The sequence below is a fragment of the Ovis canadensis genome, chromosome 3 (genome assembly GCF_042477335.2).
Source record: "Ovis canadensis isolate MfBH-ARS-UI-01 breed Bighorn chromosome 3, ARS-UI_OviCan_v2, whole genome shotgun sequence".
NCBI lineage: Eukaryota > Metazoa > Chordata > Mammalia > Artiodactyla > Bovidae > Ovis > Ovis canadensis.
In genome coordinates this window covers 17,345,258-17,417,346 of record NC_091247.1, presented here as the reverse complement: position 1 = coordinate 17,417,346, position 72,089 = coordinate 17,345,258, and positions in this window count along the sequence as shown.

The window sequence follows — 72,089 nt, the reverse complement described above, 5'->3', positions numbered from 1 at the left end:
TGAAAAGGAAGTAGAAAAATAGTCTGTTAACCAAGAGGTGCTATGAGGTCAAAGATGGAAAATTCTAGGATAATGTCTAATTGATTAGAATGATGCATTGGAAAAAGAGATGAATGAGGTGGGAGAGAGAAAGAGACTTCTTAAAAATGAAGCTCTTGGCAAATTGAGTGAGGATGGAATTCAAGGGTGGGTAGGACTGACATATGATAAGAGGATAAACATGACATCCTGTTTAGTTTTTATGCATAAAGAGAAAATGGTGCACAAATAGGTCAGTGGTAGGAATATAGGGGTTCATAAGCCTTTTTTTTTCCAATTTTAATGATTATGAGGGTACATGTGATGGTAGAGATTTCAATAACAAAAATATATGGAGATACACTACTGGAAGAAATTTTATTGCCAGGATTTAGTATCAAGTGTTTTGAGACTATGTTCTCAAAAATGTTCTTAAATATGCTCTCAAATATGTTCTTACTAATATCATACCTGGGCTTCCCAGGTGAGGCAGTGGTAAAGAATCTGCTTACCAGGTGATGAGGGTTCAATACTTGAGTCAGGAAGATCCCCAGAGTAGAATTTAAAGTGAATCTACTTCTGTTGTTTGAAACCTGCTGGTATGGATTAAAAACCATACTAAACAATTGTGATGAGCAACGCAAACCCAGTCATTTGTGATCCTTTCCATATGTTGACACAAGGCTCAGTTGGGTCACCCCACCCATGGCCAAGCCTCTTGAGTTAGTTATTACTTTGTTGGCATGCCTTTCATGCCCTGGGACAGCTGGGTTTGGCTTCTTGGCATGCTGTTTTTGAGAGGATGCCAGTCCTTACTCCAAAAGTTCCCAAATAAATTTTCATCTGAAAAACTCTAATCAGTATCCATTGTCATACTTCTCCAAGAAACTTCCAAACATCCTGAGATTGGAATATTTTCTCCCCCTTCCCATAACGATTTTGTGTGCTTCTGTTAAAGGACATATGTTATTTCATCATTATCTGGGCCTTGCCAACATTTACCCGCGCCGCACCGCTCCCCACCCCCCACCCCACACCACGGCTCCATAATTTCATTCCACACTGACTTTTGTCTCTGAGTCCCAAGTTCATGTTTCCTGTCCTCATTATGTAACATATGTTGAGTCCTTTACATAAAATACTAACACCAAACTGTTTTTCTGTTTAAATATCATCTCCATCAAAAGGTCTTCCCTAATTCTTTCTACTAGTATTTTTCCCTCTGTGTTAAAAAAAGAATCTACCCCTTCTCCCTCGAGAGTTCCATCCTTCATCACCCCATAAAAATATCTCATGGCTTAGTCATGTGACTTGCTTTGACCAATGAAGCATAAATGGAACGGACATGTGTCACTTCCAAGGGGAAGCTTTTAGAGCTGACACTTTATTCAGCACACTCTCTTTCTTTCCTCCCTGAGACCTCGAAAGCATGTGCCGAGGGTGCCATACATGTCAGTCTGGGACACTGATAACCATGATGAACGGAACATGTGGCTCTGGCTTCAGAGCTGAGCAGTGAGCAGTTAAGAAACTCTTAACAAGGTTTGTAAGGATAGGTATCCTTGTTCTGTTACTGTGAAACACTAAGGAAAAAATACATGCATGGTAACTTGGAAAGCAAATATATTCTTACTAATATCATACCTGGGCTTCCCAGGTGAGGCAGTGGTAAAGAATCTGCTTACCAAGTGATGAGGGTTCAATACTTGAGTCAGGAAGATCCCCAGAGTAGAAAATGGCAACCCACTCCAGTATTCTTGCCTGAGAAATCCCATAGACAGAGGAGTCTGGTGGGCTATAATCCATGGGGCAACAGAGAGCCAGACACAACTTAGCAATGAGACAGCAACAATAGCAATAAGATCATACATAGCTTTAGCTAAGTAAATGAGAATTCAGATTTGATGGCATGAGTTTTGTTGGTGATGGCTGTATTGGATGAATCTCCATGAGAAAGAGATGAGATCAGGAAAGAATTGTCAAGTTTAAAAGCAGGAATAAAATTAAGAGGCAAGTTCATAAATCAACAACTTGAGGGGTTGACAGAGGGGACAGATTCTTAGTCTCCCAACTTTGAGCCTCATAAGTAGATTAGAACGCAGCCTTGTGACAGGGATTAGATTCAAGTGGTCATTATACTCTTTGTTAAACTGTGTAAAATTTTACTGAATTACTTCCACTTGGGCAAAATGATTCAGGTAAAGAGAATGGACATATATCTTCCATGGAAATCTGCTAGATTCAAAGTACAAGCTGTTGAGTCTACAGGGGAAGAAAACTCATGTCCAAAAAGTGATTTGGGGTATGCATATTGAAATGAAGTAGATAAGAAATTGACATTATTTTTCAGAGTTGTACTGTCAAAATAACCACTAATCTGAACCAAAACAACATGGTCTTTAAGGCTTAAGTTTAAGCCCCCAGCAGTTTGAGAGGAGGAAGGATAATAAGCTATCCACTGAATCCTAAGAGATTTTTATCTGTTGATCTCTTCCAATGTGGCCAAGTAGGATAATTAAAAAGAAGGTAGCACCAAGGAACCATCTGATCAATGGTTCAAGGAGTAGAACAAGGTCTTCACAAAGCAAAGCCTGCCAGTGGGGTTTCAGAATGCCTGTTGGATCTGTGTAGCCCCTCTTCCATCACTATTGTATTGGTTGTAGGGAGGGAAGGTTTGTTTTGGTTTGGTTTTATTTTCTTTTTTTTCGGTGTATAACTTTCTAGAGAAAAAGGAACTATTTCCTTTGGGGAAGATATCAGTGCATTTGCAAGCAAAAAGGGAAGTGGAATTAGTATTTGTGGCCAAATGTCAGATTGTGGGGGACCGTACTGTCATTTTTAGTAATCTGCTGACCCTCTGGAGTGGAGGACACTTCCCTCCCCATGGACTAAAGGCCTGGGGAAGGGAAGGTGAGCATTCTGTTGGTCAGTGGTAGTGATCAGTAATAGTGGTCAGTAGTGACTTTAGGAACCAGTGAGTGCTTAGCCATGCTCTTTCTTCCCAGCTTTATGATTCTGGATTGAGGAAGAGTCTCCATCAACTTGGAGGCCTGAGTGGCTCCTAGGAGTGGTCCCCTAGTGACAAGCAATAGATTGTGGGGCAAACTAGAAATCAGCATTGCTATCTTAAAGCCTCTCCATTTAGTTTCTTTGTGTGTTTCCCCTGCAGAATCTTGTCTATTCTGATTCCTCTTTCATACAGCTCTGAAAGCATCCTCTTTCTTTTCTATCAGTCAGATATATCATTAGTTTTGTAATGTGTTACACATTTGGTGTGAGAAATAGTATGACTTCAGCTAGATATGTTTAATGAAGAATGCTTTTTGTTAGAAACTTTGATCAGATGCCTAGAAATAGCAGGTAGGGCCCTTGGCACATGAACTGAAAGGACAAGAAAAGGACAGATAAATCAGCCTTTTACAAACCATGAACTGGAATTTGGCACTAGTTTGGAGAAGGCAGTGGTGACCCATTCCAGTACTCTTGCCTGGAAAATCCCATGGGTGGAGGAGCCTGGTGGGCTGCAGTCCATGGGGTCGCTAAGAGTCAGACACAACTGAGCAACTTCACTTTCACTCTTCACTTTCATGCATTGGAGAAGGACATGGCAACCCATTCCAGTGTTCTTGCCTGGAGAATCCCAGAGACGGAGGAGCCTGGTGGGCTACCGTCTATGGGGTCGCACAGAGTCGGACACGACTGAAGCGACTTAGCAGCAGCAGCAGCAGCAGCAGTAGGAGATAAAAGAAAGAAGAGAGAAGTGCAAAGCTCCTGAGTGATTTCTAGGAACAAACTGGAGATGGCAGAAAAGGAAGAAGAATATCCTAACTACAGAGGAATCTAACACTCAGCCCTAGTTTTCAGTTATTGTTGAAGAAGAGTCTGCTCCAGCTGTGAGGGCAGCCCCAAGGGAGTCCTGTGAGAAGTGTTGTTTTTCTGCAAACAGTCAGGCCTGTGTGATATGTGTGTGTCTTCTGTTCAGGACATGTAAAAGAATAAGCATCCAAATGAGAAATGGAAGTCAGAAGTGATTACAACTATACATTTCCAGGGATTTACAGAGATCGTGGGAGGAATAAAGGGATTTCCATAGTATATGAGATGGGAAATTGGGCAGAATCTCTGGATCTTAAGAGCACTGGTGACCCCAGGTGACATCTGGTTCACATTTATTATATATATATCACTCAGTTGGTAAAGAATCTGCCTAAAATGCAGGAGACCCTGGTTCAGTTCCTGGGTTGGGAAGATCCCCTGGAGAAGGGAAAGGCTACCCACTCCAGTATTCTGACCTGGAGAATTCCATAGACTATACACAGTCCATGGGGTCGCAAAGAGTCTATATATATATCTCCTCTACCTCTCTGCAAGCTCTCTGGGGCCAGACTTGTCCAATGCCTTTTACTTCCTACTACAACTCCAGGCATAAAAATCAGTGAGGGCATGGATGGATGGATGAACAAATGACTAAATGAATTGAGCTGAGTCATTTATGTGGATATCAGTTGTTCCCATTCTATGGGAGTTTCACAGCACCAAAAACATATTGCATGTGTCTTGACCTCTCTGCTAAGAAAGGGAGAGTGTTTGGGGAGTTTAGGTATTAAACAGAATCGTTCTTTCTTGGTTATGTTTGCTTTGGTGGTCATTGTTGTTGTAATTATTTCCATTAGTCTGATTGACTTCTCTGAGTCGTCAGAACCAAACGTCTGCCTGAAATGTGGAGTGCTATCTCTGAGGTTGCAAGGAAAAAAGGCAAGTGGAAAATTATGACTTCTGGGGCCGGATGGATATAGGTTCAAATCCTAGCTCACAAATGCAATGTCGGGTAAGTTCCCTACTCTCTGAGCCTCTGCTTTTCTTTAAAAGAGGGAGAGAAAAGCTCACACTGCAGATTTTTAGGGCAGCTAAATTAAACGAGATGTTTACTGCCTTGTGAAAAGTATTTGATGCACAGAAGATGCTCAGGCCATTCTGGCTCCATCGTACGGACCTAGTGCTGCAGCTGTGAAAGAAAGTGAAAGTGAAGGCACTCAGTCGTGTCTGACTCTTTGCGGCCCCATGGTTTGTAGCCCACCAGGCTCCTCTGTCCATGGGATTCTCCAGGCAAGAATACTGGAGTGGATAGCCATTCCCTTCTCCAGGGTATCTCCCCAACCCAGGAATCGAACCCAAGTCTCCTGCGTTGCAGGCAAATTCTTTGTAAACTGGACTACCAGAGAAGCCCAGTGCTGCAGCTTGAAGTGAAGAAATCTCATCCCCAAGAACACAGTGGTCATCAACATAGAGTCATATTCATGTTCTTGTCTGAAAATGCATTGTTTTCACTGCCACCAGGAGATCATTTTCCATCTTCTCTTATTGCCATTTTAGTTAGCACCTGGACGAAAGACTGAGGTGACCCAGCTCTGATGCTTCTGTATAAGCAAACCATGTCTTTTCCAAACAGACAGACAGATGAAGAAATGTACATAATGAATTGTGTACATGTTAGAGTAATTTTGAAATTCGAGCCCTTTATAGATCAAAACAAACAAAAAGTACAAAGTGAATTGTACACAGGTTAGAGTAATTTTGAAATTTGAGCTCTTCATAGATCAAAGCAAACAAACAAAAAGTCCTCTTTCATTTTAAACTTTTTAAAAATTGGTCTGAGTTCCAGAATTGGGGAAGTGACACAGAGAGAGAAAACAAATGGGGTGACATTAACATTCTTAATGTTTTTCAGAATCCAAAACTGATTGAAAAATGTGTATTCATGATATTTAGGCTAAAAGTTAACTAGACAAAACAGAAAGTTAGCTAGGTAAACGTTGATACCATTCTAGACTTAATAGTAAGCTCGTGGAGGTCACAGCCATCCTGGATTAGGAGAGTGGTGAGACACGCAGACACAGGCTGAGTCACTGTGGTTGTTCCAAGCAGTCATTAACCCCTTAGAACTTAACACCCTGAGAATGTTTGCTGTGTTATGCTGTGGAAACACCGGGCACCTGGAATTCCAGGTTGGTGACCTGTTCCCGGAGGAGGTCTGGTTGTGGGTCTGATTTCACCAACCACAGGCTGCACAGGTTCTTCTGTCTCTGGGATCTGGGAACCAAGTTGAAGTTAAGGTGACACCACCCAGGTTGTGGGAGAGGCCACCTGGAACTAGGGAAGTGCCTGCAGCCTGGGAGGTTTGGCTGCATCACAGACACAGGTGGGAAGCTGTCACTCGGGATACCTGTGCTGTAAGCAGGAAGCGGTGGTTCTCACGAAGAAACCAGGTGATTCTCCTTATGACTGTTCACAAAAATCGGTGATGAGTTTGGTGCCAACTCAACAAGTCCCTGGGAAACCTATCCCCTCTTCCCTTAGCCATTCTCTCAAGATTTGGAAAGAAAGGCTCCTGAGACAATGGGTTTTAGTGATTTTTTTTTTCTATATCCTGTGACCTAACTCTGAGACACTGAGATAGTGAGTTGACTTTTTTTTTTAAATGAGTTTAAATTGAAGAAAACACCTCTGGCGCTCATATGATACATTTGCTGTTTGCTTTATCAGCAGTGTGATCACAGTCCTCTCCATTAAAAGCTTTAACTGGCTCTCCTTTATCTACAAATGATGCCCACATCCTTTCAAATGGTACTCAAGATGCTCCGTGGTCTGTTATCCGGCACCCTCTCAGTTGGATCTCTCTGTGTCTTCTCGCACCTTCCGTACACACATCATGCTGAATCACCCTTTCACAGTCACACTGTTTGTGCACAGATTCACAGGTTATCATTTGACCGCTTCATCTCCGTGTGCCTTCTCCCATCCATGCACACATCGTGCTGAATCACTCCGTCACGGTCAGACAGTTTGTCCATAGACACACAAATTATCATTTGAAAAGAGACAACTTCTCATCTGGAAACTTAACTCAGTATACTCCTGCTTGTGCTCCTTCCCTGACTTGCACACATAGAACCAGTCCCTCCGTCTTCTGTGTTAAAATTATCCCAGGTTCATAACATCTTTAACAGCACTTTTGCATTGTATCACAGCTAACACAGCAACTTCCTTCCTACCTTGTAGTTTACTTGAGGAGAGACAATCCATCCAACTGATGGTTAATGGGAGACTAATCCCATGGCTGGCACATAGAAGGCACTTACAAAAGTTTGTTGAATTAAGATAGAAAATTCCCCTTCAGTATACTATGTTTCATCATTAACAAAGTTGGAGCTTTATATGCAAAAAATAAAGAAGGAAGAAAATCGCAAAAGAACCAAGAAACAGATGCCTACAGCTGATTTAACTTGTTTATCGTCAGATCCTTTATTCCTGTTGTCAAACACCATGCATGTCTCCTAAAGAAGCATCATTTCAAAAAGCCATCCTTTCTCACCCAGAAGCACACCATTCTCTAGCTTCTGACTTATAAAAGGTGCTCATACATATTTTGCAGTGAATCTTGGGTGAGAACCCGAGAGTCAGAGCTGCTCAGTGTTCATGGCCGCGACCACGTGTGCTCCCTTGCCCTGTACAACCTGCCTGCGTTAACCCACTCCTTGGTGTAACAGAGTTAGAAAAGGACTCGGAGAACTGCAAGGGGCAGTCCAGGTGACTTAGAAAGTCCAAGATGATGGGTTCTTGCAAGTGTTTTATGAATACTATGTTTTGTTACACAGGGCACACTCACAAGCACATAGGAATAACTACCATTTGCACAGCGTACCTCAAAGTACACAAACATCTCCAAGAGACAGATTTTCCCCTTGTGTCAGAGAGGAGGAAACTGAGCCATGGAGAGGTTAAGGAGTGTGCCCAAGGGCACCATGGTTAGGAAGTGATGCAGCCTGGCTGCAGATTTGACTCATTCAAACTCTACATGTCAGCTTTTGACTCTGCCAAGCCAGGATACAAACATAAACCATCATGCCCCATTTTACCAGCTTAGTTGGAAAGCAGGCTAGTAGAAGAGGGTCCATGGGAAGCAAAATAAATGCTTTATTTTATTCTCTTCTTGAGGTAAAATAAAACTATGTAAACTCTTTGGTAGTCCACAAGGAGCTATCTGCATTTATACACATAAATGTGAGCACATCTCCCGCAGTTGATGGTGTGGTTCCTGTTGATGCATGTTGAATATATTGGGGGCATCTATCTTGATCTAGGGGCTCCCCAGGTGGCACTAGTGGTAAGGAATCCTCCTGCCAATGCAGGAGATTCGATCCCTGGATTCAGAAGATCCCCTGGAGGAGGAAATGGCAACCCTCTCCAGTATCCTTGCCTGAAAAATTCCTTGGGCAGAGAAGCCTGGCCGGCTACAGTCCGTGGGGTGGCGGAGTCAGACGTGACTCAGCAACTGAGCACGCATCTTGATCTAGATGTCTGAACACAAGCTATTAGTCTACACCACTCACATGTCACTCTCTGTCCTGCACACTCTCTCACTGACACACACTCTCACACATTCAGGCTGTGCTTCCCTCTCAGGGATGTTTGCTCAGAGGCTGGCTCTGGCCGCCTGCTGAGTCTCAGGGTGGGGCCCCTTGCACAGGTGTCAGCGTGGGTGGAAATTTATTTTCTAAACAAGTGAGAAAATGACAAAATGAACAGAAAAACCACAAAAGCGACTCTGTCAGATCTTGGTTTCCTCCCCCCAAAATTGTAGTCAGAAGAGGGAGGAAGTGAGTCTGTAAGGTGGTTTAAGGAATGGTTTGGGAGAGGGAAATGAATGGAGAAAAGAAAAAGTAATAAAACCACTTGGCCACACTTTCCTCTTTGCACAAATGAGTCTAGCGGCTGTGAGCTCAGGAATGCATCTTCTGAGTTAGCTCACATTAGGAGACCCAAGATGCACCTCAGGGGGAGGTAAGAAGTCTGGTTTCGCCGTTTATATTGTCAAATTACTGATGGCTTTGCTTAAACCAGGTCCAAAGGCTACAACCTCAGACCTTGCCTGCACGCTTGTAGCCTCAGCTATTCTGAGTCATGGGACTTGGAAAGCATGGGCAGCTCTTTCAGTTTTCATAGCCTCACTCCTGTGAGGCACATAGTTTAAGAGCCTGTTTGCTTTTTGCTTGTCAGCTACCATGCTGGGTTTGTGGGAGAGCTTCAGCCATCAGCCTGCTTTATAGGGAAGGCAGGGGCAGAAATGAGACTGAGGAACCCTGCCTGCTTAGGGTTTTCTTTAACACTCTGAAAGTCTTTTCTTCCTGCAAAATTTCAGTAACAATCTGTAATCAATTAGCTAACTAGCTCCCCCTTTTGAAACTTTTCTTTCTGATAAAAACTGCATAATGCTCCAAAGAGACGTCTAACATGCTTAGAATCAACTGTATCAGAAAAAAAAAGATGAAGGCGTTAAAATCTGTCCACATGTAATATCTGCAACCATGCCATTATTTTAATTAGGTTTTCAGCTCTTAGCTTTAGGTCTTCTTTATTGAAGGTACTTTGACACAGCCTAAATGGAAAGGAATCAGAGACACCTTCCTGTAGAGTTAACTTAAAGCCACCACTGGCTTAAAGAGTTTGGTAGGAAAAATGGTGAAACAAACCAAAAAATAAGAATTTGTATTACTGTCAGAAATGTAGACTCTTAACAGATGTCATACCACCTGCATTATTTATTTTGTATTGTTGTTTTATTTTTGTTTTGATTCAGATATTTTCTCCTTTCATCTTACACTGGAAACAAGAAGAGCTTTGGTTATCTTTACAGCTTCAAGCAAATAATCTGTTATGTGGTATATTATATAAACTTCAAAAACAAGCAATGTAGCCATTATGTGGTATACACACTTCAGATGATAACAGTAATAGCAGAGAGAGAAACTGAATGATAATGCATGTTGAAATATTAGGACGAGGCTTATACATATTTTTTTGTAAATTTACTGTTTTCTTCACATTTTTTATTGAAGTTTGGTTCCTTTGCAATGATATCTGCTGTACAGCAGAATGAATCAGTTATATGTATGCATGTATCTTTTCTTTTCTAGATCTCCTTCCATTTGGATCACCGCAGAGCACTGCGTAGAGTTTCCTACTGCTACACAGTAGGTTCTCATTAAATACCTATTTTGTACATAGTGATATACATACATCAACCCCAATCTCCCAGTTCACCCCACTCCCTCCCTTCCTTGGTATCCATAAGTTTGTTCTCTACATCTGTATCTCTATTTCTGCCTTGCAAATAAGTTCATCTGCACCATTTTTCTAGAGCCAACGTATAAGAAATATTATATGATATTCGTTTTTCTCTAAGGCGTAAATGCCTTTAACGCAGGTGTCCTCAAGCTTGGCCATGTATTTGAATCCTGTGAAGAACTAACTTGTTGCTGATGCCTGGATCATGTTCCCCAGAGATTCTGATTTCCTGGTTCAGGGTGTGACCTGGTTGTTGGGAGTTTCAAAAGTTCTCTGATTCTCAAAGAGGCAGCCACCAGCCATTATTGAGAAGCTGTTTCAAGTGGACTAGTACCCAACCACATTTTCTCTGCCAACTTTATTGAGGAATAATTGACAGTGTGACTGTATACATGAACTTCTGACAATAAAGGCAAACACCTAGATTCCTCTTGCTCATCCTGGTCCCACTTTTACTCCAATGTGTCTTTCCAGGACTCCAGAATTTTGTCTCCGTCAGTGATGTGGTGTAAAACTCTGGATTTAGTTGGTACTGTATCGTGTTCTAGTCATTTCTCAAAGTGTGAGTGCTTCAGAATATCTATGCTATTTCAAGTCCTCTTCTTTGACATGATCTTCTCTTTACAAACTGAGCTTATCACTAGTGGATGAAGAAAAGTTTCCTCTCCCCTTCAGTTGGTCTAATATTCAAATCGACATGGAAGAGATCAACAGAAGAACCTTGAATTTATTTCCATTCATTCAAGACTCCCAAACACATGAGAGATACAGAGATAGAAAGAGGAAATGGGCCACATATGTCATCCTGAGCTCAGGAACGGGATGAGCCTGGGGCTGCCAAGGTCAGGAAGGTCATTTGCAGGATGACAAGAACAGATGACAGGTAGTTGGACGTATGTCCTGCCATACAGGTGGGGCCACTTAGATGAAATTTTTCTTAAGAATTATGGTAATAACTTTTTTTTTTATCTGAGAAAAATTCCCAGTTTGAGTTCTTCCAGGTAGTTGAAGGAGAAGCAGTAGTTTCGAGCCCACGGGGTCACAGTTGCATTAGTTAGTTCAAAAAAGTCCACATGCCAAAGAGGTACATCCTTGGGAGGCCTATTCTGAACCTCTACAGAATCAAGGTGAAAACAATAAGATTAAATAAATAAAGTACTCTTTTGACTCTCAGAGAACAGGGAATATATACCAGTCAGTTTCTGACACTGTGTACATACACATTCAAAATTTGATGAGTTAAACTGAATCGAACGTAATTAAACTAATCATTTTCTGTCAAAGCTAGAAGGGACCTGAGTGAGAAGCAGTGAAGAGAATTGGTCTAAGGTCAAACCAATGATGCTAAATCAGAGGTAGGATTAACTCCATATAAATTAGTGCCTGTATTAATTAATCTACTAATGTTAATGTTATGGACCTAACATAACAGAAATGGTATGGACCTAACAGAAGCAGAAGATATTAAGAAGAGGTGGCAAGAATACACAGAAGAACTGTACAAAAAAGATCTTCACGACCCAGGTAATCACGGTGTAATCACTCACCTAGAGCCAGACATCTTGGAATGTGCAGTCAAGTGGGCCTTAGAAAGCATCACTAAGAACAAAGCTAGTGGAGGTGATGGAATTCCAGTTGAGCTATTTCAAATCCTGAAAGATGATGCTGTGAAAGTGCTGCACTCAATATACCAGAAAATTTGGAAAACTCAGCAGTGGCCACAGGACTGGAAAAGGTCAGTTTTCATTCCAATCCCAAAGAAAGGCAATGCCAAAGAATGTTCAAGCTACCACCCAATTGCACTCATCTCACACACTAGCAAAGTAATGCTCAAAATTCTCCAAGCCAGGCTTCAGCAATATGTGAGCTGTGAACTTCCAGATGTTCAAGCTGGTTTTAGAAAAGGCAGAGGAACCAGAGATCAAATTGCCAACATCCACTTGATAATGGAAAAAGCAAGAGAGTTCCAGCAGAACATCTGTTTCTGCCTTATTGACTATGCCAAAGCCTTCGACTGTGTGGATCACAATAAACTGTGGAAAATTCTGAAAGAGATGGGAATACCAGACCACCTGACCTGCCTCTTGAGAAACCTATATGCAGGTCAGGAAGCAACAGTTAGAACTAGACATGGAACAACAGACTGGTTCCAAATAGGAAGAAGAGTGTATCAAGGCTGTATGTTGTCACCCTGCTTATGCAGAGTACATCATGAGAAACGGTGGGCTGGAAGAAGTACAAGCTGGAATCAAGATTGCCGGGAGAAATATCAATAACCTCAGGTATGCAGATGACACCACCCATATGGCAGAAAGTGAAGAGGAACTAAAAAGCCTCTTGATGAAAGTGAAACAGGAGAGTGAAAAAGTTGGCTTAAAGCTCAACATTCAGAAAATGAAGATCATGGCATCTGGTCCCGTCATTTCATGGGAAATAGATGGGGAAACAGTGGAAACAGTGTCAGACTTTATTTTATTGGGCTCCAAAATCACTGCAGATGGTGACTGCAGCCATGAAATTGAAAGACGCTCCTTGGAAGAAAAGTTATGACCAACCTAGATAGCATATTCAAAAGCAGAGACATTACTTTGCCAACAAAGGTCCGTCTAGTCAAGGCTATGGTTTTTCCAGTGGTCATGTATGGATATGAGAGTTGGACTGTGAAGAAAGCTGAGCACCGAAGAATTGATGCTTTTGAACTGTAGTGTTGGAGAAGATTCTTGAGAATCCCTTGGACTGCAAGGAGATCCAACCAGTCTATTCTAAAGGAGATCAGCCCTGGGTGTTCTTTGGAAGGAATGATGCTAATGCTGAAACTCCAATATTTTGGCCACCTGATGTGAAGAGCTGACTCATTGGAAAAGACCCTGATGCTGGGAGGGATTGGGGGCAGGAGGAGAAGGGGATGACAGAGGATGAGATGGCTGGATGGCATCACTGACTCGATGGATGTGAGTCTGAGTGAACTCTGGGAGTTGATGATGGACAGGGAGGCCTGGCGTGCTGCGATTCATGGGGTCGCAAAGAGTTGGACACGACTGAGAGACTGAACTAAATAACTAACTAACTAATGTTAACGCTATTAATATACTTGCCTTAAGATTCATGAGCACTTTGCTTCTGGAAGACATCAGAAAAAGACACCGTTTCACTGTCTTTAACTTAGCATCTTTCCAAATGGTGCATAATTTTAAAAAATGAACAGTAATATAGATGTGTGTTAAGATTTAAAAACACCCATGATTTTCAAAAACAGCAGAGTTTCCTAGATGAGACCATGTGGCTTGCAGGCCATGGGGAGAAGGTGGCCTGTAATGAAAGAGCTGGACTGAGTTTGCTGGTGGCAGCCCCTCTCAGCTACTACGAGCCATCTGGACCGGCTTTGTGGAGGCCAGATTGGCTGTTATGTCCACTGAGTGAGTTGTCTTGCCCTAGAAAAACAAAACACAGAAGATCAACAAAAGAAACCTGTCATCTTCCTGCCTTCATCCATGGAAATGAGCCTTCTTCCAACTTGTGCTGGTGGCACAGACCCTGAGCTCATCTCTGCAAATCTGGAGGGTGACAGCTGCCAGTGGGTGTTTGGACAAGAATCTGATGGGTCTGGAGAGGGATCCAGATGAGGAAGCCACAAGAAAGCACTGAGTGTGTTGTTTCCTTTGCAGTCCCCAGGAGTTTAAGAAAACAATACCTAGTTATTAGCTGAATTAAAAAGTGCTTTTCCTACTTCACTTTGCTAAATAGAAGATGGAAGTTTGGGGCTGTTTGTCTGCAGGCTCCCACACTCTCCCAGTCCCTTTCTTTTGTTTCTAAGAATAAGTAAATTACTGAAAGACTGAAAAATCTCTCCTTAAAAAAATGAGCTGGTTTGATTTGACATTTAATTAGGGGTTTTATCTCTGTTTTGGATTAGTAGAGCTCCTGCTGTTAGAAAGTGGTGGTTCTCACTTTTCTTTCACGTTCCTTCTTAAGTAGTATTCATTTTGCTGAGAGTGCTTTTGTGCGGCTGACCCAGAGCAGCAGAGCGTGCGTCTTTCTGGACCAGGGTCTGCTGTCAGTGGAGCACTGCAAGCCCAATATTTTCCCAAGTAAAATGGTGGCCATTTGTCAAGTCAACTGGGGCAATTTTGCCTCATAAATTTTACACTGATTCCTAAAAGATCTGTCATCCAAAGCACACAGAGGAGGACATTTTGCAAAGTGCTGTGCAGTTGACTGATCTACCAAATTACTTTATTTGCTGTAAAAACACATTAATTTGTCATTGTGGTGGCATCTTATACTGACTACCGCTCCAAGGGTTGGGGGTGGGTAGGAATAAGCAGACAAAACAGTACTCAGAAATCCCAAACCATCTTGGGTTTTGCTATGTTGACATCTGCAGCGAGGGTAAGGGGATGGGCATGAAGTTCCACTGAAAGGGGGAAATGTTTATGGATAGTTTAGATAAAATTTTCTCCTGGGAATCAGCATCCAAATGACTTACATAAAGAACCCATACTATTTTGCTTCTTTAATTTAGAGATCAGGGGTGTGCTTAGAGTGTTTGCAGGAAGGGAACAAAAGCTCCTTCACTGAGCAGATGCTAAGTTCCAAAACCAGAGTGTGTGAAGCATCATTGGAGACTGGGGGAGGTGTGGGGATAAAAACAGGGAGAAGTCTTACTGAGGGAGCACTAAGCAGCAGGCATGGTGATGCCGGACTACACATCATGCATGCATGTTACACATATGCGCATGCAGGCATTTACACACAGGTACATATGTTTGATTCTGCTCACATGCATTAGGGAAAGGTTGCCTTCTCCACCAGCACTGACTTTCCTCATACGCATGAATTGACACCCACCTTATCTTATGGGGCTACTTTAATTCGTGTCTTTAAAATCTTGACCAAAAGGCACCTCTTGTAGGAAGTCTTGGGCTGTGCTCTTCCCATCTTGTTGACAGCCCTTTTCATGGAGCTCCATAAACCCCTTGGGCATTCCTTCTTAGAACTGTGTGATGATGGATCATGATCACGGGCTTTCTGGGTGGCTCAGCGGCTAAGAATCTGTCTGCCAACGCAAGAGATGCAAGTTTGATCCCTGGGTGGGGAAGATCCCATGGAGAAGGAAATGGCAATTCACTCCAGTATTCTTGCCTGGGAAATCCCATGGATGGAGGAGCCTGGCGGGCTGCTCTCCATGGGGCTGCAAGGAGTCAGACTCGACTTAGCAACTAAACAACAAACATAAAATAGGTAACTAATGAAAACCTACTGTATAGTGCAAGGAGCTGTACTCCATGTTCTGTGTTGTTCAGCTGCTTGGTCGTGTCTAACTCTTTGCAACACCATTGGCTGCAGCACGCCAGGCTTCCCTGTCCTTCACTATCTCCTGGAGTTTGCTCAAACTCATGTCCAATGAGTCAAGAGTATTACGAGATGTGTAAATTCTAGAGCTAGATTGTGATAGATAATTCAAACATATTTATTCTTGACCTGTATTAACCAGAGGTAAATTTCTTAAACTTCACTTCCCTCATTTATAAACTGGGACTAAATTATTACCTACCACATAGAGCTGTTAGAAGGATAAAATGTCTAAAGCATTTAGAATAGTCCATGAGACATAGTAAAAGCTACGTTATTTACCATTATTGTTGTTGATACTATTATCATTGCCAATGCATTCTTCTATTACTGTTTTCCTAGATCTTTCAGCTGGTGGTGTACATGTGCATAAGGAAATGAGACTTCATTTCAGCTGCACTTTTATTCGAGCAGCAGAACATGATGTGTTAAAACCTGAATCTGGTCATGATAGAAACAAACGCTCACTTTTTTTAGTGAAAACTAAATTGATATTTTACTATCATTCATTCGGATTACTAATACGTACATAAAATATGTGGTAGAATAGCTAGTAATAAATGTTACTAAAAGAGATTTAATTTATAAATAGAAAAAGATGTGGAAAATCCAATGATATCAGTGATTATAGATTTTTACTACTAAATTAATGAGATGAATACTTAATAAATATACAGAATTAAAAATTACTCTGATTAAAGGCAAAAATATAAAATAATCCCATTAATTGCTAAAAAGATGGTGAACTACTAACATTCTCTTTGACAGCTGGTGCCACAAGCCACACAGCTGAGGAATAACCCAAGACAGTTATTATAACTGAGTCTTGATTGGATAAGTCTGTGACTTCATTTCCACAAGCCAGACCTAGATTTTTGAGATAATGCTTGAAAGCTGAAATGGTGATGTGTTGGGTATTTCAACACAGTTTTCTGTCATTTTTTGAAATTTCATGTCAAAGAAGATACGCTTAAGGAGTTTGACAAAATGGGTTAGCTTTTGAAAGGGTTTTCACAAAAACTATTTTTACATTCTATCTTAATATTTAGCAATAAACTGTTCAAAGTATAGCCTTTTCTATGGGAAATATGTTTTTTACACTACATTTTCTTTTAACATTAGGTAAATAGCATTGAAATCATATTTAAATATTATGGAAAAGGGAGTATAAAACACTCAAGGAGAGAAAACCATTACCCCAGTATTATAACAAAGTAATGTTCTTTTGGCATTTTCTCCAGTCTTTTACTTAAAGAAATAATTCTATTTTAGATTGTAGTATTTATAGCACACATACTATTTTTTAGCATTCTATTTTAGAATAATTATGATGTGTGAGTGCACTGAATCACTCATTCATTTCTGACTGTGCGGCCCTATGGACTGCAGCCCACCAGGCTCCTCTGTCCATGGGATTCTCCAGGCGAGAATACTGGAGTGGGTTGTCATTCCCGTCTCCAGAGGATCTTCCTGACCCAGAGATGGAACCCACATCTCCTGAGTCTCCTGCATCAGCAGGCAGATTCTTTACCACTGAATCACCTGGGAAGCCCTGATTATGACATATGACGTATTTTGAAATAATTATAAAAATAGTACAGAGAGATCTTTGATACCCTTCATCCAGCTTTCTCCAGTGAAAGCATGTGACATACCTGTAGCAAAATATCAAATCCAGGAAAGTGAGAGAAACTGCAGACCTTATTCTGATTTCGTTAGATTTCACAGACACCTGTGTATGTGCGTGTGTGTTCATGGGTATTTGTGTATCACACAAGTTTGTATTTTCTTTCTACATGATAGGCTTTAATGTTCTACAAATCTGCATATTATTTACTAATATAATTACCAAGTTTTTCAACATAAAAGCTATTTAGTCACCTTACAGAAGATAGTTCATGTTAAACAACAGCAAAACTCTTCAGTTTCATTTCACTGTTTTCTCCAAGTATTTTCATCAATATCATGAGTTTCCAACCAGCCAAAAGGGGACAACAGAGGACGAGATGGTTGGGTGGTACCACCAACTCAATGGACAGGAGTTTGAGCAACCTCTGGGAGATAGTGAAAGACAGGGAAGCCTGGTGTGCTGCGGTCTATGGGGTCGCAAAGAGTTGGACACAAATTGAGAGACAACGACAGCAGCAAAGCCAGAGTTGTATTTATCACTATTTTTTAAAGTTGAGTCATTGACCTAGAGTTCCCTGTTTAATGCCTGCTACCCCCCAGATCAGTTCATTCCATAGGGCCGGGGGAGGGGGCATGTCTCTTTTTATTTGACACTTTATCCTCACTCTCCCTGATATTTCTGGCTGGCATTTTATGTGTAGTCCTATTTTATCTGCTATTTAGTAGATATTTATTGGATTAAATAATTAGTGAGTAAACACAAAACATAGGCCACCAAATTTTTGCCATGGCATTCCATATTTATTATTTAGTGTATTTAGGGTCAAAAAGAAATGGCTCATGATCCTTCAGGTGAACTTGAAGGTTAAGGAAGGCATAAATGACTAGGAAATAGGTAGTGAGTAGGGAACCTAGATTTAGGAAACCTAGATTTCAGTTTATTTCCCTTTATTTCTATCCGTGAGGAAACCTTTAATTTATAGCACTTCCTGTCTGTATTAGCCAGGGTACTCCAGAGAAAAGAATTATACATAATCTTGTTGACTCTCTTTCTCTGGAGAACCCTGGCTGATATACATATTACGTATGTATATAGCCTCTATCCCCATCTATCTGTCTGTATATGAAGAGAGAGCTCACTCTCTCATATGAAGAGAGAGTGTATAGGAATTGGCTTACATTATGAATGCTCAGAAATCCCAAGATTTGCAGTTAGCAACCTGCAGGCCCAGGAGACCCAGAGGTCCAAGTCTGAGCTAACCCAGACTAGTTTATATAGCAAGTCCCAGTTCAAACCCAAAGGCTTGAGACCCAGTAGAGGCAAAGGAAGAATTTCCATCTGAGTCTGAACGCCTGAGAGACAGGAGAGCTGATGGTGTAGTTCCAGTCTGAAGGCAGAAGACCAATGTCCCAGCTCAACAGTAGGGCAGATAGAGTTCCTTATTTCTCAGCCGTTGTGTCTTCAGTTAAGCGGATGAGCCCCCTTCACTCCACACACACACACACACACACACACACACACACACACAAACACACAGAGGGCAGGGCGATCTGCCTTCTCAGTCTACTGATTCAAGTGTTAATCTCATCAAGAATCACTCTCATAGACACAACCAGAATAATGTTTGACCAAATGTCTGGATCCCCGAGTTGTTGACACCCAAAATTATCCATCACTCTGTCCTCCCCTCTGTTGTATAGTAATAACATCACCCCCACATCCCATTCCCCATCTCTGAATCCTCTTTCTCTCTCTCTCTCTGCTTGTTTCTGATTCAAATGGAAATAGCTCTCAGCTCCCCTTAGTTTATGATGTCTTTTAAGTTGAGACCTTTGGCGTTTAATGCAGTAAAGAACATGCAGGGCGGCCTGAGTAGAAATGAGACACCAAGGGGAGGTTTAGAGCATTAACTCCTAAGTCCACCTTGGTTCAGAGAGACCTTGAGGAGAAGGGGAGTCAGGGGGCTTATAGACTCGTTACTCAGAAAACTGTTATGATGAAGAATCTGTGTCTGTGATGGACCCACAGTGCATACAGGGACTATAGAAACTGGAATGATGTTTCAGAAAAGGCAGGTTTGTCCTTGAATGGAAATTGAAATGGTAATAGTCAGTAAGAAATAATTCTCCATTCAGCTATGAATATAAATCCATACTTTAATAAGTTAACAGCAGTTTGCATTGGGGAATTTTTAAAAAATATGCTTCCATAAGTAGTGAGTGATGTGTTTAACTAGGTGCTATCTTGACTTCCCTGGGCCCTGTCCATCTTCTGGTGTTGGAGGGCACATTGCTGCTATGGGTGGCTGGGCCATTAGAGCCCCAGAACCGAAGCTGAAGCAGTAAAGACAGACAAACATCCAGAGTCCGTGATCTAAACATTGACCTCAAGAAACTAGAAATAAAAAGAGCAAAATAGGCACCAAACAAACAGAAGGGAGGAAATAAAAAAGAACAAAAATCAGTGAAATTCAAAACAAAAAAATAGAGAAAATCAAGAATATAAAGATTGTTCTTTGAACAAGCCAATTAAGTTGACAGACTTTAAAAAAAATTAATTAATTTATTTTAATTGGAGGCTAATTACTTTACAATATTATAGTGGTTTTGCCATACATCGACATGAATCAGCCATGGGCACACATGTATTCCCCATTCTGAACACCCCCCACCTCCCTCCCCATCCCATCCTCCAGGGTCATCCCAGTGCATCAGCCCTGAGCACCCTGTCTTGTGCATTGAACCTGGACCAGTGATCTGCTTCATATATGATAATATACATGTTTCAATACTACTCTTACTCTCTCAAATCATCCCACCCTCGCCTTCTCCCACAGAGTCCAAAAGTCTGTTCTTTACATCTGTGTCTCTTTTGCTGTCTCACATATTGGGTCACCATTACCATCTTTCTAAATTCCATATATATGCGTTAGCATACTGTATTGGTGCTTTTCTTTCTGACTTATTTCACTCTGTATATAGGCTCCAGTTTCATCCACCTCGTTAGAAGGGATTCAAATGCATTCTTTTTAATGGCCGAGTAATATTCCATTGTGTATATGTACCACAGCTTTCTTACCCATTCGTCTGCCGATGGGCATCTAGGTTACTTCCATATCCTGGCTACTGTAAACAGTGCTGCAATGAACGTTAGGGTACACGTGTCTCTTTCAATTCTGGTTTCCTCAGTGTACAATTGAACAAGCCAATGAAGTTGACAGACTTCTAGGAAGAATGAATAAGAAAAAAGGAGTGGCATAAATGTACAGGTATCAGGAATAATAGAGGAGATATTAACACAGACTCTGCATATGCTGAATAGGAAATAAGCCAAGTCCATGAACAATCATTGGTATCTCAAGAAGATTACTTAACCTTGATTCTTACGTCTATAAAATGGAAATAATCTTATCATAAATAATCATGTGAAGATTAAATTGATAGGTAGAGCTTAAGGAGGTACCTGACCTATGAGAGGTGTTCTACATATCTCTAACTGACTGTACTTCTCACCACACCCCTGTTCTTATAAAGCTCCAAGGATATAATTTCCAGTGTAGCTGAAGCTGAAACTCCAATACTTTGGCCACCTGATGCAAAGAACTGACTCATTGGAAAAGACCCTGATGCTGGGAAAGAAGGAAGGCAAGAGGAGAAGGGGACAACAGAGGATGAGGTGGTTGGATGGTATCATTGACTCAATGGACATGAGTTTGGGTAAACTCTGGGAGTTGGCGATGGACAGGGAGGCCTGATGTGCTGCAGTCCATGAGGTCGCAAAGGGTCGGACATGACTGAGCGACTGAACTGAACTGAACTATAGTATCTAAAGGCACCTTAACTTCACCTGGGAGGAAATCATCAGTCCCTGATCAGGAAGTCCCAGAGAGGACATGTTACACAGCCCCACGTAAAGGCATGCTTCTCTGCTTACCTAGACCCTCCTCCCCCATTTGGGGCTTGGAATCACATTCTGATGGCGTGTGGCTCCTATTTATTCTCCCTCCACATTTCACAGATATCCTTTATTTTTTGTTGGTGGATAAATACCTGCAGGTTTTCACACCTGTTTCCCTTTCAGGAGAATGTGAATCCAAAAAAAAATAAATAATCAGTTTCTTTACTGACAGGTGGATGTTTAGTAAAGTTTCATGGTAATTAAAACCATATTCTAAATATTTAAATAAGCAATGTAAAATATGAAAATAAGTTTATGCTCAATAATTTGGTGCACATTATTCAAAAATATCAAATGTTTCATTACAGCCTTTTGTCTGATTAGGGAATTAGTGAGCCTTCAAACCACTTAGAAAATGACAAGCTTGCAGCTTGAGCTGTTCCTAAGTAAACTGCATTGGCATCAGAATAAAAAGGAAAAATGTTTCAATAAAAAAAGAAGAAATTGGCAAGTTTATAGTCTGCTTTATAGGTCTGCTATTAAAATTATACAAACCATACTTTAAAATATAAATATTAGGATAATGTTAACTAATTATAATGGATGGAGAGTATGATTTTAATATACATATAAAGATACATAAAATAATTCATTATTTTCAATTATTATGTTAAACCAAGCATTTTTTGTAATTTGTGTGGCCATTCTACTCCAGAGCAAATTAGGAGGTAAATTTGAGAGGAACAGAAAGTTAAAGTAAAATATGGGGTGGAAGCTGTCACGCATAACAGAAGTATGTTCTCTTTTGTAAACTGGGCGTGCTCTCTTGTGACACAAATCACACAGTGTTTGTCACACAGACCCTACTGTGCAGAGATGTGAAAAGTTCACTCCTCCTGATCCAGGACACACGGCAAAGTGAAGGCTTTCAGAGATCTGTGGTTTCTTCTCTTTTTCTTCTGGGAGTGAACATCACATGTCTTTTCTTGGAAATATCCTCTAGCCAATCAAATCACAGAATAACGTCCCTTCTTTCTATTTCTATCTCCCATTAATAAGTTATGCCAAGTGAAAGTCATCAGTTGTGTCCGACTCTTTGCAACCCCATGTCCTAGCCCCTCTAGGCTCCTCTGTCCATGGAATTTTCCAGGCAAGAATACTGGAGTGGGTAGCCATTCTCTTCTCCAGGGATTGGCTTGGATTTCAAACCAGGGGAGCGAACACAGGTTTCCTGCATTGCAGGCAGATTCTTTGCTGTCTGAGCCACCAGGGAAGCCCAAGAACACTGGAGTGGGTAGCCTATCCCTTCTTCAGGGGATCTTCCCAACCCAGGAGTTGAACCGGGATCTCCTGCATTGCAGGTGGATTCTTTACTGGCTGAGCTACCAGGGAAGCCCAGGCTATGCCAAGTACCACTTAAAACTCTCTCTTTGTTTTCTATTTCTCTCTCTCTCCTCATCTCTCTCCTATTTCACTAAACACATAATCTCTTCTAAAATACTATTACCACTCAGTTCCATCTATATGTGATGGAAAAAGAGGGTTCATCTAGAACAGGGTGCAAAGCCCTTCACACCAACCAACTCCCAGAGTGAGGATGCGGCTTTTCGAAGCGAGGATTCTTGCTGACAGGCTCCGGCCACACTGATCTTGACACTGGGCAAATTAGCCAGACCAAGAGCAAGTAAAGAGAAGAAACAGGTGTGAAATCACCTTCCCGCCTCCTGGGATGAATATGCTGTGCACTGAAGGCCATGCACCTGCGCTATTGTTTCTGAGGAAAAAATAGCTTTTAAGAGCAAATACTCATGAGCCTTGATAGAGACAAGTGACTCCTGTGTAATTTGAGTATAAATGGATCCTTATTTTTTTATGATGGTTTATATTATGTTAACTCTTTGAGGAAATGGCTTTAAAGCTCAATTTAAACATTTAACTGCTGCTTGCTTTAAACAGAGAGGGGAGAGGAGAAGAAGGCTCTGGCTCAGGGTGGCTGCTGCAGACGCTGCACCCTGCCGTCTGTCCTGAGTTCCCTTGACCATGAGGTCCTAGCTGGTTTCTGTGCTCACCGACTCCCTGACAGCTCTGCCCACCCCAAACCAGATGCCATCTCACAGAGGACCAGTACCAACAATATTTTGGTGAATGACCCTCCATCCTCAGTATGTAATTCAAAAGAGATATGCTAGCAGCCTTGGCAGGAGATCTCAGGAATTCCTGCTTTTTTGCAAGGTTGATAATATAATGCCTTTGACCTACACTTTTACTTTTATTGTTTTTTGGGGGTGGTCTTGTTTGATTTTGCTGCAAACACACAAGGTTGATGCCCCTTGGGTAATAAATCTGCCCCCAAAACTAGAACTACCCCCCTGTGCCAGCCTGAGTGCCCACCCAGGCCAGCCCTTCCACCTCCCACTGGCCCCTAACTCTCTGCCTTCCTGCCTCCTGGCCCCTTAGCTCTGCCCTGCCCCGGGTGCAGTGGGAGATGGGAGAGGGGAAGATACAGCTGTTGCAGCTGCAAATTCATAGTCATGAAGTCAAGCCGGTCCTACATGACACAGAATGATCTAAGATCTCTTTGGAAGTCATCTTCAGCCTGCCTCTCTGGACCTGAATTCCTGTCTGGAGCAAGCTTCTTCCTTCTCCGCTTTCTTCCTGAGTCAGGGTCCTGCCTTCATCTGACAAGTTCCTCTCTAGAAACTGTAGAAGAAATAGATGCGGAGGTAGACAACAAATCCATGAACACCAAGGAGGAAAAGAGGGAGAATGAATTGGGAAATTGGGCTTGGCATATGTACACTACTGATGCTATGATACTGCACATAAAATTGATAACTAATGAGAATCGACTGTGTAGCTCAGGAAACTCCACTCAATGCTCTGTGGTGACTCACATGGGAAGGACATCCAAAACAGGGACTTACTGGGTTGGCTAAAAGGTTTGTTCGAGTGTTTCTATAAGATGTTGTGGAAAAACCCCAAAGAACTTCTTGGCCAACCCAAAACGTGCATGAATAGCTGATTCACTTTGGTGTGCAGTAGAGACTAACAGCATTGTAAAGCGACTATACTCCAATACAAATTAACTTAAAGAAGAGAAACAGTAGAAACTGGAGCTCTGCTCCTGGAAACTTGCCTTTCTAAGAACAATGAGAGCCCTTTCTGTTGACTGGACTTCCAAGTGTGACCTTCCCCTCAGGTCTGCTTTTTTATAACCATCTCAGAAGCTCATTACCAACTGCTCACCTGGACTTCCACTACTCTCGCTGAGTCCTTTGAACACTTACCTTGTCCTTCAGAACGAACTCTCCATGGACTGTGAGAGGTGTTGCCAACACCTGCCCAGGTGGACATGTCTAGCACCTGCTCACATTCCTGCTCTGGGGAACCATGTCTAGCCTGGCAGTGGCTTATTAAGTGACACTCCAGACACTCTGCTAATGCTAACCCAGCTAGTGTCTCGTTTTCTTAAAACCCTATTACCATGATGAATAAATTAGGTCACAATGCTCCTCTTAATAACATTAAATCAATCAGCAAACACTGCTTGGATCTCACTATGTACTAGACACGGAATTAGACATTTGGGATGACTAAATAGATACCAGTTGCTTTTGTCTTTGAGGACCTTAGAAACTACAGCTGGAGACGAAGCACATACATAGGACGTGAATTCGCATCATGACATGATGGTTTTCCTACAGCATCCTTCTGGGGCAGCCTTGCTTATTAGAGAATTTGCTATTTTTTCTTCTCTTATATAAAGGGAACTTTTAAGCTCCATGTAGTCCAAAGTCTTTTGCGTGTAAAAACTTTATGGTCCTAAGTGCCAATACAGCGACTTTATTTAAAAAATGAGAGCCTCAGGATTTAGAGCAGGGCTTTCCAGTGGTAAAGAATCCACCTGCCAATGCAGGAGACGCAGGTTTGATTCCTGGGTCAGGAAGGTCCCCTGGAGGAGGAAACGACAAACCACTCCAGTATTCTTACCGGGTTAAATCTCACAGACAGAGAAATCTGGCAGGCTATAGTCCCTGGGCTCACTAAGAAAAGGACATAACTGAGCTACTGAACACACACGATTGCGTTTAGAACAGCATTGAAACGTCCCGTTTCTGTGCGATCCAATACAGTAGCGAAGAGCCATGTTTGGCTACTGAGCACTTAAAATGTGGCCAGTGCAACTGAGGAAATCTGATCTCTAATTTCTATACATTATAACTAATTTGCTCCAGGAGTTGGTGATGGACAGGGAGGCCTGGCGTGCTGCAGTCCATGGGGAGTCAGACACGACTGAGTGACTGAACTGATAACTAATTTGCATTTACATACAGTAGCCCAGGAGCAGACTCACTTTATTCTCCTGTGTTTACAGCCAACCTGGGGCAGAAGAATCTTGGCATAACTCACTCTCTTTCTAAAGTCAAAATGGCACCCTCGGCTAAAAATATACACCCCTCTCTTTATCCATGCTGCTGGGCAGAGGACAGAAAATTAAATAAAGACACACAGGGCAGTTTCCATATTTCTGTAATTTCCCCTGAATTGCTAGTAAAGTGACAATTGCTCCCTTCAATTAAATGCAGGGCCATCTGGGGCATAGATATGCAAGAAGATTAAAATGGGACGGCGCAGAACCTAGTCTTTAAGCATGGATTGCGCTTTTGTGCTGTTTGGAGGACAGAAAGATTTTCTGAACTTCTATGCGAGCATCCCGGGCATCTTTTTCTCTTTCACATCTGCCGCTGGGTGGAATTGATGGTAATCGTGGTTATTATCGTGGTGTCTTCCCCCACTTAACACAAGGCCATCTGGGGTTTGTGTGGTAGGGGTGGATTAGCATTTTTTTTTTCAAGTGCTCCTCTTCTTTAGTAAAAATATTTTACGGAAATTATGTCAGAGAAAAGATTATGATAATAATGATGATAATACTAATAATAGGGTTATTATGTGAAATCTCCTTTAAAAAAAAAAGCCTCCAGTAAGCATAATCCAGAAGTGGCAAGGCCAGGAATTGAACACCTGGCCTCTGGGAGCAGCCTCAGCACCCAGGGCCCTGAACTGGAAACGCAACTTCCAGGACAGAGCTAAAACCCTCAGACGAGCAGTCAAATGGCTGCTCCGCATTTTAACTCTGCAAGCTACTGCTGTGGGCTTTTGGGAAAGCTTAAAACAATCACCCTCTCTGTTTTCTTCTCTGTAAAAAAAGAGAGAATAGTACTTACACTTTTGGGTTGTTGAAAGCACAACCTAGTAATGGATGTGCTTACACCTCTCAAAGTGTTTTATACTTAGTCTTGATAAATGTTCAGGGAAGAACTCAAGAATACTTAGGTAGACTGCTTTCTGAAACCCAACTAAAAGGCTTCTCAGTTTCATCATTTCTTGACAGATGACCACAGTAGCTATTAACATGAGAACTGATACTGTGATAAGAAGAGAATTTGGAGTCACATAAAAATGTGCTAGAACTATTGGCAGCGTGTCCTTAAAGAAGCCATTCATCTCTCTTAGCTGAGTGCCACCGACATTAGTATCTCCATGAGTATCTACATGACATATTTGAGAAAAAAATTAAGTTGAATCATTTTATCTATTCTAGAATCTACATGGTAGACAATAAATGCTGTTTGATATTTGTAAATGCAAATGATTTATATATCTCTATGCATATGTGGGCTTCCTGGTGGCTCAGTGATATCTGCCTGCCAATGCAGGAGATATGGGTTCGATCTCTGGGTCACAAAGATCTTCTGGAGAAGGCAATGGCAACCCACTCCAGTACTCTTGCCTGGAAAATCCTATGGACAGAGGAGCCTGGCGGGCTACAATGGAGTCCCAAAGAGTTGAACGCAACTGAGCACACACACACACACACACACACACACATATCTGTAGTGTGTGTCTTATACAACTCTTTCTGCCACTCCAATTCAGCTCTGTCTTGGTCTCCTGGAAATTATGTGAAAATGTGCATCCAATTGGTATGACTACCTTTCCAAGGCTCAGCTTCTGTAATAAGGGGTAACCTTCCCTGTCTTCTCAACTATGCTGCTTCCCATTCCTGGGACATTGTTTTCTTTACCACCCACACTGATACTGCGGATGTCTGTCTGAAATGTCTTCTTCTCTTTGAGATTCTGATTTGCAAGGCTACCTTTGAAAAGGTAGATTCCGAATGGTTGTGCACACAAGAAACCAGACTTTGTTTGGAGGAACTGAACTAAATAAAGGTACATTGTTTCCTAATAACATATGTTAGGCTATATTTTAACTCGATGAGAAAATCTCCTTTTAAGATTATAAACTCAAATCTGCTTCTTTACACAAATATTTATTTTACTCCATTGTGTAGGCACGTGTCTCGGATGTTACAGCACTGTCTAGAATAGCATATTTGCATCTGTTTAGCAATCTTAAAAAAAAATCGGAGCCTGGAATCCTACATGCTTGGCATTTCTTCCAAGAAGAAAGGCCCTTCTATGAAGGTATGAACTGTGTTCTTGATGGTGAGTCTGACCACGGTCTGAGCAGAAACAGGTGACAAAGCTGCATGGGACCATGAGCTTCATATGGCTCTTGGGCCTTTTCCGCTCAGATCCACTGCTTACTCTTCTGCTGCTCGGCTCAGCTCCTAGGAGGCTGACCCCTGTGGGCTGCCTTTTGTCGTCCTCTACAGCAACTGGCGTTCAGCTTAGTTGATCAATGGGGAGCCTAGTGGGAAACTGGAAGATGGAAAGAAGGGTGACCCCCGACCCTTTTCTCTTTCTCTCCCAACATGGTCCCAGTGGTGGTTATCTCTTCCACCATAGGGGTGCTCCACAATTCAAGTTTCCAATGGATGACCCTGCTCCCCATGCTCCTGCAAATCACACCTTTAGTTTACTCGTTCATCCTAGGCCAGGTGGTGGTTTCCTGTTCTCTCCACTCACTCACTGCATCATATCTGCTGCTCTCCCACACCATGAGTTCTAGTACTTTGGCCACCTGATGTGAAGAGCCAGCTCATTGGTAAAGACCCCAATGCTGGGCAAGATTGAGAACAGGAGAAGAAGGGGGCGTCAGAGGATGAGATGGGTGGATGGCATCACCGACTCAATGGATATGAGTTTGAGCAAACTCCAGGAGATAGTGAAGGGCAGGGAAGCCTGATGTGCTGCAGTCCATGGGGCCGCAAAGAGTTAGACACAAGTTAGCAACTGACCTGTGAAGTCAATTTCCTACACTAACCACCTCTGTTTGGGTAGTCAAAGTGGCTTTGTTTTCTGACTTGACCCCTGACTGATATGCATCAATTTCAGGGGATTGCAAGGTTTTTCCAGAGCTCTTCAGAGGCTGCTGTTGACTTAGGAGGGGAAGCATAAGGAGGAAGTGGTGGTGCAACCACCATAGCCTTGGAGAGACAGTTTCTGCACACAGCAAGCACACAGTCTAATAGAAATTATGCTGGTGTCTTTGTCTGCCTGTGCCTTTTAAATTGGAATGATAAGCGACCTCTAGCCTCATTATCTGCTGAGGCTTTTTTTTCCCCCTAAAGTTACAACTAAATGAATTAATCAGTCAAGCAGTTAACCCGTGGGGAAGGTGTGCTGTGTCAGGGGTCATGGGGTTTTGCCTTTGCATCAGGAGGGATGGAAAATGAATGGGGAAATTGCACTATGTGAGTGAATGAGTGGATGGATGAACAAAGGAAGGAAGAAGACTGTGTCAGTAGCCTTGGGCTCTTGTCCGAACTTTGCTGTTAACTTATCAGTTTTCTTTAGGAAGGTCCTTCTTTCCTGGACCCATCTTCTCACCTGTAAAATGTGGAGTTCTTACAGGCCAATAGATTTTACTGTGGCTATGAAATGTGACCAGCTATAGTGGCTGCTTGTTTTACTTAGATAAGGAGGGTTCTGAGTGAAACCCTTCAGCTGTAGTGAACGAAAGCACTGTGGTCTGTTAGCGATGCCCACCTTGGGCACACACCTGCTTATCTGCTGGACGGGTACTGTTGAAGGGAAGACCTTGGTTCAGTGTTTGGTTTCTCTCTTCTATCTAACTAACCTCCAAACAGCCTTGTGTGAGTCTCTTTCTGCACACAGAGGCAGCTGAAACTTACCGCTGCTCAGAATGAAAGAACATGATCTTTGCTGAATTATAAAAAGAAGGATACTTTTCTGTTGTAACTGCCTGTCTTCTACACTAAAATGAGAATGAAGATGCTTTGTTTGCACTATTAGATTCTCCATAGCAGCCGATGATTGTAACTTCTGCTAAGTAGAGTTGTTGACTGAATTTGATTATCTGTGATTCGTGGAATCCATCATCAATAAGCCAACAGCCGGGTTATAAATACGAGAACTGAAGGTCAGTATTGGGTGGCCTCTCTATCTTATCCAGGGCACCCTAAAGAGCAGAGCTTCAGACAAGGGCATGGATGTGGGGAAGTGGAGTCAGTAAAGAGTGAAATGAGTGAGGAGAGTTGGGCTAAGGATATGTGGTTAGCAGATTGCTGCTGGGGACACCTGAGGACCTCAGAGGAGCCTGCTCATGCAGAAGTGGCAGACGAGGGGATAGTTAGGAGCCATCGTCTATCCTCTGATGTTTGAGGGCTGCTCCATGGGTATGAAGTTCCTCTGATTTGTGTTTGGACAGCCCTGGGTAGAGCTGAGCTGTTGCCTTAGGACTCCCAGTTTCAGAAATAGAGAAGCCCCAGGGCAGAGAGGAAGGAAAGGTGGAAAGTGCATCTGGCTTCAGAGGGTGGTTGAAGACATAACAGGCAGAGCGGATGAGAGGGTTCACAAGAGAGAGCTGGTATGAAAGCTGGAGTGATTCCTTGATTCATTTCCCTGGAAGTGACCCCAGGGAACCAAGATCACCCATGGTCTGTTTTGTATTTCATATCACAGAGCCACCAAGTCTCAGGAGGAGATTTGATGTGCAGACAGACCTGTGGAGACCTCTCTTGTGCCCTTGGACATGGGCCAGCAGCTTACCTGGACTTGAACTGTACCAGCCCAGGACAAGTTTTTATAGAACTCAGGTCTAGAATTAACACGCAAAAAAAGATGTCCTCTTCATTATAGGGGACTGGAATGCAAAAGTAGGACGTCAAGAGCTATCTGGAGTAACAGGCAAATTTGGCCTTGGAGTACAAAATGAAGCAGGTCAAAGTTTTGCCAAGAGAAAGCGTTGGTCATTACAAACATCCTCTTCCAACAACACAAGAGAAGACTCTACACATGGACATCACCAGATGGTCAACAACAAAATCAGATTGATTATATTCTTTGCAGCCAAAGATGGAGAAGCTTTATACAGCCAGCAAAAACAAGATTGAGAGCTGACTGTGGCTCAGATCATGAACCCCTTATTGCCAAATTCAGATTTAAATTGACGAAAGTAGGGAAAACTACTAGACAATTCAGGTATGACCTAAATCAAATCCCTTATGATTATACAGTGGAAGTGAGAAACAGATTCAAGGGATTAAATCTGGTAGTGCCTGAAGAACTATGGACTGAGGTTTATGACATTGTACAGGAGGCAATGATCAAGAACATCCCCAAGGAAAAGAAATGCAAAAGGGCAAAATGGTTGTCTGACAAGGCCTTACAAATAGCTGAGAAAAGAAGAGAAGTGAAAGGCAAAGGAGAAAAGGAGAGATATAGCCATTTGAATGCAGAGTTCCAAAAAATAGCAAGGAGAGACAAGAAAGCCTTCCTCAGCGATCAATGCAAAGAAATAGAGGAAAATAGAATGGGAAAGATGAGATCTCTGCAAGAAAATTAGAGATACCAAGGGAACATTTCATGTAAAGATGGGCACAATAAAGTACAGAAATGGAATGGACCTAACAGAAGCAGAAGAGATTAAGAAGAGGTGACAAGAATACACAGAAGATCTATACAAAAAAGATCTTCATGACCCAGATAACCATGATGGTGTGATCACTCACCTAGAGCCAGACATTCTGGAATGCGAAGTCAAGTGGGCTTTAGGAAGCATCGCTATGAACAAAGCTAGTGGAGGTAATGAAATTCCAGCTAAGTTATTTCAAATCCTCAAAGATGATGCTGTGAAAGGGCTGCACTCAATATGCTAGCAAATTTGGAAAATCAGCAGTGGCCACAGGACTGGAAAAGGTCAGTTTTCATTCCAATCCCAAAGAAAGGCAATGCCAAAGAATGCTCAAACTACCGCACAATTGCACTCATCTCACATGCTTGCAAAGTAATGCTCAAAATTCTCCAAGCCAGGCTTCAATAGTATGTGAAACATGAACTTCCAGATGTTCAAGTTGGATTTAGGAAAGGCAGAGGAACCAGAGATCAAATTGCCAACATCCGCTGGATTATCAAAAAAGCAAGAGAGTTCTAGAAAAACATCTACTTCTGCTTTATTGACTATGACTACACCAAAGCCTTTGACTGTGTGGATCACAACAAACTGCGGAAAATTCTTCACAAGATGGGAATTCTAGACCACCTGATCTGCCTCCTGAGAAACCTATATTCAGGTAAAGAAACAACAGTTAGAACTGGACATGGAACAGCAGACTGGTTCCAAATCGGGAAAGAAGTATGTCAAGGCTGTATTTTGTCACTTTGCTTATTTAACTTATAAGCAAAGTACATCATGCAAAGTACTGGGCTAGATGAAGCACAAGCTGGAATCAAGATTGCTGGGAGAAATATCAATAACCTCAGATATGTAGGTGACACCACCCTTATGGCAGAAAGAGAAGAAGAACTAAAGAGCCTCTTGATGAAAGTGAAAGAGGAGAGTGACAACGTTGGCTTAAAACTCAACATTAAGAAAACTAAGATTATGACATCCAGTCTTATCACTTCATGCCAAATAGATGGGGAAACAATGGCAACAGTGAGAGACTTACTTTTGGGGGGGACTTCCCTGGTGGCTCAGACGGTAATGTGTCTGCCTACAATGTGGGAGACCCGGGTTCAATCCCTGGGTCGGGAAGATCTCCTGGAGAAGGAAATGGCAACCCACTCCAGTATTCTTGCCTGGAAAATCCCATGGAGGGAGAAGCCTAGTAGGCTACAGTCCATGGGGTCGCAAAGAGTTGAACATGACTGAGTGACTTCACTTTCTTTCACTTTCCAAAATCACTGCAGATAGTGACTACAGCCATGAAATTTAAAAAATGCTTGATCCTTGGAAGAAAAGCTTTGACCAAACTAGATAGCATATTAAAAAGCAGAGATATTACTTTGCCAACAAAGGTCTGTCTAGTCAAAGCTATGGTTTTTCCAGTAGTCAAGTATGGATGTGAGAGTTGGACTATAAAGGAAGCTGAGTGCCAAAGAATTGATGCTTTTGAACTGTGGTGTTGGAGAAGACTCTTGAGAGTCCTTTGGACTGCAAGGAGATCCAACCAGTCCATCCTAAAGGAGACCAGTCCTGGGTATTCATTGGAAGGACTGATGCTGAGGCTGAAACTTCAATACTTTGGCCACCTGATATGAAAAACTGACTCATTCGAAAAGATCCTGATGCTGGGAAAGATAGAAGGTGGGAGGAGAAGGGGATGACAGAGGATGAGATGGTTGGATGGTATCACCGAATTGATGGACATGAGTTTGACTAAACTCTGGGAGTTGGTGATGGCCAGGGAGGCCTGGTGTGCTGCAGTCCATGGGGTCACAAAGAGTTGGACATGACTGAGAGACTGAACTGAACTGAAGGACACACAGTCACAACAGCTCCTCCCTGCAGTTCACATGAACTCAGCTCTCTTAGGCTTTGTCCCAGATCCCCTCTTCACAAGTGCTTATTATCACGGGCCAGATGTTCAGACATCCTACAAAGCCATTATGGAGCTACAGGGTGGTGTTGATGCCAGACCAGAGTTGAGCCAAAGGAATCAAAGATGTCAAAGGGATGGGGGCACCAGGGCTGCCACATGGAGCTGTGGGCAGCATTGTTAGTGCCAGTCACTCAGCTGTGTCTGACTCTTGGCAACCCCATGGACTGTAGCCCGCGAGGCTCCTCTATCCATGGGATTCTCCAGGCAAGGATTCTGGAGTGTGTGCAGCACAACTTACGTGCTAATGATAAAACTATGGCATGAATTTAAAAATGAATGATGCCATCTTTGTGATTAAGGAAAGCTACGGCCTTTTAACAACTTCTAGAGCATTAAATATGAGGCAGGAATTGATTCATTCGATTACTTCAACATTAAAGTTTTCTGTTCTGAAAAGAGAAAATAACTGTAATGTCTAAAACTGGCACAAGATTAATATCTGAATTATGAAAGGGACTCCTAACAAGCATGTGAAAGGGTTTCCAGTTATTAGTAATTAGAGAATTAAGAAATGCATGAAGTTGTGATTTCAAGATTATTAACTCTTCTCCCTCAACAAATAGAAGACCATAAAAGAGGACAATGTCATGGGTGACAGGGGTGAGATTATAGGCACAGATTCTCTTGCAGGGAATAGAAACTGATATGGCCTTTCTGAAAACCTGCCTTACACGAATCAATCAACTCACATATGTTTGAGTGTAAGTGGGACCCTGAAGGACTCCTAACTGTTGCTGTTTAGTCTCTGAGTTGTGTTTGACTCTTTTGTGACCTCTTGGGCTGTCTGTGGGATTTTCCAGGCAAGAATACTGGAGTGGGTTGCCGTTTCTTTATCCAGGGGATCTTCCTGACCCAGGGATGGAACCCGCGGCTCCTGCTGCGTCTCCTGCATTGCAGGTGGGTCTTTACTGCTAAGTCACTGGGGATTCCAGTGCATAGCTGCAGCCTATAACTTCAGCGATTATCTCCCTAGGTATATCCTAGGGGAATCCTAACAAATTTTCACATATGCATAAGAAAATATGGGCTAGGATGCTCTTTGGCTACTTTCCTGATGGTAGAGACTAGAAACCACCTGTGTCCTTTTGGACAGGGAATGTAAGCTGTGGCAGATATACATCCTGAAGAGGTAAGCGGCAATCAGGGTAGGGCTCTAATGTTGGCCGCTTTGATATATGCATATCCCCTTGGGTGGAACTTAAAGAAGTGATGCTTAATGAAAATATAAGAAAAAGAGGTAACAGGTGCAACTTACTGGCAACTATATCAATAATTTCTATCTTGAAAAATCACATACTAACAGAAAGACATTCATTTTATAATAGGTTGGCCAAAAATTTCATCTGGCCAGTGAATGAATACATTGTTCAATAAAGTTCTTAGTGAATATGAGAAATGTATCTTCCAATTTCACTTGGAACAAACTTTTTGCCAACCTAATATCAAAAGGATTGTATTAGACATGGGGATGTGTTATGAAGATTGTAACTGCGACTCCCAGGACTGCAGCACTCCTGGCTTCTCAGTCCTTCACTATCTCCTGGAGTTTGCCCAAACTAGTGTTCTTGAGTTGGTGATGCCATCCAACCATCTAATCCTCTGTTATCTCTTTCTCCTCCAGCCCTCAATTTTCCCCAGCATCAAGGTTTTTCCAGTGAGTCAGCTCTTCACATCAGTTGGCCGAAGTACTGGGGCTTCAGCTTCAGCATCAGTCCTTCCAATGAACATTAGCTTGCACAAATTGAAGGTAATGTACAGTGAACTGAAGAGTCTGCTTAATTTCATCTTCTGTATTTCTGTATTTGAAGTGAAAAATCAATATGCAACCATATATATGATGCAAAGAAACAGAGGAAAGCAATAGAATAGTAAAGACTAGAGATCTCTTCAAAAAATCAGAGATACCAAGGAAATATTTTGAGCAAAGATAGGTACAATAAAAGACAGAAACAGTATGGACCTAAAAGAACCAGAAAATATTAAGAAGAGGTGACAAGAATAAACAGAAGAACTTACAAAAAAGATCTTAGTGATCAGATAACCATGATGGTGTTATCACTCACCTAGAACCAGACATCTTGGAGTGTGAAGTCAAATGGGCCTTAGGAAGCATCACTATGAACAAAGCTGGTGGAAGTGATGGAATTCCAACTGAGCTATTTCAAATCCTAAAAGGTGATGCTATGAAAGTGCTGCACTCAATATGCCCAAAAGTTTGGAAAAGTCAGCAGTAGCCACAGGACTGGAAAAGGTCAGCTTTCATTCCAATCTCAAAGAAGGGCAATGCCAAAGAATGTTCAAACTACTGCACAATTGAACTGATTTCACGTGCTAGCAAGGAAATGCTCAAAATCTTCCAAGGTAGGCTTCAACAGTATGCGAACTTAGAACTTCCAGATATATAAGCTGGATTTAGAGAAGGCAAAGAAACTAGAGATCAAAGTGCCAACATCTGTTGGGTCATAGAAATAGCAAGAGAATTCCAGAAAATAAAAACCATCTACTCCTGCTTCATTGACTATGCTAAAGCCTTTGACTATGTGGGTCACAATAAACTGTGGAAAATTCTGAAACAGATGGGAATACCAGACCACCTGACCTGCCTCCTGAGAAACCTGTATGCAGGTCAGGAAGCAACAGTTAGAACTGGACATGGAACAGAAGACTGGTTCAAAATTGGGAAAGGAGTGTGTCACAGCTGTGTATTGTCATCCTGGTTATTTAACTTACATGCAGAGTACATCATGAGAAAAGCTGGGCTGGATGAGGCATAAGCTGGAATCAAGATTTCTGGGAGAAATATCAAAATCTCAGATATGGAGATAACACCACTCTTATGGCAGAAAGCAAAGAGGAACTAAAGAGCTTCTTAATGAAGGAGACAGAGGAGAGTAAAAAAGCTTGCTTAAAACTCAACATTCAAAAAGCTAAGATAACGGCATTAGGTTCCATCACTTCATGGCCTATTGATGGGGAAACAATGGAAACAGTGACAGACTTTATTTTCTTGGACTCCAAAACGACTGCAGATGGTGACTGCAGCCATGAAATTAAAAGACACTTGCTCCTTGGAAGAAAGCTATGACAAACCTAGACAGTATATTTAAAAGCAGAGACACTACTTTGCCAATAAAGGTCTGTCTAGTCAAAGCTATGGTTTTTCCAGTAGTCTTGTATGGATGTGAGAGTTGGACCATAAAGAAGGCTGAGAACTGGTGCTTTCCAACTGTGGTGTTGGAGGAGACTCCTGAAATTCCCTTGGACTGCAAGGATATAAAACAAGTCAATCCTAAATGAAATCAACCCTGAATATTCATTGGAAGGACTGATGCTGAAGTTCCAATACTTTGGCCACCTGATGCGAAGAACCAACTCATTGGAAATGAATGTGATGCTGGGAAGTACAGAACACAGGAGGAGAAAGGGGGGCGGGGTCAGATGGTGAAATAGTTGCATGCATCACTGACTCAATAGGCATGAGTTTGGGCAAATTTTGGGAGATGGTGGAAGACAGGGAACCCTAATGTGCTTCGGTGTATGGCGTTGAAAAGAATCGGACATGACTGAGCGACTGAATAACCACAAACTATACTAACACTGCACTTCCTCTTCCTGTAAAAACTGTGGGATTGATGAAGGGGGATAATGAAGCAGGGGGATGCTTGCTTCTATGCACAGAATGGCTGCGGCTGTGACAGCCATAACTGAGAAGCGGTTCAGGTATTTGAGTCATCACCCAAATACCACCAGCAGTACTGCCATGATGCTGTGATTTTTTTTTTTTTTTTGGACATGCAATTAACTGTTGGTAAAATTTCCATAAGGCAAAAGATAATCTTCCCTTCAGTTATGAGTTAGCTATATTCTTGGAACATTCAGCATGTAATAAAGTTTTACAAAGAGAGCTCTTTGTTTACAATTGTAAAATGAAATTGAATTCTAGGTTCAAATAGTTTTCAAAAGATTTTCACCTGCATGAATCTCTGGTGAAGGATTTGAAAGTTTCACAAGCTAGAGCAATATGTTTTTTCTGCATCCAGCATTTCTGACTCTTGCCAACCAAATGCCAATAAACCCCAACCCCAAACAGTGACAGGACGGGGACCCCCAAGCTTCCAAGATTCCTCCTAAGGGTACCTATGGTCCTCATTGATTTCTAGTGGGACAACAAGGAAATTCAGAATGACTCATAGTGGAAAGCCAACTTCTTTTTTCCTATATTGAAAGTTTTTTTGCTAACCTCCAGATCTAGGAATCTGACTTTATAAGACATCCTGAAAGCGAAGGTTAGAAAGATGGCTGTGTCTCCTGTGAAGTGGTTTACAGAAGATGAAAAATGTGTTTCCATTCGCCTTGTACAGACATGGCTTGGTGCTAACTATTGTGATTGATCATCAGTCTAATGAATAACAACAGAAGCAATGAGTAAATGGTTATTTCCCAGGGAAAATCCAGAATCCAGGTTCGATTGGAAATAATTCAAGCAGCATGGGAGAGGCTGAAAGTAATCAATGAGTAATCAGAACATGAATTCCAGGAAAGTGAAAATGCTGTTACAGTGTAAGCAATTTCTGCTTTTAGAAGCAGGATTAGTATGGTGTTGGTCTACTTGAACATTTTTCAAACTTTTAAAAAAGAGAAAAATTATTTTCAAATGAGCTATTAGGGAGATCCCTAAAATATAAAGCAGATGAATCAAGTATTTTTTTTTACTACACATGTGTTTTATGAGTTCATATTTATAGTATTTTATTATTAATCAAGCAATTACAACATGAAACTGTTTTATGGCATAAGCATTTGAAATCAAGGTTATTGATGATAGCTCAATCTCATCTTTAAGATCTAATTTATTCTGGTATTTTTATATGGCTGCACAAGATTAAAATATCTTGAATCATAGGAACATGCAAATAGTGATTTTTCTAAAAAGTTTGCCATGTTTCTTCAGGACTTAATTTATGAATCTGTTGCAAAAGCTTAAAATATAAATAAGAAAAAAATTATTGCTTAAAACAAATCGATCATCAGGGACATCTAAATCCTTTTATAGTCAAGTCACAATGGCAAACTATTACATGCAGAATGCATAAACAACAAGGTCCTACTATAGAGCACAGGGAACTATACCCAATCTCTTAGGGTAAACCAGTGGAAAAGAATATAAGGAAAAGAATGTGTAACTGAGTCACTTTGCTATACAACAGAGACTGGCATAAAATTGCAAATCAGTTGTCTTTCAATAAAAAAAAATAATGATGTGAAAAATAATAAAGCTTGACAAATAGGAAAATTTAACAAGCTAAACCTAAAGCAAATAAAACAAACAAAAACTAGTCTAAGCCCCAGAGCTATCAATACTAAAATGTAATCACACAGGGCCATGTCATATGTTCTCATATTATTCTACAGATGATAACAAAACTGGAGTGGGGGCCTGAACCTCTCAGGGTTGCCTGACCCTTGCCCATCAGTGACTGAGAACTCCAGGCTCATGTTAGGCTGTAGTAGTGCCTGGACATATGGACTTCAGATAATCACAGATTTTTGGATACGCCTGAATCTTCTGAGGGCTGGTGCAGAGCTATAGCCTTCATCTTTAGTGCTATATCTGACTTGAATTTAAGTATATTCATGGAATGCATGCCAAAAAATGTTCAGAGCCGTTCCAAAAGAGATTAATACACTGGTCACCTCTAGTGTGTTAAAATTTGGTAAAGAACTACACTACTTTAAAATCAAGAACATGCATATTAGAGATGAAATTCTGTACTACCATTTATACAGCTGGAAGCCATCATTTATAGAATCTGTTCTACTTAAAATTAACCCTGCATTTTTAGAAAGAAACTTAGAAACATACTGTTAGCACCAAAGCACAGAGGACACCAGAAGAAAGCAGACGTCATGGTCGTGTCTCTCCTGGACTCCCAGGCTTCTGATCCTTTCAGGCTTTGTCTCTTTATATCCTGCTATAATATTAATCATTGCCCCAAATCCTGAAAAAGATGGCTTTGAGAATTAAGTAGCTGAGATCTGTGAGAGTGCTTTGACAGGAACGCTTAGCTCTGTAAGTTCATGCAAAATGCGTCACTTGCCCCATGAACAAGATCTAAGGCTTTGCCTTCTTGTTTTAAGAAGGCAGGTGTCTTTCTCAACCAGACTGTTCAGTCCAAAAAGAAATTAAGTTATAAAGCAATCACTCTTAAGACATTTGTTTACTTTTAAAGATGATTACTTATTTTACTATAAAGTGCCATCTACTTATTTATGTAGACTATAAATAGACTCACTGGAAAAGACCCTGATTCTGGAAAAGACTGAAGGAAAAAGGAGAAGGGGATAAGAATGAAGCAGAGGATGAGATGGTTAGATAGCATCACTGACTCAATCGACATGAATCTGAGCAAACTCTGGGAGACAGTGGTAGACAGAGGAACCTGGCGTGCTGCAGTCCATGGGTCTCAAAGAGTCAGACACGACTTAGCGACTGAACAACTTATAAATGTTTTAAATAGGGAGAAATCTTAAGAGAGAAAAAAATCACTCCTACACAAGGGCTGGAAGGCAACCAATGTGAACAATTTAATTCATTCCTCCCCATCCTTTATTTTTTATTTGCAGTGTTATATTTAAGCATGACGATGTTTACATATAATTTTTATTTCACTATTTTGTATTAATATTAAAACAAATATTTTCTCATGTCACACTAGATTTTTGTAACTCCAACTTCAAGAGTATACAGCAAGCTGTTTTATTTTACCCAGAGTCAATCTATCTGACTTACATCTCTACCTTTGCCCTTCTCCAACTGTTTGGATCTATTTACAATTTTTGTTGTTGTTGTTGTTGTTATTCATAAATAAGAAATAGTGGCTTTCGGGAACAGAGCACTTTTGAGATCAGTCGACAGGTGCTTCATAGGGTGAGAATTTCTGGGGGGCATTGAGCCTCATTATCTGAACATTCAGCATTCACACATCAAGGTAAGACACACTAGACCACAAGTGTGGGCCAGTGCAGCAACAGGACCAATATAAAAGCAAAGCAGCAAAATTGCAATTGGAAATGGTACCGCTGGGTGGGGGGCTGGGGGAGGGCTTCCCTGGTGGCTTAGTGATAGACAATCTGCCTGCCAGCGAAGGAGACTGGAGTTTGATCCCTGGGGTGGGAAGATTCCCTGGAGAAGGAAATGGCCACCCACTCCAGTATTCTTGCCTGAAAGATCTCATGGACTGAGGAGCCTGGTGGATTACAGCCATGGGGTCATGAAAGTTGAACATGGCTGAGTGACTAAACCACCACCACCACTGGAGAGGAAGAAAGCCTTGTACAGTGGTTGCTGTGGGCTGACTGTTATTAATACATGTCAAAGTCCTAATCTCTAGTATCTCAGAATGTGACGCGATCATGGGAATGGATCCCTGATCCCATAAGAAGAAATTAGGACACGGACATACACACAAAGGAAGCTCTTGTGACAGAGGACGTGAAGGACAGGGAGAAGGTGGCCGTGTACAGCTCCAGCCCAGAGACCTCAGCTGGGGCCAGCCTTGCTGGCAGCTTGAACTTGGCCTTCTGGTTCCCTGGACTGTAAAGAAATAAACTTCTTTTTTGAAGCTCCCCAGTTTAGGGAACTTCGTTATGGCAGCCCTGGCACCCTGAAACAGTGGGGAAGTATGGGAGATGGGGGTAGTGGTCGGACCACATGGGATGAAATCGCAGCTCCTTCCTTCGTAGCTGTGTGTCTGACCCCAGCCATCCACCCCTCTGGATTCTTATCTATAAATCAGTGATATGAGTACCTGCTCTGCACAGGGTTAAAGAGTATGCAAACCATTCCTGGCATCTAGGCAATTCTATGTAATTGTTAGGGGGTTTTGTTTGGTTATTTTGTTAGTATAACAGTTTGGTTGCTAAATTGTGTTCAACTGTTTTGCCACCCCATGAACTGTGGCTCACTAGGCACCTCTGTCCATGGGGACTTCTCAGGCAAGAGTACTGGAGTGGGTAGCCATTTCCTTCCCCAAGGGACTTTCCAACCCAGGGATTGAACCTGGGTCCCTTGCATTGCAGGCAATCTCCTGCATGGAAGTTGGATTCTTTACCAACTGAGGCATCTAACTATAATAAAAAGCAGAGGTCTCCAACCTCTGGTATCTAATACCTGATGATCTAGGGTAGAGTTGATGTAATAATAATAATAGAAACAAAGTATACAATGAATGTAATGAGCCTGAATCATCCCGAAACCATCCACCCTGTCTTGGTCCATGGAAAATTTGTCATCCTTTAAACCAGTCCCTGGTGTCAAAAAAGTTGGAGACCGCTGAAAAGATCATGAATGTTGAACTTAGATCAAGTTTGCATCCTAACTCTGCTACTAACTAGCTACATGCCTATCAGCAAGCCACTTGGAGAGACTCTTTTTCATTTGAAAAATATGAGACTGAGGGTTAGCTGTGAGCGCTGCAGAACTGAATGTGCAGAGTACATAGGAGATGGAGCGACTGCAGTTCAGTCACCAGCATTCCCCACACTTAGCCCTGAGTCTCCTCGTCTATGCGCAGAGATGCGAGAATTTTCCAGTTGCCAGAGGCATTTTAAACAGCGTGCATCAGAAAAAGGAACCGAAGGGGGCCATCATGCCCAGTCGGAATAGCCCCAGCAGCTGAACACCCTTAGCACCCATCTGAAGAGTGAACACAAGTCAGGCACCAGGATTGCCCATTCCACTGACCTCCTCGTTGGTCTCAGGGGTGCACTGCCTTTCCTAGAGGAGCCCAGAATTGCTCTCCAGGCCAGGTGGCCACGCTATGAAATAGCCAACTTTCTACGTGCACAATGGACCTCACTGGAACTCTGCTCTTCAGGAGTTTTTCTTACAGTATTATGATTTAGGGGGTTCTCTTTCTGTTTCATGACACAACCTCTTCTTGAGATATTTTTCAGGATGGATATGTTCTTTTCTCTTTGAGGTTCAGAAGAAGGGTGACTGAGTTACAAACAGAAGTCCTGCACCCAGTCATCTCTCCCTGACTATGCAGTTATTTCTTATTATTCTAAAATGTATGCTAAGGACCTCATATGTGCAAAGCTTGCTGACATTTCTACTCATTTTATCTCATTGGGTTATCACTATCTGTTAGGATACCATCATGAAGCATGTATTACAACACGCAAGCTGACTCTAAAAGGGTCAGGCAGAACCAGTGAGAAAGCCCACAGTCACAGGATACAAATTCAGCCCTGTCTGACTCCACTGCCTTCAGCGTGTCGCACTCCATCCCATGAGTCATGTCCTGGTTTCCTTGTTTGTTTCACCTGGCCTTCAATTCCCAATGGAACTCATACAAAAGTGGTTCACAAGGAAGTGGTTTTCACCCAGTTATTACACAGGGACATCTTGGTAAAAGAGTGCTAATAGCTTTAACGGATCTGATTGACTTTGGGTTTTTTGTTCTCCTTGTAACCAGCAACCTTGGCTCTGTCTTTCCTCCATTTTATTGCTTCCAAGGATTTCAGCTCGAGAATTTCTGTCAAGACTCCCGGTCCTCCCACCCCAATCTTTCTCTCTTCCCAAGGGTAGTCACTTCTCTCGCTGAGGAATCTGCCCTGTCAGAAGAAATCCCCTGTCAGAGAGGATGGTGTGCATTGGTAGTCATTAGTTTCCCCCAGGTGGAATCGGGATAGTCTCTTGGCTTCCTAACAGGCTGTGCCCCCAGCTTTTTGTTCTGACACTGATGAGCTGGTAATGGTTGAGGCTCGGAACATAAGACCATGCTTGGGACCACAAGAATCTGAAGCACAACTCAGGGGGCTTGGGGAAGTGCAGACCAAGAGTCAGAAACCTGCTTCTTATTTCGTTTAGGAAAAAGATTCCTGATGGACTTCTCCAGGAGAGAATGCTTCCAGGACCTGGTCAGAGACCCATGCCTTTTCTATCAGTTTGACCCTACCCTCACTTTCACAAGAAAAAAAAAAAAAAATATATATATATATATATATATACATACACACACACAGTATTTTTAGAAAGAAAAACAAAAGCTCTCCATTTGGTCCTGTGGCTTCAGGCAAGTTCTGCTTCCTACCAGCTTTGTGACTCTGAGCCCATTAGTCACCATCTCTGAACCTCAGTTACCTCAACTCCAGGATGAGAATAAAAATATATATATATATATATAACAGCCGCATGTTATGGGCTTAATTATGCCCTCCATGAAATGTGTAAGTTGAAGTCCAAACCTTCCAGCATTTCAGAAGGTGATTTATTTGGAGATAGAGTCTTTACAAGTCAAGTGAAAATGGGGTCATTCAGGTGGCTCTAAACATTTAAGACTGGTGTCCTTAAAAGAAGGGAGCATTTGGACCAGGGCACACAGAGAGGGGGGGGGGGGGCATGAAGATATAGGCAGAAGACGGGCGTCTCCAAGCCAAGAGGAAAAGCCTGGAACCTTCCCTCACAGCCCTCAAAAGGAGGAAGGGCTGTTCCACCTTGGCTTTGGGCTTCTGGCCTCCAGAACTGTGAGCCAACGTCTTTCTACTGATGAAGGTTTTCAGTCTGTGGAGCTTTGTTACAGCAGCCCTCACAATCTAATGCAGAAATTTTGGAAGGGTTCAGTGTAATCTTAGGTGTAAATGCCCAACAGTTATAGAGAGAGTGCTCAAAAATGCGCTATTGCATGCACTGTATCACCAGCAACGTCATGTCCTTGACAGCAGGGAGGAAAGGTGTGCCCCAGGCTGAGATCCGTGCCGAGAGCTTCATCTGCCTCAATTCAAGAGCAGGTTGTCTCCAAGAGTATGTGTGCTGCACATTCTGGAGGTGGTGTGGTGGAGAAAATAGTGACTCTTCTCTTATCCAGATACTTTGTTCAGAAAATGAGAAGTTAGCGCTCTGCACTTAGAAATTTGTGAAGGTCTCTTTGGTCCCTGGCATCAACATGGCTATGATTGAGTAATGATGGGGTTGCATTTTCCCATCAATGTAGGACTCAGTTCTCCACTAAAAGAGTCACTGTAAGAGCAGTGAATTCAGAGCAATTTCCTCATCTCTCATTAAACTTCGGTGAGTCTTTGGACGAGTTAAGTACCTTCTCTGGACCATCTGCAAACACAGAGGCAGAACCGAGCCTAGGCAATCAATAAGACTTCTAAAAACCTATGACTCACATTTTGATACTGATGGTCATCTCATTTAGCTAATAACTTTCCTCCCATCTGTGGGCAGCTCAGTCTCACTGATAAATGCATTGTGTGTCTTACTGAAAAAGTGTGTGTGTGTGTTTTTTAATGTAGTTTAATCATCCTACTGGCATACGATTAGCATTTTCAAGTGGATCCTAGTTAGTTGAAGCAGATGGTTTATCTTCTCTTGTAGTGTTTCGACTTGGACATTATATCATTTCTGCATCTAACTCCGTCCTTGCAGTGCTCAAGGAATCATTCCAAATTTTGCGCACTGTGTTTTGACTTATTTAATGCAGACGTACTTTACCCGCGGTAAACATGATTACCAAAATACTTTAACTTGAGAGCTTCTGCTTTCCTCCCGGTGTAATTAGTCACACTGCACTCTGTCTGCATTTAGGGGAGCAAGAGGGAAGAAAAGTGCCACACAGCATCTTGCAAATGTGTCTTTACTTTTTTACAGCTGCTCGCCTCACTCTTTGGATTTTTCAGAATGTCAAACTCTGGAAACAAGGCAGAGAGGTGGCGAGTCCCCAGCACAGTCACCTTGTCAGACAAAAGAGATGAGACATAGCTTTGGAAACTGGAGAGTTGAGACCAAGGTGGCCTCTGTCTCAACAACAAGGTAGATGTTTCTTCTTCATGATGAGGAATCAGTAGTTGCAATAACAAAACCAATGAACACCCATTTACACCACATCTGAAGTCTGATCTTCCCAACAATCTTATAAGAGAAGGAAGTAACCCATACAATAATGTCCCTGTGACCTGTGGGCTCAGCCTGATCCGGGTCAAGTCAAATAGCTATACTTCCCTCCCAGGATCATTGTGAAGTTAAGAGCTGATGTTTGTTTGGGTATCAAGAACGTCTGGCACAAGACAGGTTCTCAATAAATAGTTATATTTTTCAGATGAAGAAACGGGACTTCCCAGGCACAGAAGTGGTAAAGAATCTGCCTGCCAATGCAGGAAATGTAAGAGATGTGGGTTCGATCCCTGGGTCAGGAACATCCCCTGGAGAAGGAAACATCCCACTTCAGTAGTCCTACCTGGAAAACCTCATGGACAGAGGAGTCTGACAGGCCGCAATCCATAGGGTTGCAAAAGAGTTGGACACCACTGAGCAGGCACACACACTGATACACACACACATTTTTCAGATGAAGAAACTAAGGTCATAGAGATTGTGTGATGTATGTGTATTGCTGCTGCTGCTAAGCTGCTTCAGTCGTGTCCGACTCTGTGTGTTAGACGGCAGCCCACCAGGCTCCCCCGTCCCTGGGATTCTCCAGGCAAGAACACTGGAGTGGGTTGCCATTTCCTTCCCCAATGCATGAGAGTGAAAAGTGAAACTGAAGTGGCTCAGTCGTGTCCGACTCCTAGTGACCCCATGGACTGCAGCCTACCAGGCTCCTCCGTCCATGGGATTTTCTAGGCAAGAGTACTGGAGTGGGTTGCCATTGCCTTCTTTGTATGTGTATTAGGCAATAAGAAATAAATTCACATTTAAATCTTAGTTTTTTAAGTGAAATGAAAGTTGCTCAGTCCATGGAATTCTCCAGGCCAGAATACTGGAGAGGGCAGCCTTTCCCTTCTGGAGGGGATCTTCCCAACCCAGGGATTGAACCCAGGTCTCCTTCAGTGCAGGCAGATTTTTTACCATCTGAGCCACCAGGGAAGCCCAAGAATACTGGAGTGGTTAGCCTATCCCATCTCCAGCAGATCTTTCCAACCCAGGAATCGAACTGGGGTCTCCTGCATTGCAGGTGGATTCTTTACCAACTGAGCTACCAGGGAAGCCCCATTTTCTTAAAAATTGAGGTATAATGTGTATGGAGCGAAAAGCTCAGATTTTAATTATGCATTTAATTTCTAACCTCTTTGGTGGCCCAAACTCCATTCCTGAGATGCCTCAAGCCACAAAGACTTCAGCCTTGTACCTGACTCCTAGCAGCTGTACTGGGTATGCTTGGATCACCTCGAGGAGGACCCTGGGAGGGTCAGATGATGCTCCTGCACGTGACCCTCATCCAGCGTGCTTCCTTTCCTTCACGGGGTAAGGTCTTTTTCATGCTTGCTCTGCAGTGCCTTCAGATATTGATCTGTATCTGTATTCATGTATCTATGTACCTATCAAATTTATTGATCTGATGATAGCTTGTTTCACATTGCCCACATTACCCAACCGATCTAATGGTTTTCATGTGTTTTTCTTTTTTAAGTGTTTTTTTCACTGACATCATATTATTTTTTCCCAATTAGAAAACCAGAAGAAACACACACACAATCTCTGTATCAAGAAAATGAGTCAATTAAAAAAAAAAAACATTTATGATATTCCAAAAAAAAAATACTCTAAATTTTGTGAATGACAAACCTGAAACCTGAACTACCTGTTATGGGGGAAAGATTTAATCTGAATAAATGCCTGACAACTTCGGGTGAAGATTTGAAAAATAAATAAATAAATAAATAAATAAATAAATAAATCTAATTTAGAGGTAAGTATAAAATATAGGAGAAAACAAACCAGTCAACCCCAAAGGAAACCCTGGATATTCACTGGAAGGACTGATGCTCAAGCCAAAGCTCCAATATTTTGGACACCTGATGCGAAGCGCTGACTCATTGGAAAAGACCCTGATGTTGGGAAAGATTGAGGGTGGGAGGAGAAAGGGACTACAGATGATGAGATGGCATCACTGACTCAATAGCAATGAGTCTGAGCAAGCTCCTGGAGATAGTGAAGAACAGGAGAGCCTGGCATGCCACAATCCATGGGGTCACGAAGAGTCGGACACGACTTAGAAACTGAACAACAACAAATAAAACACAGAATGGTGAAAACATGGCTGGATAGTGGAGTCCACTGCTGTGCTGAAAATAACATGGGATGTGCTGAGAGAAATACCCCTAGAAGCTGGTTCTGCCACATAGGAGCTCTGGGTGAGTCACCTCACCTCCGAGCCTTAGGCTTTTCCTTAATGAACTAACAAAATAGTGCTACATGTGAGAATTAATATATACATTGTGCATTTATACTAAGGATGTTTTTCACCTTTTAAAACGAAATGGTATCTGCCTTAGAGCCTGTTTCCACCTGGGTGCTGAGAAAATCAACCCTTACAGGCTTTGAGTGAGCACTCCTTCCTCTTTGATGATGAGGAAAAAAAAAAAAAAAAAGTCTTCCCTGGTAGCTCAGCTGGTAAAGAATCCGCCTGCAATTCAGGAGACCCTGGTCCAATTTCTGAGTCGGGAAGATCCACTGGGGAAGGGATAGGCTACCCACTCCAGTATTCACGGGCTTCCCTAGTAGCTCAGGTAGTAAAGACTCTGCCTGCAATGCAGGAGACCTGGGCTAAATCCCTGGGTTGAGAAGATCCCCTGGAGAAGGAAATGGCTACCCACTCCAGTGTTCTTGACTGGAAAATTCCATGGATAGAGGAGCCCAACGGCCTGCAGTCCTCGGGGTCACAGAGAGTCAGACACGACTGAGAGACTGAGATGTGTGCACACACAACTGTGTCTCATGCTTGCAAAAGACCACCTATTGATTTTCAGAAAATCCAGGAAGAATTAGATCATTTGTATGGTCAGTGCATTTTGTCTAGTTGGACACTTACTTCTACTCTCTGCACAGTGACTTCATAGGTCACAGGACAGGCATTCTGAAGGGAGATCCCCAAAGTGTCAATCCCTGCACCTCCAGAGTCTGTGATGCCGTCAGTCTGGAAATGGCACCAGGAATCTACAAATGATTCAAATAGTTCTATTTAGTTCAAATAGTTCAAAACAGTGTTGTAACAAACCCATCAAAAGCAAGTAGCCCCAAATTCTCCCCTATTGCTAACCACGTTAAAACACATATTTCCTCTTGGAATTAAACTTCCCTTGGTTTAAAGACATTCCCTTCAAGTGTTAAGCCTGCTGTATCATGTAAAAGAAAGTCAGTCTTTGATCTCCCATTTGAGACTGGGAAGAATGAGGTGGTGTCAGGACAGTCAAGAGCCACAGAAGAAGATTAATGAAGGAGCTTTGTAAAACTATGCCTCAGCCAGGCAGGCAGTTTGCCATATTTATTTACTTGAATATCCACACTACTGTGTGTTAAGCATTGCAATAGGAAATAAGGTCATGAAAATGGCCAAGATTAAGTCTGCCCTCCAGGAGTTCCCAGCCTGCTGAGACAGATAGAAGAGCAGATGGTTCATACCCAGCAGGATTAGGGCTATGATAGGAGACACGGAGCATGGGGACCAGAGTTGGGAGTATGGCAAAGCCTCCAGTGAAGGAGACAGCTAAGCGAACCACATGGGAAGAGTTGGAAGTCAGAGACAGGGTGACCCAAGCCATCCATGAAGGAGATGCAAATTTGAGAGGAACAATAAGAGACAAGCCAGAAAGAGTAAGGAGGATCAAGTTAAGAGCACTGTGGCCATGCTGTTTCTTGGCCATTTCTTATAGGAGAAAGAGATATCTCAGTCTATATCTTACTGAGAAAACCTTGTGTTTACGGGACTGAGGGGCACTTCTCATTCTGGAAGGTTATGGAAGACTTCTAAGAGGACACTGTGTTTAAGACTTGAGAAACACTTAGAGGTCCTTGAGGTGAGTGGGAACAAAAGAATGCACAGTGCAAAGATTACGGTGTTTATGGAGGCCCTGCACTGGCTTGATTGCTTGAACAATGATGGTGTGTTGATAAAAGAAAAGCCTCACAGTGGTAGAGGAATTTTTGAGAGGTAAGATTCTTCCCAGGTGGCGCTAGGGGTAAAGAACCCTCCTGCCAATGCAAGAGACATAAGAGACACAGGTTTGGTCCCTGGGTTGGGAAGATCCCCTAGAGAAGGAAATTGCAACCCACTCCAATGTTCTTGCCTGAAGAATCCCCATGAACAGAGGAGCCTGCTGAGCTATAATCCATGGGGTTGCAAAGAATTGGATGCTAAAAGAAAAAAAAAAGATTCTTTCAATTATTATCATCTCACTTAATTCTCATGAAAATCCTGTAAGGTAGTGTGATGGTTACTTTTATGTGTCAACTAGACTGGGCTAGGAGATGCCCAGATAACTGGTGAAACATTGTTTCTGGGTATGTTTGTAAGGGGATCCAGGATAGAAATTAGCATTTGAACCTCACCAACATTAAACATCCACTGGATCATGGAAAAAGCAAGAGAGTTCCAGAAAAACATCTATTTCTGCCTTATTGACTATGCCAAAGCCTTTGACTGTGTGGATCACAATAAACTGTGGAAAATTCTGAAAGAGATGGGAATACCAGACCACCTGACCTGCCTCTTGAGAAACGTGTATGCAGGTCAGGAAGCAACAGTTAGAAATGGACATGGAACAACAGACTGGTTCCAAATAGGAAAAAGAGTATGTCAAAGCTGTACGTTGTCACCCTGCTTATTTAACTTATATGCAGAGTACCTCAGGAGAAACGCTGGGCTGGAAGAAGCACAAGATGGAATCAAGATTGCCAGGAGAAATATCAATAACCTCAGATATGCAGATGACACCACCCATAGGGCAGAAAGTGAAGAGGAACTAAGAAGCCTCTTGATGAAAGTGAAAGAGGAGAGTGAAAAAGTTGGCTTAAAGCTCAACATTCAGAAAACGAAGATCATGGCATCTGGTCCCATCACTTCATGGGAAATAGATGGGGAAACAGTGGAAACAGCATCAGACTTTATTTTTGGGGGGCTCCGAAATCACTGCAGATGGTGATCGCAGCTATGGAATTAAAAGACGCTTGCTCCTTGGAAGGAAAGTTATGACCAACCTAGACAGCATATTGAAAAGCAGAGACATTATTTTGCCAACAAAGGTCTGTCTAGTCAAGGCTCTGGTTTTTCCAGTGGTCATGTATGGATGTGAGAGTTGGACTGTGAAGAAAGCTGAGAATCGAAGAATTGATGCTTTTGAACTGTGGTGTTGGAGAAGATTCTTGAGAGTCCCTTGGACTGCAAGGAGATCCAACCAGTCCATTCTAAATGAGATCAGTCCTGGGTGTTCTTTGGAAGGAGTGATGCTAAAGCTGAAACTCCAATACTTTGGCCACCTCATGTGAAGAGTTGACTGACTGGAAAAGACTCTGACGCTGGGCAAGATTGGGGGCCGGAGGAGAAGGGGATGACAGAGGATGAGACGGCTGGATGGCATCACCAACTCGATGGACATGAGTTTGGGTGAACTCTGGGAGCTGGTGATGGACAGGGAGGTCTGGTGTGCTGCAATTCATGGGGTTGCAAAGAGTCGGACATGACTGAGCAACTGAACTGAACTGAACTAAACTGAACTGAATTGAACTAAACTGAACTGAATATTAAACATCATCCATAACTTGAGGGCTTGACTAGAACAAAAAGGCAGAAGAAGGGTGAATCTCTATCTCTCTGTCTGAGCTGAGACATCCATCCTTGACCTGGACTATATCCCAGACTCCCCAGTTCTCAGTCTTAGGGCTTGAATTACACCACTGGCTCTCTTGGTTCTCTAACTTGCAGAAGGTATACCTAGGGACTTCTCAGCCTCCATTACACCATGGGAGAATCCCTACAATAAAGCTCCTCTTATATATACCTGGGCTTCCCTGGTGGCTCAGATGGTAAAGCATCTGCCTGCAGTGCAGGAGACCTGGGTTCAGTGCTTATCCCCGGGCAAAAGGAATGGCACCTACTCCAGTATTCTTGCCTGGAGAATTCCATGGACAGAGGAGCCTGGAAGGCTACAGTTCACAGGGTTGCAAAGAGTTGGACAGGACTGAGTGACTAACACTTCATTATATATAATACAAATATATCCTGCTGGTTCTGTTTCTCTGGAGAATCCTGACTAGTACAGGTAGGTACTTTTATTCCCATTTGACCATTGAGAAAATCAGAAAACAGAAAGAATAAGTAACACAGGAGAGGTAGAAATGGGATTTGAACATCATGCCTTTGACCCCAGAGTCTGGAATATTTTTTCTCTGATGCCATGAAAGTTCAGAACGTCCAGCAGGATCCAAGCATCTTTACTCCCACCGTGGACACCACGTTTCTGCCATTTTCAAAGACTTGCAGGGCTTTCCTTTCTATCTGAATTTGGTGGTTTATATGACATTGAAAGGACATGTTCTATCCATTCTATTATTTGCTTGAGTTAGGAAGGCTTCAGTTCAGTTCAGTCACTCCGTCGTGTCCGACTCTTTGCGACCCCATAAATTGCAGCATGTCAGACCTCCCTGTCCATCACCAAGTCCTGGAGTTCACCCAAACTCACGTCCATCGAGACAGTGATGTCATCCAGCCATCTCATCCTCTGTTGTCTCCTTCTCCCCCTGCCCCCAATCCCTCCCAGCATCAGAGTCTTTTCCAATCAGTCAACTCTTCCCATGAGGTGGCCAAAATATTGGAGTTTCAGCATTAGCATCACTCCTTCCAAAGAACACCCAGGACTGATCTCATTTAGAATGGACTGGTTGGATCTCCTTGCAGTCCAAGGGATTCTCAAGAATCTTCTCCAACACCACAGTTCAAAAGCATCATTTCTTCGGTGCTCAGCTTTCTTCACAGTCTAACTCTCACATCCATACATGACCACTGGAAAAACCATAGCCTTGACTAGATGGACCTTTGTTGGCAAAGTAATGTCTCTGCTTTTCAATATGCTATCTAGGTTGGTCATAACTTTCCTTCCAAGGAGCAAGTGTCTTTTAATTCCATAGCTGCAATCACCATCTGCAGTGATTTTGGGGCCCCAAGAAATAAAGTCTGATGCTGTTTCCACTGTTTCCCCATCTATTTCCCATGAAGTGATGGGACCAGATGCCATGATCTTCGTTTTCTGAATGTTGAGCTTTAAGCCAACTTTTTCACTCTCCTCTTTCACTTTCATCAAGAGGCCTTTTAGTTCCTCTTCACTTTCTGCCACTACACTCTTATTTTGAGAAGGCGTTTTGGAGATGAGGAGGGTGACAAGGGGTCAGTGTGGACGGGGCCATGCTGGTGATGTGGCACTTTCAGCTGGGATTCATCGATTAGTTGTCAGTAGTGTTGGGATCTATCCTGAGTCTTTATTTTGAGATGTCCATAGTTAGGACTTTTAATAGGATATAAGTTTGGAAGAGCCGGCTCATTCTATCAATGGATTGAGAAGTCTCTCCTCTTTAACCAGTTGGAGCAGTCAAAGTCTCTAAGTAAAAGATTTCTCTGGCCATCAATCCTTGATTGGTTTGAAAAATGGATTTAGTCCCTAAATCCAGCTAGGATCAAAATTTAAGGCCTGTACACACATTTTAAAAAGTTATCAATACATTCTTCCAGGGGTCAAGGCCAGAACCTCTCTTGACTTCATGAAAAACTCTTTTCTTACCACTTTCCCACCTGTTTCGGCTGACATCCAGGCTTCTATATAGGTAAAATAAGTTTCTGGAAATGGCCAAATGGTTCAGCACATTCTCCAAACCATTTAGGCATTTTTAGAGCAGGCATCTGGTGGACATCTTAAAGCACCAATTCAATGTCCCCCCTTCCCCATAAACGTTATTTTCAGGACTCTGAGTCTAAATAAGTGTCTCTTTAAAGAACAAAGTAAGGAAAGCGTGAAGACAGGGTATAAATGAGAAGGAGAAGAAGGAGGAGGAGGAAAAAGATGAGAGAAGATTGTCAGTCTCCAGCTCTTGGCCCTGGTCTTGGCACTCACGTGCCTAAGGATGTAGACTGCACACCCCAAAGTGCAAGCCATATGTAACTGTCTCCCCAAAGTGGTTCCCATTCTGTATTTCCAGTCTAAGAATGCCAAAATGGCCATCTGGTAAACCAAACCCAGGAGCCGAACTGAGCCCCTGGGTGGACAGTGAGAGGCCAGGGTCAGTTAGTCCTGCTTCCCAAACAGCTCTTGAAACCTGGCTTCATCCACACTGGCCCTCAGTGGCTTAACTGCTTCTGAAGGCCTCCTTGGCCCAAGCAGCCCTGGGCCACCAGAACTGTTCCTTCCTGACTACAAGGCAGGTAATCTTTCCAGAATGTTCGTCTGTATCTGTCAGGTGTCCTCTCCTCCCTGCCCAGATTCTCAAGCAGGATTCCAGATTACTACGGTAAATGAAAGCCACCATCCTAGCCTCATGGTTTGATCTTTGCAAGCCCACTAACTGTGTCTCTGGCTCGCTCTCCCCAGGGGGGAGTCCCTCTTCCACCTCCATAGGTATGCATGCTCAGCCGCTCAGTCATGTCTGACTCTTTGTGACCCTATGGACTGTAGCCCACCAGGCTCCTCTGTCCATGGGAGCCTCCAGGCAAGAGTACTAGAGCGGGTTGCCACGCTCTCCTCCAGGGACCTTCCCGACCAAGGGACTGAACATGTGTCTCTTAAGCCTCCTGCATTGGCAGGCAGGTTCTTTACCACTAGTGCCATCTGGGAAGCCCCTCCATGGGCATGTCCCTCCTTTTTAATCCCCTTTGATCCACCTTTCCTTCTGTTTGATGTGTCCCCACTGACACCCATCCTGGGGACTCTTCTGCATCCTTGGGTATCACCTGGACAGTTTCTGTGCCCACGATCCTCTCAGAGCCCGCCTCCTCCAGGGTGGGGTCCTGCCTCTGTTCCCTCCCAAGCCCCAGAGCTGGTCCTGTTGTTATATGTGTCTCTCTGGGCTCTGTCCGCTTATTTTTCTCCGCTTCTCCATTTTCTGTGTTCCCCACGCTATCTGTGTATACCACACACCCACTGAAAAATCGCCAACACGGAGAAGGTGGTTAACGCCTGTTGAATAAAGAAAGAAGCAGGAATAAAGTAAACACAAGCAGGAGGAAGAAAACGAAAATGGAGATGGGGCTTGCTGATGATTGAGAAAGCAAAGGGCTTTTCTGCCATCTTGGAAAGGCTTTAAAATATGGGCTTAAAATCCCAGAGAAAGAGGAGGCCAGAACAGCACCAGACCCCCTCTCTCAGGGCTGCGTAGGAACTGCTGACCTCAGCCTGGCGGCGAGGTAGCTCTTCCTGGAATAAGCCACTCGCCAGCCCGTGTGGTCTCTTGCCCACATCCCGGGTGCTACACTTGCTTCCTCCGTTCCCTGCCTGCCCACTCACAACTGATTTGGCCTCTTTCTCATCAGGGAAGCTATTTTTCTCACAACATATGCTTATTTTTTTTCCCCCTACTCATCCTTCTGAAATGCTCGCATCTCTCTGATATTTGTCTAAATGGCTTCACCTCAGGATGGTTTTGCAAATTCACGGAACAGGCTAGCTGAGCACAGAAAACTGCCCTTGCAATTTAGTGATCCAGCCACCAGGTGGCAGGACAGTGCTCAAAAGGCCGGGCTTTGGCTTTCCCTGAATTTCACCGTACTTGGTGCAGGTTTCTGCTCAATTCAGGAACCTCTTCTGCCATGCTTTCAGGATAAGGCTGCAGTCTCTGCTAGGGTACCTTCCGGGGACAGGAGATTATGAAGACAGTCTGCTCTACATCGAGGTAAAATCTTAAAAGAAGAAGCAGGTCAATAACATTTTCTGTGCAAATATTAGGGGTCCAGCATTTTTAAAAGAGCTGGTGATGCAAAGCTGTGCTCTGCTCTCAAGAGCTGACATCACCTTGTAAGCTCTCCTTTGACAAAAGTGGAATTCTGCTTGAAAAACATGCAGACTCCTGACCAGCTTTCCACACTCTGATGTGTCACGAATCCATATTCTTCAGGCTCCAAGGCTTGTCTGTTCTACTGTCCCTTTCTCCTTGTACCCCAAAGGAGTCTGCAATAAGAAACTAAAAGGAAAAAAAGTAGAGTTGATGGTAGCTCTGTTCCCTAAGATGCTGTCTTCTTTTTCTATCGATAAGGGAAAGATTCAAATGTCCCTTCACCTGGTGGGCCTGAAGCTAATTCACCCACCAGCTGCTAAAGCTGGTTCTGTCCTTGGGTGGAAATTGGCGGCTCCCTTGGTCTTCTGGGCTGCAGCGGGGCCTGGCCACATTAGAAGCCACGTGGCCTCCGTTGCTGGCACCAGGGCCGTCCCCAGAGTGAGCCTGGATTGCGTCAGCCTCCTGAGATGGCCAGGAGCAGATTTCACTCCTTTGCCTCTTTCAAATGCATGCTGACTCTTTGCTGCCTTCTGACTCTGCTTTCTGTCTCAGAGACACATCTCCAGTTCCTGCCTCATTTTCGGGCAGAGGAACTGTGATGCCTTTAAACAAGCTGCTTTTCCTTTCCCATAAGAGGTCCGGGTCCCCACACGGACATCTGTTGGGGTTATGGTTTGGGGAATGGCTGTCCGAAATGTTGTCTTTCTGCTTTCAGGCTGGCCCACATGTCTTGAGCAGGCAGTCTGAACTGAGGGATCGGATTTTTGGCAAACTTGGGAGCAGGATCCAACCTGGCAGATGCATGGGACAGCACCAAAGGCCCGCCCAGCAGGGCTTGTGTTCAGGAGGCTTATTAGCGTTCCCTGGGCTTGGACCTCTCTAGGTTGAAAGAATGTGGAGGACACTGTTTGATAGAACTAGTGAGACTGAAAAAGATCTTATTCTGGCTTTTTACTTCATTAGATAGCACCATTCAGAAGTGTCTTGACTTGGATGAGGGAAATTAGCACAGACTGAACGCCTGCCATACCTATGTCAAGCAGTCTAAGGTGGCTGTGTCATCCTCTTGGTAACCATGGAAGTATCCGATTATTACCCCCCTTTGAAACACACGAAATATAAGTGAAAGTGTCAGTTGCTCAGTTGTGTCTGACTCTTCACGACTCCATGGACCCCGTGGAATTTCCAGCTGAAATTTCCTTTTTTTCATCTCCATCTAACCAAGTCCTAACCATCTTCTAAGCTCAAGTCAAGTCCCTGACCTGCCCTGACCAGACTCCACTATATGGAAAGGTCCTGCTCCCCTCCGAAGTTTTATTTTCCTAGGAAAGCTCTCTTGGCACAAAGCAAACGCCAGCCAAATGTCATTAAACTTTCCATGTGTTTGCATTTCATCTTTTCAACTAGCTTCATTAAGTGTGCATCCATTCAATTCAATTTATTCAACAATTTATTAAGCTCCTCCTAACTAGGACTTCGCAAATTTATGTAACTTCACAAATATGAAACACACATATTTAGAATATGACTTTATTCCTGTGAAAGAGGTGAGAGGTAAAAAAAAAAAGCATAAAGATAAGACTATAAAGTTGGTATTTGGGCTGACACGCTAGCCTTCAAGAGTCTACGCTGAATTTTCAGGAATTTTGTAAGTTGGCTGTTAAGTGTGGCCACTATTAAAAATCAAATGTTCTACTCCATATCTTTTCCCAGATTCACATTCAATGACATCATGTCAGTAGCTTGATATTTCCCATGGCTGGAGTATTTATACCACAGAAATTGGCAAACACTACAAATAAAAGCTTGATTTATTGTTTTGGTGACTGACTAGGCTTGAGATAGTGATGGAGAAAATATTAATAATACTTAGTACAGTTAAACATGTGTTGTGAAGGTAGTCACTACCTTGTGAATGGCACAAAAGAATTGAAGAAATATTCTTTAGTATTTAAATACTGTCATCCAGTTAAGCAAATAAGCCACTCATGCTACTGAACAATGGGTGAAATTCTGACATTCATACTGATGAAGCTGAAAGAGGTTTCAGCTTAATGAATATAGTGTGTGTGAGAGTGAGAAAAGTGCTTAACAATAGATCATCTTTCAGATGTAATGATAATAAATTTAATAGGAATAGAGCTATCAGAAAATAAATACCATTGAGTTTTCAAATCATGGTTGAATTGAAATCACAGATCGGCTACAGATATGAGTTGGCAAAAATAAATGATAACATTCTGTAAGAATCAGTTTATATAGAGCTTGTATAGAGTCTATAATAAAGAGTGTTACATACTTTATTGTTATTTGTACATGATGTGATACACATCCTTTCTGTGAATAAGATTTACAATGAAATTATGTATAATGTATATACATCTTTCAACATCATTATTTTTTCAGTGAGCCTGTTAAGCACTTATACGCACCATAATTGCATGTATTCATTGAGAGACACAGTTGTGAATATTGAACCAGGGGATGGAGGGTTCTGGCTACTCTCCTGATATCATTTTCATACCAACTCTGGAGCAGCTTCTCCTAGCACCTCATGAGATGTGTGTGTGTGTGTGTGTGTGCATTCAGTCACATCCCACTCTTTGTGACCCCATGGACTGTAGGCGGTCCGGCTCTTCGGTTCATGGGATTCTCCAGGCAAGAATACTGCAGTGGCTTGTCATGCCCTCCTTCAGGGGATTTTCCCAACCCAGGATTAAACCCATGTCTCCTGCACTGGCAGGTGGGTTCTTTACCACTAGCACCACCTGGAAAATATATGTAGCATAGTTTTGTTTTGTTTCCAGCTGCCCCATTCAGAATAAGCTTATCTCTGTTTTGCTTGTAAAATACCTAAACATGCTTTCTTTCCCTTCTAAACATGAAAAGCATACAGATCAAATTTTCTTCTTAAAAGGGAATCTGGAAAGAAGACCCAAGCTTCATGATTATGGGGATGCCCAAAGAATGTCTCCCAGCTTGCCCTACTATGTACAGTTCTCCAGCTCAGGAATGCTCACACCTCCCATACTCTCTCTGACCACTCTCCTCCCCACTAGAAATCACATAGGGTGGAACCTCATTCCACAGCAAGAAATACCTAAGGAAAAACAATTCTCATTATTTAAAAAATAAATCTTTCAGAACTCATGTAAGCTGCCTCTCCCAGTGTGCTGAGAGACTTTGTCCCGAGGAAAATTACCTTCACTTGAAGCTTTTTGCCTGTGTTTGGGATACTTAATATTTTTTCTCTTCATTAAATCATAGAGACAGGAAGGCCTGCTGGGAAGACATGGTGCTGAGTGGCTGTGACATTCTCCATCACCTTACCTTTAAACACAGCATCCTGGAGAATGTACCAGTTGAGGAAGTCTTGTCTGAATCACCTCCAGTAAAATGCCTGATTCAGGTTTCCCCTCTCTTTCTCTACTCTCAAAACCTGAGCCCTAACTTTCTTGCATAAACCTGTAAAGATACCCACTTTTGATTCCCAAAGGGTTGTCCACAGAGGGTAAAAGAATTTGACTTAAGGAACAAAGAATGACTGCTGAAATTCGTTTATCTGCATTTAGTATGTTTACACACCAGGGAGGAACAAGGAATTCATTTTGGGGTATGTATATGCAGATGAGATAATCAGGGTTTAATAAAAACCCGCTGTTATTAGCTAATCAGTTCAGCTTGGTGACTATTGGTCTGTTATGGCAGGACAAGAATAATTAAGTGACACTTAAAGGTATGGGAAGAGCGTTAGTCAGAAATTGATGTGCCCACAGAAGGCTCCAAATGGCCGACATTTAATGGTCCTCTCTCTGTTGCCATGGCAACTCACTTTGGTAACTCACATCTCTTCAGTGTAGATAAACAAGGGGCAGAGTGTTCTTAGGAAGGTGCAACCCCCTTTAAGCAGATCTATAAGCATCACAGATGAACAGAACTTTAAACATTCCGCCATGAATATTCATGAAGTAAGTTGTTTTTTGTTGCCTGCCTAGTCAGCAGTCACAAAACACATGGTGTGTGTTGGCAGCGTCTTGCCTAGGTAGAGGGGCTATGGACTGAGGCAATGGCAGGAACCAGGACCTGTGAGGCTGACTGACATTTCCATCTGTAGCGAAGGCTGGTAATTAACAGGAAGGAGTATGCCTGCAGCATCGCACCATCTGCTAGGGAAACGGCTCAGTAAGAAGGAGCTGGATAGCATCTCAGCGGTGGCGCGATCTGGTTCCGACATGAGGCCGGGCATCTGTTCGCGGAGGAGATAGACTATTAGGGAATTCGACTGGGAATGAACAACGTGGAGAGAGCACTCTGACCTAGACCATAAAAGCAACTCTTTAGAAATGGTGTCTTTTTATCTTACTTACCCACGTCTTCTGCAAATGGTTTGCCGAGGGACCATTATAGATCTGTTTGAAGTAACACAATGGTTTCAAAAACGCTGTTTTATTCCAACATGAAATTCTTGAAATCAGGATACAGCTGTCATCTTTTGACAATAGAGCTAATTTCAGAGCGAGGATATGAGGTTAAATTCCTTCTTTTGTTGTTTCGATTGGGGAGCAGGGGGTGGAAGGACAAAATGATCCTTTAAACACTAGGCTATTCAAAATTGAGAAGGAAAAAAAAAAAAAAAATCCTGGGCTGCCCTGGCAGAAAGTGTGCAGGTCAGAAATCACCCAAAACTCTTGTAATGTCTTCACATTCCCATTTTGCTCTTTCTATAGCATGCCTGTTTCCCAAAGCAAATCTTCCTCAAGGTAAAAAATCAAGCTTCAATACTTGGGGCACAGTTCTATATGACTCATTCTCAGGACCTCGGTTGAAGAGAATATTGCTGTTTTGAGTACCGAATCTTGAAACGTGAGTCAAGTTCATGATAGAGTTAGGGTATATGTAGGGCAAGATGAATGAAGAACAAGGCTAACCCTTCCCACCCCCATATTCTTAGGAGATACATAAATTTATTCTGCAGTGGAACTCATCTTTGAATGGGAGCCAGCAGACAGAAAATGTGATCTTTCCATTAACTTATAGGTTAGTGACACTTTTAAGAATATAAATATGTTAATAGTTTTTTAACAGTCACGGAGAAACTACTGAATCAAACCATCTCCATAAGGTTGGAGGTTAGTATGCATGAATGCTGTTGCGTTGACTGGGGCTTCTGACTCATTTACGAAGTCCAGCAGATGGCAGATGACTTGAATATATATATATAAATGTGTGTGTGTTACTGTTACTAAATCAGAGTCGTCGAATGATATTTACCGAGACCTCATGGTACCATATGGAATCGAAGAATATATAGACCTTGGAATTTAAATTCATCTGAGCAAGGTGGACAGAGGCTTCAGATTTAGAGCTTATATTCTTCTCCCTCCTCTGGTGAATGCTGATTAGTTTGTTAATCCATGGGAATGCTGGCATCTGAAAGGGCTAGTGCAAAGCCAATGGAAAAATATTACCTGTACTAGACATAAGAAAAAGAAAAGCAACATTAACTGTGAAAAAATTCACATTTTATCACAACACACAATTGTGTGATGGTAAAATTTTAATAACTGTCTCTCAAGTGGGGATAGAGTCCTCGATTTGTAGTTCTTGCCAAATTTGATAAGGTAGATACAAACTACCGCTCAGGCTGATTTCAGACCAGCCACATCAAGACTTGACAATGATGCGTACAATCATTTCTCAGAAGTCATGGGGACCGGTTCCAACACAACACTGGCTTTATCGCTGTATGCCTAATGCAGGAAGTATTGAAAACACCAGTTTTGATTCTGTTGGTGAACATGGTCTGCTTTATTCAATACAGTCTCTCTTTTTGCATACTGAGAGCCTAATAACTGACATCTGGATAGTGCATGATAGCATATAAAACCCATTCATAGTTATTAATTCACTTGATCTTCTTCACAACTGTGCTGCCTAGGCAGAGACTGAGGCTAAGCGGCATTGCCAAAGGCCATATCACTCAATGAGTGGGAGATGTGATCTAAGTTTCAGTGCAAAAGTCTGCCTCTAGATAGATACTTGCTTATTCCTGGAAGAGACCAGCCTCTGGTCTCTTTGTTTCTCCATTTCTGTTTTTGTGCTGTATTACTTTGCTGCATTCTGGCCCCTGATACCTCATCTCAAGTGCAATATGTGAAGCTGGATTGGAATATTCATAACAGAGCTGTGGCATGAATGTGCTATTTCTCCTGGCTGGGCTGGAGTCTCAGAGGGCATTTTTCACCCTCTGCCTTTCCTTGTTCAGTCCGTCAGCCTTGGGCTGCACTGAAAATCATCACTTTCAGAACCTGATTATCAGACTGCATTCCAGGAGATCATTCAGTGTTACACATGGCCTGTAGGTTATATAAATAGAGCAATTTCAAGAGACATTAAAATGAAATCTGAAGTATCAGAAAGTGTCTTGGCCTTTCCTGGGAACCTGAGTAGCATCACAACCCTGCAGATTTAGAAACAAACCTCATGTCATTCAGTCATTTAACAGAACAGCCAATACTTTTGAAAGGAGTCCTATGTTGCAAGCATTTTGCTACATCCAGTGGATGCAGAGAATAATAAAACAATCTTTGCTCTCAAGGATCTCACCCTAAATAATGTTTTTCCAAAGGAAATAGTTTTGGCTGTGAAGTCTGCAAATTCTCTAAACAGTCATACTACTTAAAGTCACATAATAAATCAAATAGACCATTTTCTCTGGGGAGAGTGTCTTACGAGTTACTTGTTGCAAAGTGTGTGGCTCAGATTCAACATGGAGAAGATCCACGTGATTTGGAAGGTCTAATCATAATACAGGATATTTGGTGAGATGAAGATTCAAGGTTGGAAAGAGTCTTATCAAATCCAGGCTGTTGGGCAGCTGAAATCAATTATCCCATATCTTCCCCAGCCCCCTGTATGAAGATGATAACTCTGACCCAACAAGACATGAATTTAAATTATTTTGATGGCTGTATTGATGGCTTTTGTTGACCATTCGAAGTCTCCCACATTTTCACATTTATCACTCAAAGCCTACTGGCAACCATCCCAGCACTGATCCAGGAGAAGGGGTGTGGCATTCATTTAGGCAGTGATGGTAATTGCAGCTCCCTGAGCTCCACACACAAATACAGAGACCCTGTGTCTACACTGTGCAAAATGGATCCAGACCTTAAATGCAACTGTGCCAAACAGGAATTGTACTTACAACACCAGCTTAGTGAACACAGGGCTCTATGCTACCCGGTCAATACATTTTTGAGGTCAAAAGTGGTTTCATCTTCTTCGGCGACAGAGTTTGAATTCTCCTGGTTTTCTTCTCTCTGGGCCTCTCTCAACACCATAGATATGAGCCTAAAACCAATCTTGGTGTTCGGATGTCTATTTCACTTTCCCTGCTGCTGCTGCCAAGTCACTTCAGTCATGTCCGACTCTGTGAGACCCCAGAGACAGCAGCCCACCAGGTTCCCCCGTCCCTGGGATTCTCCAGGCAGGAACACTGGAATGGGTTGCCATTTCCTTCTCCAATGCATGCAAGTGAAAAGTGAAAGGGAAGTCGCTCAGTCGTGTCCGACCCTCAGCAACCCCATGGACTGCAGCCTTCCAGGCTCCTCCATCCATAGGATTCTCCAGGCAAGAGTACTGGAGTGGGGTGCCATTGCCTTCTCCTAGGACATCAGAATTATTCATTAATTCACCCAAAATTGATGTAGGTGCCTATCACACAGCAACATGTTGTAGACATCTGAGCTAGAGCAAACACAAAGTGCTCAGAGCCTTCACACACATGCACACACACACTCTCTCTATATATATATATCAGGTGATGATGAATGTTATGCATAAAATCAGAGCAGAAGTGGAGAGTGACAGTGTGATTGGGGTGGGTGGCAGCTATTTTAGACAGAATGGTCAGAAAATACTTCTCTAAAAAGAGATATTTGATCTGAGGACTCTATGAGAGATACAGGGAGTAACTACTGGATACAAGGAGGAGGAAGGGTGGTCCAGGCAGAAGGCTTTCAAGTCCTCATGCTCTGGTGTACTGGATAGACCTCGGTGAATTGTTGGGAAGATGATGGGCCCTACCTAGAACTGTTTTTGTCACTGTAGAGAGCACAGGTGGTGAATTTCTGCCTGGATATATTCTGTAACTGTTAAACAAACAGAAAAAGGCAACAGGGCTCAGAGATGTTCCCACAAGGCCACCTAAAGAAAACAGATGCTCCTCACTCTTTGCATCTTCAGTCCCTAGTCGGTGACCCAGAGCCATGAGTCCTTGGACAATGGGATGTTCTCCTGTCCTCTGGGTCATCGCCTCCCCTCTCAAGGATAGGGCCTGGTGGCTGGAGCTACATGCATTCTCGTTAACGAATTACATTTAACTTATGAAGGACTTCTTTATTAAAATTTCTCACATTACTTTTTATTACCAGAGTAATAAGTGTTCATTTTGGAATAATTTCAAAATTTAAATGAAGATAAGAAGATAAACCATCTCTTGCCTTTAAAAAAAATTGCTGTTAGTGTGTTAATTATTTTTCAGACTTCCAGAATATTTCTGCATGTTATATCTTAACTTTCCCTGGTGGCTCAGATGGTAAAGCGTCTGTCTACAATGCGGGAGACCTGGGTTTGAGCCCTGGGTTGGGAAGATCCCCAGGAGAAGGAAATGGCAATCCACTCCAGTACTGTTGCCTGGAAAATCCCATGGACAGAGGAGCCTGGTACCTACAATCTATGGGGTCACAAAGAGTCAGACACGACTGAGCGACTTCACTTCACTTCACTTCATATCTTTACCTGAAATAGGGCGGCAGAGGATGAGATGAATGGGTAGCACCATTGACTCAACAGACATGAATTTGAGCAAACTCTGGGAGGTAGTGGAGTCCTCTGTCCTCTGGCATGTTGCAGTTCATGGGGTCACAAAGAATTAGACACGACTTGGTGACTGAACAATAATAACAACCTAAAATGGATCATACTTCACATACAATTTAGAAATCTATTTGACTTTTTCACCAAATATTTTAAAATATCTTTTTATATGGATAAATTATCTTCTACAACATCACATTTTTACATCTGTATAGTGTTGTATGATATAGTTGATCAAACTTTAACTGTACTTTTATTACTAAAACTCTGATTGTTTAGAAAATTTTCTTGTGATGACAAAGATTGTGTTGAACATAATTTTTGCCAAGTCTAATGGCCATCTACCTGTTTTTTTTTTTTATAATACATTCCTAAAAGTAGGTTTGATAAGTCAAAAGATTCTGACCTAGTAATATCTCCTAAGAAAAGTTGTATTGTTTGTGAAGTTGTTGTATGTGCTTAGTCACTCAGTTGTGTCTGACTCTTTGTGACCCTGTGCACTGCAGCCCACCAGGTTCCTTTGTCCATGGGGATTCTCCAGGTAAGAATACTGGAGTGGGTTGCCCCATCCTCCTCTGGGGGATCTTCCCAACCCAGGAATTGAATCCAGGTCTCTTGCATTGTAGGCAGATTCTTTACTGTCTGAGCCACCAGGGAAGCCCATGAATACTGGAGTGTGTAGTCTATCCCTTCTCCAGGAGATCTTCCCAACCCAGGAATCGAATGGGATCTCCCACATTGCAGACAGATTCTTTATGTCTGAGCCACCAGGGAAGCCCAAAGTTGTTATATAACCACAATAATAAGCAAATGCTTATTACTGGCTTTATCTGCTTCACTGTTCCCATAGAGGACAATGAAGGGATGTATCATGAAGGGTTACTTTTATCATTTCTCAGCATCACTGACACAGGGTCACACAATTCCATTCCCCCCACATTTCTAATTAACAGTGCTGCACAGCTACTCCATAAGACTTTGGAAAGGTGAAGCCTTATATTGAGTACTTTTAATATCAACTGTATTGATGACTAAAAGACTGCAGTGATGGGGACTAACAACAAACCCACTTTCTGACAGTTAAGAGCCATTGTGTCTGTCCTTTTTTCCTCTCTTCAGCAATAGAGGACACAGCGTTTTCTAGGATGACTTTTCAAAATCCAGCCTTCAAGATCAAACAATAGAATCTTTGTAAATGGATGTTGTGCCTCTCTATCCGCAAAGCCGGAAAATTCCTCCTCTACCTCCTGGTGATGGAACTGTTCCTTAGGATCCTTAATATACATTTCCTCCCCTCAGTGCCTGCTTGGGGTTAAGGGATCAACATCATTTTGCTTTGTGTTGTGGCTGATGGTCCGAGTTGCTTCTTATGCTTATATTCCGTGATTCTATAGACATGAGGTCAGTCGCCAAGTCTATAGCCAGGAATTCTAGTGAGGTGTACAACTGTGCTGGATGGTGGGTCTGAGTCATCTTACACAAAAATTATTTCTCACTCAGATCACACTATAGCCTCCCACAATCAAGAAATCCTGAACATTCCCCAGAAATCTTTCCTCCCTAGGCAGCGATAAGCTGTAAGTGACTGTACTTTGGAAAGGGGAGTCCTCAGAACAGTCACGTTTAAACCATTGACCACATAACTCGTGGGGAGCGAGAGCAAGCTTCATTGTTTGTTGGTAGTGAGCCAGATCCCCCACAGGGATAAATAATAAAATAGCTGCCAGCATCTCTGAGAATACAAGCAAATTACATCTTTGGAGGTCCGTGGATTATAAAGCCCCAAAGCCTGGCTCCAAATGCTGTAAATATACACCCTCTTCCTGCTCCACCCTTCTGAGGACTTTAGACAAAGTTGGCAGGGATGGGATATGATGCGGACCCACTGTATAGGCATTTTCAGAAGAGCTGAGGACAATTCTAAGCATTGGGCTATCCCAAAGCAAAAAAGTGGCAAGATCCCCATTGATCCCTATGATTGAATTTCTAGTAGATAACACAGAATTTTACTTCCAAGGACGTCTGCTATGGACGGACAATTAGAGCTTTCTCTACAGCTGGCCGGATAGGCAAACCTGTTTTTCCCTGCCCACGCTTCTCCCTTCCCCTCTTTCATTCCCATATCTTTTTTTTTTTTTTTTCTGCCAGCAGGTTTCCTTCAAGCATTCAATCAAGGGCAATATGTCCTCAATCAACATTTTTCATTTTTTATGCAACACTGTCCTTTAAAGCTTTTTGCAGCTGGTTGGCGACTGAACTGCTGCCAATATCCTCTGAGAGCTCCCCCTCATCGTGCGCACATCGGTCATCTTCCCAGAGCTCTCCAAGTGCCCCGGAGGCAGCTGGGCTTGGAGCGCATCTCTGGGTCTGCTTACCAGGCTGTGGCACCCCTCAGGGGTTTCAGCTTCCAGGAGCCTGACTCTTGGGTGGTGAGGAGGAGCACAGGAGGGCAGCAAGAACAAGGGATGCCGTTTCGTACAGAAAAGAGGAACCTAGTATTTATCTTGAAGTAAGTATGTCATTACAGTGACAGAAGAGCATGCTGGTGGCAGAAAGAACTGGGCAGGGATTCGGGAGATCTTTGTGTTTTTGGCACTGCGTTTATGTGTTCTCAGTTCTTATACAGTCAGTGGACTTATTGGGCATCACCCCAAAAAAGGAAGATACAAGACTGGTTCCCTCCAGCAGCACTTCCTACCCTAATCTCCCAAAGTTTCTCTCTCCTGCCAAGGACTTACGGTGATAGCGTGGGGAGTCCCCGAAGAGGCTGCTCTGCAAGGTGTTTTATGTGGACACACCCCCGAGTAAGGAGCTGTTTAACTTATGTGGCTGGAAAGTGCTTTGGGTACTCTACATTTGAAGCACTCTTACAGTCTTCTTTTTCTATGCAAAGTTCGAGCAACACTTCCTCTGGGAAATCAGTGTGGATGCAAGCCAATCCCAGTGCACCTGTGTATTTCATCTGTGAAATGATTACTCCCCAGGAGAGCCATGGGTCTTCCAACTATGTGCTTTGTGAGTGACTAATTCCGTGCCCAGCCATCACTCTGGACTCTAATACGTCATCCTGCATGACAGTGTGTGAGTGCCTGCATCAGCGTCTGGACGTGTTGCTGGGCAGGTGGCGGGGCGTTGGGGGTTGAGGGGGCGGGGCAGGGGTCGTCCATCACCATGAGAGACTCAAGGTACGCCGCGGTCCTCAGATCAGGTTAGGCCTTCAGCTACACATTTATCCATTTTGAGATCTTGGAAAATGTTATGCTCCCTCTAAGTTTCAATAAACATTCAACAGAAGTTTGTGTTTGTTTTCCTCTTGAAGTTTTGCCACAGAGACTTAATAAAATATGGTGTCTTCACCCTGATGTGTCGGAGGTGTCTCACACTTCAGGTGGTCAACAATCTCCACTCCAAATACAAAAACTGGATTTTGCTTCTTCCCTAACCCGCATCCTTCCCTGTCCCAATGTTTAAAATTCTTTGTCTCAGTAAATGGTACAAACATCTGACTGGCCAAGCAAAACTCTAGGAGAAATCAACTCCTTTCTGTCCACCAAATCGAATCTCTCAGTAAGGCCTGTTTATTAATTTTTCTTTTCTTAATCCATTCCTGTGTGCCTTTCTTTACTTCCACCGCCTTGGTCCAGGGCACCGTCATCTCTTGCTCAGATTAGCGGTTCAGTTGAGTTCAGTTCAGTTCAGTCTCTCAGTCATGGCCGACTCTTTGTGACCTCATGGACTGCAGCACATCAGGCCTCCCTGTCCATCACCAACTCCCGGAGTTTACTCAAACTCATGTCCATTGAGTCAATGATGACATCCAACAATCTCATCCTCTGTCATCCCCTTCTCCTCCCGCCTTCAGTCTTTCCCAGCATCAGGGGTTAGTGGTGCGCCTGACTCCACGTTTTACATTCGACAGTCCATACTCCATATGCACACAAATTGGTATTTTTAAACCCCAGCTGGATTTTTCATACATCTCCCATTTCAGATCTCCCAAAGGCCTCCTGTTAAAGTTAGCTCTGAGTTCCTCACCATAGCTGGAAGAGGCTATGATACGTAGACTCTGTCTGCCTCTCAGTGCTCCGTGCTACGCACTTTAACCTGCTCTGGAATCCAGCGGGTCTGGCGCATCGGTTTCCCTCACACACTCTCCAAGCTTGGATGACCCGCTGTTGGGTTTCTGCACTTTCTATGCCCTTGGTTTCATCTCTCTGTCTTCAGAACTTTACACGGCTGACTCCCTGTGTCATTCTGATCACGGCAGAAATGTCAGAGCTGCAGTCACTAACTGGCACATTACCATGCTTTATGTTGAAAGCAGGTATCACTACCTGAAAATCTTATTCAGCTACTTATTTATTGTTCCATCTCTCCTTCACTAAAATTTAAGGTATTTATTTATTGTTCCATCTCTCCGTCACTAAAATTTAAGCTATTTATTTATTGTTCCATCTCTCCTTCACTAAAATTTAAGCTGCACTAGAACAGAAGTCTAAGCCAGCAGTCAGCAATCTTTTTGGCACCAGGAACCAGTTTCACAGAAGAAAATGTTTCCAGGGACCAAGGGTTGGGGAGTGGTTTAGGGATGGAACAGGTGCACCATATTTACGGTCTGCTTTATTTTTAATGCTGCTGCTGGTCTGACAGGCGGTGCGGTCCGTGGCCCGAGGCTAAGGACCCCTGGTCTAAGCAACTCCAATGCTCTGAATGTCCACTTGTTGAAGCATGACTATTTTAAAATGTTTGTTACAAAGGTTGGAGGATTACTTTACATGCACACACGGTACCATCTTTTACTAACATATGCATGTGTGAAAACAAAGGCTTAAGAGTCAGCTGGTTTCAGGTTAAATCCAACCCTGTTACTGCTGGCTGTGCAACCTTCAAAACATTACTTAATCTCTAAAGTTCCATTTTCTCATTTGTAAAATGAAGATAAAATCAGTACCTTCTCCATGATGTTCAGTAGGGATTTAAGGATAAATATCTGTATAAATTCTAGCACAGTCTTTGACACATTTTAAGTAGTTGAATTTCAGCTATTTCTACTTTTTCTTCTTGCTCAATCAGTTCATTATTATTAACCAGTGCTAAAAGAGAAGAATTTGGTGGAAGCTGCTGATGGTTTTGTTATTTATTAAATATTTCTTTAGAAATCTCTGTGGTGCATTATGACACACAAATCTGAGGAAAAAACAACATAATCCAGATATGGTGTCAAAGTGACCAAGTAGTATATCATTGACCTACCACTTTGGAAAAATGTGACCCTCATCTGTAAAAAGAAGATAAAGAGAGCTGCCACACAGGACTGGTGGCTGAAGTCAGTTTAATGGATTCTGAGCTCCTGGCCACTCACGAATGTTAATGCTACTCTTTCCTCCAGTTTTGCTTTTGATCTACTCTCGCAGATTTAATACTCTTCTGAAGAAGAAGACTAATAACTTGAAGTTGCTGCTGACAACTGATTGCTTCCAAAGTCACTGAGAAATTTACTGAAATATAATATTTAGAGAAACTTCTAAGTCTTCTGTACTGATTGAGTAGGTAGGTCACCAGGTGGTACAAAACATGAAGTTCTCCATTTAAGCGACCAGCAGGGCTCCAGAATCACTGCAGATGGCGACTGCAGCCATGACGTTAAAAGACACTGGCTCCTGGCAAGGAAAGTTATGACCAACCTAGGTAGCATATTAAAAAGCAGAGACATTACTTTGCCAGCAAAGGTCTGTCTAGTCAAAGCTATGGCTTTTCCAGTGGTCATGTATGGATGTGAGAGTTGGACTATGCGCCGAAGAATTGATGCTTTTGAACTGTGGTGTTGGAGAAGATTCTTGAGAGTCCCTTGGACTGCAAGGAGATCCAACCAGTCCATCCTAAAGAAAATCAGTCCTGAGTATTCATTGGAAGGACTGATGCTGAAGCTGAAACTCCAATACTTTGGCCATCCGATGTGAAGAACTGACTCACAAAAGACCCTGATGCTGGGAAAGATTAAAGATGGGAGAAGGGGATGACAGAGGATGAGATGGCTGGATGGCTCATCACCAACTCAATGGACATGAGTTTCAGTAAACTCTGGGAGTTGGAGACGGACAGGGAAGCCTGGTGTGCTGCAGTCCATGGGGTTGCAAAGTCAGACATGACTGAGCAACTGAACTGATAGGTCAAGTCTGATTATATCGGGGAATTTAAAGATGTGTTAAACTTGTGAACGAGAAATGTTTCAGAAAACTCAGAAGTTTCATGTCAGCTTCTTAACTTCCTTTGACCTGACATCGTGCAGTCTGTAGATAGGTTGAAATAATCCAAACTTGTTGATGGAAATAACACTGAATTAAGAACCAAAAGGTCTCACTTACTAGTTGTGAGATGTGGAGTGTTTAAAAAATTCTTTTTAGCAGCTTCTCCATTCATAAATGGGGCAAGTCATTTCAATTCTGCTGTCCTACAGAGTTTTTAATGGAAATCATTTGTCCAACACGTGAAAAGTTTGTGAAGAGATTTTTAAATGGTATAAGGTAAGTAATACTGTTAAAATAAGATTTATCTATTTAAAGTCAGAGAGTAAAACTAAGACACAGAAAATTGTGCCACGTGTGTGTTTGTGTCACACATCAGTCGCAACATTCATACTCGATTTGGGTGATGGGTTCGCATGCCTCTGTAAGTGACATAAAAACAACATTATAACCTCATCACTGTACGTGAGGCTGTTTCCTCATTTTCATCAGCATTTGATTGCGTATAACTCTATTTTGGGGGGAACATACAAGTTTTTATTTATTATTATTATTTTTAATTTGTATGATATTGTGTTGGTTTCTGCCATATAGCGATGCAAATCAGTCATGGTGATACATATATCCCCTCCCTTTAGGTCATCCCCTGTGGCTCAGATTATAAAGAATCTGCCTTCAATGCTGGAGACCCAGGTTCAATACCTGGGTCAGGAAGATACCCTGGAGAAGGGACTGCAACCCCCTCCAGTATTCTTGCCTGGAGAATCCCCATGGACAGAGAAGCCTGGGGGGCTACAGTCCATAGGATTGCAAAGAGTTGGACATGACTGAATGACTGTCATTCACCCTTCCCTTTGGAATCAACCTAAAAGTTGAACAGAGAAGGGACGAACATGGTATCGTATATGCATATTATCAAATACAGTATATGAATGAGAAAGAAGGAATTATATGTATATATATCAGTTCAGTTCAGTCACTCAGTCATGTCCAATTCTGCAACCTCGTGGACTGCAACACGCCAAGCCTCCCTGTCTACGTGACCAACCCCTGGAGCTTGCTCAAACTCATGTCCATCAAGTCAGTGATGCCATCCAACCATCGCATCCTCTGTCGCCCTCTTCTCCTCCTGCCTTCAATCTTTCCCAACATCAGAGTCTTTTCCCATGAGTCAATTCTTCATATCAGATAGACAAAGTATTGGAGTTTTAGCTTCAGAATCAGTCCTTCCAATGAATATTCAGGACTGATTTCCTTCATGATGGACTGGTTTAATCTCCTTGCAATCCAAGGGACTCTCAAGAGTCTTCTTCAATACCACGAATCAAAAGCATCAATTCTTTGATGCTTGGCTTTCTTTATAGTCCAACTCTCACATCCATACATGACTACTGGAAAAGCCATAGCTTCAACTAGACAGACCTTTGTCAGCAAAGTCCTATGGCCTTTGTGTGTGTGTGTGTGTGTGTGTGTGTGTGTATATATATATATGGATAGTTCATAAATATAGTATTAAACCCAAACAATGAAAAGACACACAATGTTTATCACAATACAATTGATGTAAAACACTATTCTTCCTTTTGTTCATTGTTACACAATTTGTAAACAGAGGCATGGAATGTGGAATGATATCTATTAAAAGAAATATGGTTGTACCTATCTACATCTAATAAAAAATTGCATTATTACACAAAATCTATATACCAATAACTTTCATAGATATGATACCTCAATAAAATACTAGCAAGTAAAATCTAGCAAAAATGTAATGTATAATGGCTAAATGCAAAGTTGGTTTAACAACTAAAAATCAATCAATGCAATTGATCACATTAACAGAATAGACAAAAACACAGATGATTAACTCAATAAATATAAAAAAATGCATTTGACAAAAATCCAACATCAGTTCATCACAAAATTTCTGAAATGACTAAGAATATAAGAAAACTATAAAATTTATTGGAGCTTCTAAAAAGCTTTCAAAAATATAGCTAACATCATGTTTAATAGTGAAATACTGAACACTTCTTTTCGCCTAAGATCAAGAAGATAACAATGTTTTCTGTTCTCCTCACTTCAATTTGATACTATACTGGGAATTAGAAAGGAAAAAGTAAAATTGTTTTTCTTTGTAGTTAACATAATCATCTGTGTAAAGCAAACAACCCCTCTGAGTTAGTTTGCTAAATTATACAAAATCTACAAAAAAAAAAAACCTGCTAGAACTAATAAATGAGTTAGTGAGATTATTCAAGATAAAAATGCTATACAAAAATCTATTGTCATTGTACATATTAGCAACAAGCGATTAGAAACAGAATTTTTTAAAAAGCAATACCATTTAGAATAGAATAAAAATATTAA